The sequence below is a fragment of the Oxyura jamaicensis genome, chromosome 1, assembly GCF_011077185.1.
Source record: "Oxyura jamaicensis isolate SHBP4307 breed ruddy duck chromosome 1, BPBGC_Ojam_1.0, whole genome shotgun sequence".
Lineage (NCBI taxonomy): Eukaryota > Metazoa > Chordata > Aves > Anseriformes > Anatidae > Oxyura > Oxyura jamaicensis.
The window spans coordinates 144,323,507-144,392,239 of NC_048893.1; the positions used below are offsets into that span (position 1 = coordinate 144,323,507).

Consider the following 68,733-nt stretch of genomic DNA (forward strand, 5'->3'; position numbering starts at 1 on the left):
GTTATAACATCTATGATCATACCTATTTTGGAATCCTGCAGTCATAATATGAGTGACTGAAAAAGGCACAAAAAGATCAAAAAAACAGTCTATGCTGATGTTGTCTGTAGGACAAATATAAACAATCTGATTTTAGATACTTAGCTCAAACAAATCCCATCAGTGTGCAGAGATGTGCAGAGGTGCCTTCTGTATATTGTGCTCGCTTCAGCAGCACATATACTAAAATTGGAATGATACGGAGAAGATTAGCATGGCCCCTGCACAAGGATGACATGCAAATTCATGAAGTGTTCCATATATGACAATCCAGAAGCCTTTTCTGAAATGCCTAAGGATGTAGAAGTCTTAGTGATGTGGAAAATGTTAACATGAGTTGGTTCATTTTGAAACTCATTTTTTTATTATTGGTTGCAGTAAATGTCTGATAAGCCTGTGTTACTTGTCCAAACTCCACAAAACTGTAGAGGCACACCTCTTCCTGTGTCTTCAGCAATAACTTTTTGGCCCCTTGGCAACTGATGATATCCATCTGACATCTGCACATCTTTAATAATTTCTCAGGAATTAAAATATGTGTGCCCACCTGAGACAAACAGAAAAGAACATTCAAAAAATCATGAACTCCTACATTTTTGTCACAGCTGTGTTTTTTGAATGCTATTTAGACAACAAGTTTCAATAGGTAAAATGTATATTTGCATTTTGTCCATCTGCATCTCAAATTCCCTGGAAGAAAACAATGTGACGCTTCTATAAAGTTGAAAAGAGAAAAACAACTTCAGGCTGTCTGAATAGCAGTGAGCCAGTTCAAGTATTTTTCCAAGTTCTGCTCTGTTTTCTGCTGGTCGCTGGCCTGCTCAGTCTGTTGGCACAGGCTTTGTTTTTTCCTCCTCCTTTACCCAGACATGGTGATACTGGGTACACCACCTAGGGCTCTGCCTGGTGGCCAGTGATGTGCAAGGGAGAGTGTTCATGAAGTCCCTTGAGGGACTTTGGAACAGTCTCTGCAGCTGCAGATTCTTTTCTGAGTGCTCTTTCTGCTGACTTAATCCCAGTGAAGGAAAAGCCTAGTGGGAGGACACAAACATCTGTAATCAATGCTGACATCTAAGCACAATCACTAAAATATTTTGGGTTTCTTGGCATCAGTTCTAGAAGGCAGCAGCTCACAGTGAAAACCCGATATTTTTTTTTCCTGGAAACATCAAGCATAGTTTAATCCAAGTACTATTTTTCTGTGAATAGAATCAAAGAATTTAGAAAAGTACTCAGGGACACCGAGTTTCCAGATTTGATTTTAATTAAAGGCTATAAATACTCATAAAGAGAGGCAGGCACTCAGCTTTAGGGATCAAGCTGAGTAATCCTCATCTGGAGCTTTCTTGTATTCACATGATCATGTTAGATCTTGATAAGGCAGTGACTTATCTAAAGCAGAAACTCACAAAATCTCCATCACATCAGAACAAAGCAAATTCTGCCAGTCCTTTTAATGCCAGAACAAATCAGGCAGGCTCATCTCCAGGCAGCTCCGACATCAACAGGAAGCCACCCTCCTGGGCTCCCAGAAAACAGTATTCTCCAGTGACTTCAAGCAGCTGTGACATCCTGCCTGGCCCCCCACCCGCAGGGAGCACACTGTCAGGCAAAACCAAACTCCCAGTTCCTAATCCGGCTGTTGGAGCTCAGTCGGTGATCACCCACACTGAGCAAGGAACAGATGCAACAGGACCAGCAAAAATAAATAAATAAACAAAACCAGAAAAGGCAGACTGGTCCCTTAGCACGACTTGCACAAATCCCTCCAAATGTGGCCGAATGGTGTGATGTGCAGCAGATATGCTATATCGCACAGGCACAGGCATGCCTGCATGAATCGGAAAGACTGAATCCAGTGAGCAGAGTTGCAGCACGTGAGCCTTTATGTAAGAGCAGAGAATATAAAGGGAGGGAGAGGAGCTAGTGATCTTAAAACTTCTTGGCTTCAGCTGACACAGCAAGGGCAGAAAGGATGTGTCTAATTTTAATCTGGCCTCCAAGTGAATGTTTTTTCCTTCCCATCAAACACAGTGAAGAAGCTTTCTCTGACCACACAGTGCTCAGCAGGGACATCGCCTGACTTAGTCAAGGCGATTTATGCTCATTTGGCAAAGTTGCCGATCTCCATTTGCAGGCTCAGTCTGTGCTGGTGAACAATCGGGGGGCAGCGGTGGGAAAAGAGGGGGAGACTACAGTCCATACAAAGCCTGCCCCTTCCAACAGCACAGGGAGGGGAGGGGAGGAGGCTTTCCTGAAAAGCCTTGCAAGAGGCATGGTCTTTGTCCAAGTAGGTCAGATCATGAGCACCTCAGCCTCTTTCCTGGCTTTTGCAACTGCTCTTTTAGACCATTTGGGCTCTGTTCATCAAGCATCCGCCTGCACAGACACTGTGCAGACCTCTTTCAGCCAGTCTTCTCCAGAGACTCCTTATTCCCACTGGGAATGACCTCCGAAACTCGACAGCTTTCCCTTGTTGCAGATTGCTTTAAAGATCACTATTCCTCAGGAGTGTACAGAATCACCACCAGATCGATGTGTTTTATATAGACATAAATTGTTAAGCTAACCCAAAATGAGTTTACTGGATTTGAAGTTAGAGAGGGAGAGAAATCCCGTTGCATTTTACCTTCACAATGGTGCTGGAACAGTTGAATAAAGTGTGGCCCCGCTGCCCATATGCCATTCAGCTTCTGTCTGTCTTTTTGTTTACACTGGGAATACAATAGGAACTATAGTCCTTCCAATGCATCATTTATAAGTGTATTCTACCTCTGAATGTACAGACAGAACTGGCTCTGTGAATGAGCTCTGTGAATATTGCCAAGACACTGTGCTTTGTTCAGCATTATTCTTCACAATAGATACCACACTTTGGAAGTAATTTTAAAAAGGGAATCAAAATAGTGGTACTTTTAGCCTTTGTTTCTTTTATACCACACTGCATTCTCTGTCTCTCACTCAGCTGCTTCTATTATACTGACAAATTAAATAAACCACTCCATTGCTAAAGAGGCTTGGGCGGGCTGGGCTTCGGTACACTGCTGCGCTAGGAAGTTGAAATAAACATTTATCCTGGTCTTATTCTTAACAAATTTAAGCTAACTTTAGTCAAGCATCTTCTTTTTTTTCTTTTTTTCTTTTTTTCTTTTTTTTTTTTTTTTTTTTTTTAAGAATGAACGAAAGAAAGAGGGAAACGGGAGGGGAGGGAGAAAAAAAAAAAAGGAGTACTTCAAATTTTTGAGCCGATCTGCAACACCAAGGGATGTGGCGTCTGAAGCAAAGGAGTAATGAGAAGCCATGTGTCCAGGTAATGAGCCTGCTTTTTAGTGCTCCACTTCCTAGAAGCACTGCAAGTTCGTCCCTGCTGCGGGGCCTCTGGGAGGGTGAATGGGTGAGTTACGGGCAGGATGAGGTGGTGCAGGCAGGGTGCATTGAGGCTTGCTAACTTCTGCAGCAAACTTTCAGCTCCTTCTGGGAGAATGCTTCTATTGCAGCAGCCATAGCTATGTTTCGTGAGGCGTCTTTTCTGCGTGCTCATCAGTGTAAGGAAATAAGGGCAGGTGGGGGACTGCTGAGCAAAGTGTGCTAGGTGGCGAGGGCAGGTCTGGCTGCTTACCGGTGTATGTTTATGGAGAGGTAGGTAGATGGATGGATGGCAGAAAAATATGTTGATCTGTATTTTTGTCACAGACTCTTGTATTCCCATTGCGTCTGTAGCGAAGAGAGGGATAAGAAACTGAGGAAAGAGTGACAGTGTGACCTTTACCTGTGTCAAAGTGCTTTCTGACTTCTGACTCTTTTCCTGAGCAGGCAGCAAGCACAGGGGAGAACCGAGGAGCAATTTGTGCCGCTCTGCTCGTGCATAGATTAGATGTGCAAGGCCATCCTTGGTGCTTGCAAACAGAGATGTTTGCTGTTTATAAGGGCTTGTCCATGCAGTCCATCATTCTCGAAAATGCTGTCAATGAACGGCGTTATTTTCCCAAACAAACTCAGAGTAACGAGCACAACACTGCCCGGATTAGGTCCGAAAGCTCCTCCTGTACGCCTGGGCTAGCAGTGTGTGAATAATGCAGGATGAGTCTCATCACCCTGTGCTGCCTTTCCCCCCCTCTCCTAACAAAGCAGATGGACTACGGGCAGAAGCCAGAGCTTGAGAGGGAGGGGATTTTTTTTTCAGTTTTGTGTTTGTTTTAGGGGACCTTAGGAGCCATCCGGTTCCTCCTGAAAAGGGCCAAGCCACCAAATGCCAGCAATGGATTTTGAAGACCGGAGCCCCTGAGAACACAGGCTCAGGCTGGTTGCCGCTGCAGGGTCTGAGGCGAGATGCAGAGATGCCCTGGGGCTGCAAGAAGCCTGCAGGCTGAGCTGGAGCAGCTAGCAGGGAGCCATCAGGGCTCATCTTTTATTACTAGAGGAAGAATTAAAAAAAAAAAATGAAAAGAAAAAAAAAAAAAAGAAAGAAAGAAAAAACAAGTGAATTTTTTTTCTATTGTCTAGCCAAATTCCCTTTAATTTGCCCCAAGGGAAAGCCAGCCACCTTGCGAAGCCTTTTTTTTTTTTTTTTTTTTGAGCTCGTCTCTGTCAACACAAATGCCTGGGGGAGCTCCCTGGAGGAGGGAGTGGAGAAGCCGAAGGTCAGGGTTACCCACTGTGGCATGACTTTTAAGCAAAAGGGGGTTTTATTTCTCTTGTTGCCATGTCAGGTTTAATTTGGGCAGCATTATTCTGAAAGGGTGGGCCTGCTTGTGACAGGAGGGGGTTAAATGGGATTACAAGCTTTAGAGGCTGTCAGCAGCCACTGCTGCCTGGGGATGTTAAATTGCGATTTAATGGTCAGCTTTATCTGTATGGTATCAGTGGAAATCTGCTGTTTTCAGCAACTTAATAGGCACTGTATTTCCAGGAGGGGCTGTTTTTAGAGGGTGGTGCAGAGCGGACCTGTCCGCACAGGGTCGTGCTGGCAGCTCCTTGGCCAGGCCACCCGGGGGCTCTGCCCATCGCGTCCCAATTTTCCAGAAAAACTCGGGTGGCTCCATGCCTTGAGCAAGGGGAAGGGCAAGCGGCGAGTCGTGCCCCACGACCCGCGGTGCGGTGCCAGAGGGGCAAGTGGCCTTGTCCCCTGAGAGGACAAGGACAGGAAGGCACTGAGGGGATGCCCAGGAGGGCGCACATGAGATGAGGGTGGGAAGGCGCTGAGGGGACGCCCAGGAAGGTGCTGAGGGGATGAGGGTGGAAAGGTGCTGAGGGGACACCCGCTGGGGAGATGTGGCCCCAGATGACAACCACCAAACCAGCCCCCATCTGTGGGGTCCATGAGTGTGTGTCTTGCATGTGTGGGTGTGTGTATGGGGTGCTGCAAGGGGACAGAGGGGGGTAAAGCACACTGAGGGCAGTCAGCGGACACCAGTATTGTCTGTTGGCACGTTAGGGGTCAGCCCGGAAAGTTCAGGATTAGTAAATTTAATATCCTGTCAAAATTCTCATGATAATGAATCCTGGCCGGCCTGGCTGGCGGGGCTGGCACGGCAGCCTGGGCGCTGCAGCTCCCGAGATAGCGCCGCTAATTTATGGGCAGGAGATGGTGCTGTGCTGGCATGGGCAGAGGCAAGAGTGGCTCGGTGGTAGGGCCTTTTGGCTGCGTGCAGTGGCTGCTAAGCTGGGGAAAATACACAGATCTGGATCATTTAAGTGATTCTTATTCATTCCAAAATCCTCCTAACTCCCTCTGCAATAGCTTGGCTGAAGTGACAAGAGGTGGGCTGTGTTTGTTTTTTCCTCTCCCTCCGCTGTGCATACAGGAGTACCCCTGCACTCAGGGTTTCTGGCATTAAAAATGATCAGGAAGAAGCAGAAAGATGGAAGAGAGTCAAAACAAAGATTAGCCGTGGATATATTGTGCTGTAGACTAATTTTCTAGAAAGATTTCTTTACCTTACGGGCCTGGTAAGTTTAAAACAGCGGACAGAAGGGAAAGGTGGGAGGACAAGAAACCACAGAGCAAACCAGGGTTGTAACAAATAGTAAACTGCAACCCCAACAAAGTCATTTTCCAGCTGATGGATGATATTAAAATAGAGTTCCTAACAAAAAAGATGGGGGGAGGAGGGCTGGAGAGAGGAAAAAAAAAGAGGAGGGGGGAGAAAGTTCCTGTGCACTTTGTTCAAGGTTCTGCACCTCTCTAAGCAGCTGTCACATCCGTACATTATGGTACATTGAATCTGAATGAGGCTCTCCACATCAAAACCTTGCATCCATTATGATATCATCTCCTGCTCTAAGCTGTAATGCTTATTAATTCTGCACCCATACTCTCCAAGCTTCAGCAAATGTATTCCATCAGCCTAGCATTTAATTTAATTAGTACAGCTGGGCTCTCATTCTCCTTTCTGTGTCAGAGGTATTGTCAGCACGTTCTGCTATAACACAATTACTGATTGCTTTTAGATAGGCAGAAATATGATTAGGGTATTGGGTGACTGTATCATAAGCCTTATTAGATTCATTTGAAATCTGGAGATAAATAGGAAACTTTTATTTGCAGTGTAATGAGATTATGCTTATTAGGCCAAGGCCTCACAACCTTTTGCAAAGAACATAGTGTATCACTAGGATTATACTCTGGAACCACACTTTTTGCTCATAGCCTCCAAGCAATTTCTCAGCAGCTTTAAGATTTAACTGTTGTAGCCCTGTACACATTTTAGAATTGTTTTCTGGCTCGGTGGCTTTCTCATGTGATAGATGGTGTGCACCTTCCACTGTGTTTTCTTCTGCTTAAAACAAGAAATTTTGGGGAGAGTGTTTTTTTTGATGTGAAAGGTATTTGGGTGGACGGCAGTCATGTGTGAATGAGTAAATGTATTGATACATTGCACAGAAAAGTTTCTGCTAATACCAATCTTTTTGTTCAAAATCTTTTTTTTTTCCTTCAGTAGAAAACTAAAAATATTCAGAATCAGCAATTTTCAGAAGCTAAAAAATATTGCTGTAAAATACTTCTGAGGTTAGATCTTAAGGTAGAAATAATGAGTTAATTTTCTTATGTAAAAATTGCTGAAAAGGAAGCACATTTCATGTCACTTTCAGAGAGAGTGCATTTAAATCTTAATGTATACATCACAACCTTTCGTATTATACTATCCTGACAAAACACGCAGCATAGTGTTTGAGAAGCAAGAGTTATGCTTTTAGAAGTTCGTGTATTACAGGGATTCAGAATTCTGATCCAGTAATTTGCCTGTAACAATCAAAGGTACAAACAACCTATCACTGACTTGACAGATTATAGAAAGGAGTCCATCAATTTTAACATCGGTGTCAAATTTAGGTTTCATTCTGTTTCCACATAAGTTTTGCTACAAACTCCAGTGGGAGCAAGATTAGGCTCTTACTGGATCCTTATCCTTTGTGACTGGTATTACACTGCATGAAAGCATTTCATGACTAAGTGTGGCAAAACCCTGAACTTAGGTTTGTATTCTTGATTATATCACTTGCTCCAGAGTTAAGATAGGAAAATTTGGGTGTCAAAATCTCAGGCTAAGGATCAGACTGAGGGAGGAAAGTGCTCATCAGTTCTATCACGGTATTTTATTTTGCATTTGCCTATCATGGCAAGCATGTCTGCAAGGGGAGGCTTATCTCTGTCATAAGCAAGTTCTATGTTGCATAGCTTGTTTCAAACACTTGTGATATAAATATATTGTTGGAAATCAACTTTAAAGAGGTCAGGTGAAAGATCTTAAAGGTGACATGCCTGTAATTCTTTTCTAAAGGAGTGCTCCAGAGAGAAAGTTGCACAGTCCATTGCACAGTCCAGTTGAGTTGTCTGACAAGATGGACAGAGCTGTGGGCTTCTCAGCCCAGTCTCAACTAGGATATCTGTAGTCTCATCTTTGTGTGGTTTTGCCTGGTTCTCCCTAACTGGGGAATCTCACACTTTATCTGGGTTGTTTACTTTCTGGGAGAGGAATACACATCAGTTTCCAATGACTTGCCTCGTGACCCATTGTGTATGCCGAAGCAACAGCAGCAAAGTTACTGTAAGATAATAGTTTTATAATCAGGGTACTTCAGTGTTTTGGAAAAAGAGAGGGATCACTCTCTCCATTCTAGGTTCTGGCAAGCTTCAGCACAGCACAGGGAATCGGCTCAAGTTATACAGCTAGGAGCAGTAGCCCTGCTAATGCTGAGTCTAGTAAAAAGTCAAACATTGAAAATACAAAGTTTGCATGATACATAAACTATCTTATTACTATGCAGCTTTATAAAGAGAGGTGCCACTTTACATAACAGGTGTATTTTGGAAAGGTGGTGATTTCACAAATAGTTTTAAAGGACAGCACATTTAGCTTTTTTCTTCTTACAAAAAAAAAAAATAATAATAATAAATAAAAATGAACAACAACCTTGTCTTATACTGGCTCAAAAAGCACCAGAGATGACAAATGCCACAATTTTCCAGTATGTTGCTTCATCAAGAAAATATTTTAAAATATGCTGTAATTGCTGTATGCGAGAATGATCTGGTGGCCCTGTTCATTTGTTCCCCGTCACCATCATCCTGATTTGCGGTGAGCAACAGGGTTATTCACATGCTTAGATTACACACATGCTTCGGTGCTCTGCTGGATCAAGGCCTAATTGACACCCTAATTGACAGGCTCAGTAGAGAGACTGAAGACTAAATTGGGCTTGGAAGCTGAAACGTGATGTATGTTTTTACCCTCAGAGGTGTTTTGTCCAGGCTGTGTTTGAGATGTGTTACCAAATAATGTGTTCCACCTTCTGCTGTAGCTTTTGTTGTATTTCTTTTGTGGCTAGATAGAGGACTTCAGTTGCTGGGGAAGAAAAAAAAATGCCAGACAAAAAAAAAAAAATAAACAAAAATAAATATGTTATTCCAAACAAGTGACATGTTAAATGCTAAATTGAAACAAACAATTTTATATTTGGTCTTTCTAAAAGAATAAGTTTGTTAAAAGAAATACTAACAGCCATTTATTCAAAAACCAGTTGATTAAATGAAAGTGTAACTAATTGTTAGATGTTTGTTTCATGTAGACTCAAAGGTAGAATCACAACAGAAGTAATTAGGGTAATTATTAAGGTCTGTATTTAATTCAAACCCTCAGAGAATATTGCATATTCATTCAAGTGAGCTATATTTCCTATTAAAAAGATAGCAGTTTCTCAAAGCTTTCATTTACAGGTATGTTTCTGGTAGTGTCATTTTATATGGTATCATGTCATCTTGCTCTCTTTCTGCTGTGACAGTATTTGTTATTCATAATGATGGCAATCAAAGGGGAAATGTTACTGGTAATTTGTGTGCACTTCTAACCCCCAAATATTTGTAGCCGTCATTTACCTAAGGCATTTGAGAATCTGAAGACAGGGACATTAGTATGAACTTGCCTTGATCTCTTTAAAGATTGTACACCATACATTAAGATACTGAAGCTTGGCATCTTTATATATTCTTAAGGAAAATGCAGTGATATGTATTATGTTTAGAATAACTGGAATATAGAGGCAGCATTTGTGCCCTTTTACTGAAAATGAAGAAAAATCTAGCTCTGTTTCACACGTGATTTTCTTCTTTTTTAAAACTAGTCTTTATAAAATCCAAAGAAAGTCTATGAAAGGAATGTTTGTGGGAGCATTTGCTATGGAGAGGTTCTCAAAGGGATGTTTCAAACCATAGACTGAAGATGAATTTGCATAGACTGAAGATGAATTTGCATGGGAAAAAAAAATTCTTCATGGATCTGATATTATAAGCATACAGGATACAGAGTACCAAGAGTTCTTGCTGGCAGATGATGCACACTATCTTTGCAGGGCAACTGGACTGGTGTGGTCTCCTCCTGGATGGATTTAATTCATGAATCTAAATCCAGATTCTTGGCTCGGTGAAGCCAGGTGTTTCTCTTGAATTCCTAAAATGCAAAACTGTGTTGATCAGACAGAAAAAGATTGCGTGTTAAATTAGTGAGCAACATGTTACCCCATGTTTTAATCCTGCCATAACTCTCAGACAGTATGCACTAAGTATGTGTATTTGGTAGAAATGAATAGGACTAAAATTACCTCAGCCAGATTCCTTAGACCATACCACTCTCATAATTAGTAAGCTACTGGGATATTTTTAGTGCCATTGTTTAAATAGATACATAACATACTGGAATTAAAAATAGCACTGACAACAGATTGGTATTGCCCTTTTCTATTACTGTAAAAGTGCAGTAGCAGTGTTAGTAATACCTAATTAACCTAATTTACTTGTACAACAGTAGAATGATAAGACCTTAGTATAGAACCAGCTATAATAGTCTGATGATGGTTTGCCTTTCTAAGGCACAAACAATTGGTGCACTGTGGAGCTGATCAAACAACTCAATGGAAACAAAAAAAAAAATGATATAAAAAAGTGAATACTACTTATAGGTGGTAGCATTACAACTAGGATAATTGCATCTCTGCAGTTATAGTCGTTATCTGCATTTTCATTGTAGTTCATGTTTTACCCTCCTGGACAGAAAATATTTCTTGTGGCACCAAATGTGATATCCCTTCTTGTTTGTGGACCATTTAAGTGCACATCATTAAATAAGAAGTAAGGTTATGGAGGCTCATTACTGAACTTGAATTACTGCTGAGATAGTGTTTGTGTCCACTAGCAGACAGAAAACCAGGAGCTGCTCACTGATGAAAACTTTTTGCCAACTGACTGCACAAGCACTGTGATCACATGTTAGGGCTCAGTATTTCGTGTTTGTACACATTTCCAGAAGCATCACTAATAAAGTTTCCTTTCTTTTCGCCCCTCCAGTTAAGTTGGATAAGCCTTGCTGTCTTTGCAGTACTCTCTGTTAGCGATGTCCTTTCTCTTTCAGTTTACAGGACAGCCAGGTAGGACCAGCCCTGCTGACAACAATAAAAGCTCTGCATCAAACCCTGTTTCTCCCATCCCTCCTTCCAAAAACCTTTCCACATTTAAAGTTACCCATGGCTATATAGAAACATGCTGTGGCAAGGAATACAGTTGTGATGCTACAGGCCTTAATCCCAACATCAGGAGTCAGGATCTTTGTCACACAGCTTCAGAATGTGTGTTTCCTAACCCAGTAGTCCATCACTTTGCAGATAGCCTCATGGATTTATAAGGTACTGGTTTCAGGTGAAAGGCCTTGTCTGCCTCATAAGAAATCGGCAGACATAGCCCTCTGTGGCATACCATGCCACACCATACCATGGCACTGAATTGACACACTGTGTCACACTGATTTTATGGAGTTTTCTTTCAGCTCCATTCCGAATGATAGAGGAGTCATTTGGTCAGATCTGTAATATAAGATGTTGCCACTTTTGACATGCACACACTTTAGAGTAGTCTGACAAAACATGAAAACGTACTTTAAAAAGGTTTGAAATTTTGTAAAATTACTGAGAACACTTGGCTTTGGTTTCCCTTTTGCACCAGCTTACACTCAAATTAATAAATGTAAAGACTTGTTTTTTTTTTTGTTTGTTTGTTTGTTTGTTTGTTTTCTTTCATAATCCTTGTCTGATTAGTAGCTTCACCATGGTGTTTTTGTCAGGACAGACTTTTCCATTAATATTCCTGGAAACCCTCTGCAGGTTATTGCTATGAATATTTCTACCCCTGCAGGCAGATCTGCTTCTGTCTTGCCCACATACATACTATGCAACAGTAACCTGAAAAACTATCTTGTTGTAGGTCCTGCATTGTGTTATCTTTGCATTTTCATTGCTCCCTCTTTCAACCTCAACATCAAAATTATTTTTTTCCTCTTTTTTTTTTTTTTTTCTCTTTTTCTGCTGTCTGCCACAATTTTGTACACTTACAGAATGGTACAGGGGGTGACAACAAACTATTCCATTCCCTGCTGTTTTCCTGTTTGCTATAAGGAAAACAGAGGGGTTAAGACCATGTTTCCCACTTTCCAGCAGCTGAGTTCAGTCTCAGCTGAGACTGAATATAACAGCGGTAACATGATACCTTGATTAAGAAATGCCACTAAAAGGCAGGAGGGTTAGATTCTATTCCTATTTCCATCTTTCGTTTTCCACTTAACCTGGATCAGAGCTCTTAAATACGACTGTTGGTTTGTTCAGAAATGTAACCAGTGCTTGAGTCGAGTTTGCTGAGAGAGGTGTTCTGGGGAGTGCTGCCACCAGACTACCTGAGAGTAGCTGCTGGTTGTGTTAGCCATTGTTCATAAACCAGTTCTGTGTTGAATGTGGAAGTCTTGAACAGAGCCAGAAGTAGCGCTGTGTATGTTGGCTGGAGGGTGAGGATAGAGGGTTTCTCTTATGTGCACAAAACATCAGCAGCATGGAGATAGTGTTCCAGGTGAATGGTGAATGTAAGAGGCAAACTCCCAATGTGAACGCACAGCTTCACACTGAAAGCAGTCCTGAACTCTGAGTTTATTAGCATAGTAAGGACTCTTGCAACAAAATGTCAAATACTAGTAAAACCTAAATGAGAGTGTATAGCTCTTGTTTCCCTTATAAAAGTAGGACTAAAATAATGAATAAGATGAATATGCTGAAAAAAAAAAACTTGGTATTGAATCACTAACATGGCTTTCTCATTTTCAAGAATATTTTTGCTAGTGAACATTTTAAAAAATTATACATATTCTTTGGCATCTTATTCGGAAACAATGTTGGAGGCATTCTGCACTAATCAGATCTGTCCATAGCTGCCCTTTTAAAAAATTGCATACATTCATATTCTATTGGATGTCGGATCAAAAAATGATTATGCACGATTATTAATGAATAGAATGCCCACATAACAATTGCCATGCAGACTTAAATTCTTAGCAGTATTTTCAAAGGTAAGTAGGGACTGTGTACTGCAACCTTCTGAATAATAACAGACACAAAACCTTGCTAGCAACTGCTGGTTTTGTTCTTATGACATATTGTTGAACCTGTTACATATATATACACCTTATGAAGTTACCCAGTTTTGAATTTAAAACCCCATGCTATTTCCTAAAGTGAGGTAGCATGTATGGCATGATTACTAGGTGATATAGTGAATCATTAATTCTAACTCAATTACTGATGACAATAAAAATAGTAAATATTATGGTTTATTAGGTGAGTAGGCCTAACAGAAGCAACAACACTCAGCCTCTACTCATGTTTGCCCTTCTGGGTCCCCCAAAAGAGAAAACGTGAATTAAAACTGATGAGAAATGCATTGATTGGGGCATGGCACACAGCTGCAATGGGGATAATTGCAAGCTTAAGGCACAAGCCTGCAAACACTTAAGCAGTGCTTAACTTCAGTGTATGCAGGTTGACTCAAATGCAATTACTCATTTTTTTAAAAGTGCACTTGCTGAAGTATATGATAGAGGGGCAAAAAAAAAAAAAAAGGAGCTTTATTTAGCAATGAACTGATGAAACTCTGCAAAATGGACCTGTGAAACTGCAATCAAGTCACACAGCATTTGCATAGCACATGAGCTTGAGTATGCAGTAGTCAGTTCTCCGATATTCTTCAAGGATGTTGAAATTGTTAATGGAGTAACATATCTGTGGCCCAAAGAGAACATTTTAAGGAGAAAAATAAAAAGCATGTAGCAAATAGCAGTATGTTTAAGCTACTCTGTATGCATGCACCTGTAATATGGTGATTTGTCAACAAAGAATGCCTTGGATGGATGTAGTTATCAGTGTTTGTGCCTGTCACGAACTCACTCACCCTCAGCAAGCTCCGAGTTTTTTAATGTTATGATATTATTTAATTTTATTCTTTTAATCTGAAAGAGCGGCCTGAGATCAGTAAGGGGATGGTTTTATCTTAATCATCACTCCTTTCTTCATAAACATGCAGATGTTCAGCCTTCTTGTAACTCCAGTGATGATTTTTTGATGCATGAGGACAATGGGGTGAAGTAGTTTCACCTTAAACACTATTAAAACTGGTAGTCTGCTAAAATTAATATCAGAAAGGCATATTATTGCCTGTGACTTTCTAGAAGTTGAGAAAACATCACAGTGCAGCTTGAAGTGAACTTGCTTTTTTCTCCTTTTACTCTCGAAAGTCAATTTAACATGGACAGGAATGTTGCTGGGATTTCTTAGAGTTTTTGGATATAATATTTGTATTTGATTTTTTCTTAGCTCAGCTCTGATCAATAAAATTGGCACTTGCAGATATCATCGTTTACCCCACTGGGAAGCTCTTGACCAACACTGTTATTTCCAGGAAGAAAACAATGGAGTTTTTATTTTTTTATTTTTTTCTATGTATATCTAAAAAGTTTATATGGTTTTAGTATGTAAAACACATATGTAGCTGATTTTTTTTTCTAATTCTGTGATTTATTTATTTATTTATTTGACTACATGTGATAGAAAGTGGAAATGTCATGTCCTTTGGGAAGAAGAGGAATTATCTTGTTTTTGTTTTCTTTATCTCTATACCTGGAATGCTAGAAGAAATGGGTATATCAGGGTTAAGACTGATGTAGAGAAAGCTTGTTGACTGAGAAATCGATCAGCAGGAAAAGTGGTTTTGCCAAGCCAATACTTTGAGGTTTGGAAGTGTTTCTCCGGTTCTGCATCTGGATGCACATTCTGTCTATCTCTCTCCTTGTGCCAAGTGAGAAGGTGTTATAGTTGATATGAGACCACATATTTCTCCTGTTGATCTGTTGATCTGTTGATGGCAAAATGTAACATTGACATTAATGTTACTCTGATGTTGTTTTGTGATTTTTTGTTGTTGTTGTTGCTTTGTTTTGTTTTTAACAGATATTTAGAGAGATTTATCTTAGTTCATATCAGTAGCTCTTCCCCACCACATTCCTGTTTTTCACTGGGAGGAAACACAGGCATGCAGCTCACTGGAAATCAGTGCGTGGTCTGGCCAGGTCTGTGTCTGGATAACTGTATTGTGCGTGTGGAGCATGTCCCACATGCTGTACAAAGCCCGTGAGTACACAAGCAAGACACGGCACTTCCCTTGTGTGGAATCTCCACAAAATGAGACAGTTTCACATACCTTACACAGAAAATGCATACATCATGCCTGTAGTATATACTAAAAAAAAGGCATGTCATTCGTTACACATGTTATTCGTTACATATACTGACATCTACTTGGGATTAATTTACGCAAAACACAGAATCATTTTTTAGAGTTAAAAATGGGAAACTTGCTTTTTCTTTTTGCTACCCCACTCTATACCATAGTAGCTGGTGAATTATTTATGTCTGAATGCTGTCCTCTTTGAGGAAGACATTTTCCAGGCGACAAAAATATGTGTGTGTTGTGTGACATGAAAACTGTAAGTCTGAGATCATGCATCTGATGATGCCCAACTGCACACAGCACAGGAATGGTGTGCCAGGGCTTCTTCCTTGGTGATAGTTCTCAGTGGAATTGCCATGACAGAAACAAGGAGGTCTCCAGAGGTAAGAGATATGGTAGCCCCAGTATACTGTCCTGTACCACATGGAAAGGCTGGGTTTGTCCCCTTCTAGAGCACAAAGAAAATAAAAGTTTTTCTAGTAGAAGAGCTAAAAGATATTTTTCTGTAATACATGGTGTAAGCCTGTCTTTTGCCAAGTTGGAATCAGCAGGTTATTTTATCTCAGCTGTCTAATAGAAGTACTTGCATTAAAATGTTCTTCACAATGCAGACATAAAGAGTTAATGTGAAGTACTGTTATACCCTTATTACTATTTTAGTATTCATACCCTCGTTAATATACATATAGTTATGACATAGGATTATGCATATGAGAAATTGCTTAGGCATTTAATGTAATAGTAAGACACAGTGAAAGACCCATAAATAATGAATGCTGTTAGTATACCTGGAAATCTGGTACAGTTCTCCATTACAGTATATGTGCAGGTATTCTTTGCTCAGTTTATTCACCTAAGACTGACATCTTTGTAAACATTGCATAGAGTATTTTGAATTACTAGCTGTTTATGTTTGTTTCTGTTGCATTACAAGTCATTTCATGGTCTTTAAATGATCTTGGCACAGTTTACTGTGAACTAAGATCTGCAACATATTTAATAGTTTTGTCTTTTCTTTTCAGGGGCATAATTGTAGAATTTCTATTGTGAGAATTCAGAAATTAAGTGAAATAGATTTATATACAAAAGGCTAGTGAAGATTTTCTGAAATCTTTTAGGTGTGTTTGGTCTAAACATTTGACATGTGTCAGTATAATATATGTGGACAAGTACGTAGGTACATATATATACACATAAATGTATATGAATACATCTATGAATATATATGCATATAGATATTTACTTATGTAAAAACCTTCAAAATTACTTGAATGTACTGATTTTTGAATCCTGGAATTACATCTCATAGTGAACAGGAAGTGTGATCACTCCTAATGGGAATTCTTTCCTTGATGAGATTGTACTTGTGTTTGAGGGATTATATCTAATACTTTTTCAGGTTAAGGCAGTCACAGGCAGTACTATTACAATTATTTTGTTTTGTTTTTACTAACAAGAGACATAAAAGGAGCAAGGATACTTGCCAAACAAATATTGGAAACGTATGGAAATTAAATCTGATTCAACCATAAGCACAATATATTTTTACCTGATGGGGGAAGGAAATCTTCATAGTTGTTGCTCATGTAGATACGTAAGTTTGAGATTTGTTTTCTTTCATTTTTTTTTTAACCCAGATTTTAATTTAGATGAAGAGTAATGGGAGTGTCTTTGTGAAGTCTGTGTAGAGTATTGATTTCAATGTTGTATTTTAAAGGGCTAATTTACCATCTGTATCTTATCTATATGACTATGTCCTTCATGTCCAGTCTAATAAATGTTAAGTTCCTGATTTTTCTTTTTCTTAGTAGTACTGAGATGAATCAATCTTTTTTTTTTTTTAATTTTCTTTTTTTTTCTTTTTTTTTATCCCCATGGCATTCTTTTCTGCCTCACAAAGATGCCTTTTTACCTGTTTAGAGTAATTTAACCTGAGTCAGGAAATCAGTTTGCATCCATGTCTGAAAAACAAACAAATCTATGAAATAAATGCTCCCACCCCCTTCTCTGTGGATTTAAGATTTTCTAGCACAGTCATATTATAGAGCATAATAATGTTCAAAAAAAGCAAAGTAAACAGAATCCATTTCCTAATCAGTCCTCTGGGACTGACTATGTTTTTAAAACAAGTTTGGTGAATGTCCAATGAAGATGCCTTTTTTCCTTTCTTTCAATCTTCCTGTGTTTGATAGTACTCCAAATCTTACTTTGCTCTCCAGTTACACAAATCTTCACTAATTTAGGGTATGTAAAACAGTACACTAATTTCTGAGTTATTCGTTCTCTTGTGACCACACTCTTAAGTTTTGATGTGCAACATGACCAACATGTGGGTTGGTATCTATGAATTTCTACTTTCAGCCAAATACAGAATGGGAACTTTTGACTCTTCATAATCTTCCTAAAATAATATTGTTGTTATTATATGCCAGAAATCTTTAGGAAAAAAATAATAATAATAATGAAAAGGGGATACTAGCCTTACCTCTAGACAAAAATAGCTATGAATTCCAATTACATTCCTATTTGGCTTCAACATAATTGTAATTACTCTTCTGAATTACCTGTGTACAATGAAGGAACGTCTAGGAAAATGTGTCATATTAAACTCTGAAAATCTTAACCTTTGCTAATTTGTGGGGTTGGGAGTGGGAAGGGTTACCTATGGATTTCTTTGAATTTCGGTCAGGTGAGACACTCAAGTTTATGCTGTTATTTGTAGAAATAGCAACAATAGCAATTAGAGTTCAACAGATTTTGTCCATAGGTGCCATATTTGCATTTCAAGAGCAATGTATGGTGAACGCATTTTATATATAGTCATTCCTCAATGAAAACAGCAGTGGTGGTGGCAGTATTAAAGTGGTTAGTAAGGATGCCTCTGCCCAGGCCACCACATAGCAACGGCTATGTTTCTAAGGACAAATAGCTCTTGCCTGCCCTAAGCAACTGGATGAGAACATGAAAACATGCCTTGTGAGAGACCTCTAATACCCATTAGTGTTAGCAACTGTTACCTCAATCATGAATGACACAGCCCTAATTATTAAGGTAATTAGAAGTTATAACACTGGCAATATTACAGGGAGAACTTCTAAAGCCCATTAACAATGTTACTTTAAGTGATCTAGCTGTGAACTGTTCAAATCTCTAATTACATCATACGTCTGTCTTAAAGGGTGATGTAATTAAGTGATGGGAGAGGGAATGAATATATAGCAACTACTGTGCTTTACTTTGTAAGTACTATTTTCACAGAAACTAGTCTCGGTAATGTCATTATGTCATTTAGGGGTGGGTTTTTTGCTCAACCCTTATACCACATGTAGCTAAAAAAGTCTTATCCTCAAAATATGTAAAAATGATAAATCATGGTATAATGGTATAATCAAAATTAGGTTTGATCACCTACATTATTTATTAATGGCAAAGCAATCAGTGACATATCCATGCCACCTTAGAAAGACCTACACTGTCATGCCACCCTTTAGCAATGGAAGCAGGTAAATACCAATATCCTGTATGTCTTACAAGGTGGGAAAGCTACTTTAAATATTTAAATATTTTAAATTTCTTACTTAGACTACAACTTTTATTCTTTTACCTTGTTTCCCTGAGTACTGCTATGCGGGGTTGAGGAAACAAGAGAAGGAAATAGAAAATACATATAAAATAGTAAATATTTGTCTAAAGTTAACAAGAGTTATGCCTGAGTAAAAACAGAGGACAGATTTCTGCATTTTGGCTTTTAGGTGTTCACATCATTAATTTTTATTAGGAGGACTGGAGAAAAGAGGAAGCTTAGCACTAGCCCCTACTTTTCAGTTTTGAAAGAAAAATGGAAAAATTGGGAATATAGTGAAAAACAGTTGGATGGACAGATGACACTGTAAAATTCTCAAGTTGTCTTTAGTAAATTATGAAAATTGCATTTCAAGAAGTACAACAAGCAGAAGAATCGTGGAATTAGAAAAGTGGAATTAGAAAAGGCCTATATGCAACAAAGCAAATTAAAATCTAACTCCTTTTTTTTCTGCTCAGCTTTTCACACTCAATAAACCATCATGAGCTGAATACTCTATTTTTCATATTTTTAGAGATGATTAGTGGATGAGCCTTATATCCTCCCTCCAAATTCTCTGGGATGGCTGAAGTGAGGAGCATTTATAGTGGATATTCAAGTAAGCATCTGTACTGGGTCTGGCTGGGATGTTAACTTTCCCTGCAGCAGCCCATACAGTGCTGCGCTCTGCACTTGTAGCTAGAACAGCAGTGGTATCACACCGGTGTTGTGTCTGCTGCTGAGCAGTGCTGGCACAGCATCAGGACTCTCTCTGACCCTCCTAGGGGGTGGGCAAAAAGTGAGAAAGAAACATCAGCAGGGCAGCTGACCTAAACCAACCAAAGGGATATTCCATACCATATGATGTCACACTCAGCAATAAAAGGAAGCAATAAAAAGGAAAAAGAGGGGAGGGGTGGGCTCTCGTTGCAAAAACGTCTGTCCTCCTCCCGAAAACTGGCTACGTGCATTGAGGCCCTGCTTCAAGGACGTGGTCAAGCATCGCTCATTTGTGGGAAGTAGAGAGTAATTTCTTTCCTCTGCACTTCCACATAGCCTTTACTTGTTTTGTTTAGTTATTCCCTTTCCCCCTCCCTTTTCCCCTTTCCCTTTTTTCCCTTTAGTTGAATTGTTTAATTAATAATAATATTTCCTTAATTATATATATATATATATATTTCCCCTTTTTAATTAAATCATCCTTATCTCAACCCGTGAGTTGTTCTTTCCTTTACTTCTTCCCCTCCTCATCTGAGGAGGGGGAGTGAGAGAGCGGTTGTGGTGTTCAACTGCCTAGCATGGTAAAACCACCACAGCATCTCAAAGTCTCTCCCTTGCTATGGTGTGTGGGAATACTGACACATTCATTGTGTGCATGCTACCTTGCTTGCAAAGACACAATTGATGCCATCATTTATTTCAGAGCTCCTGTGTGTGAAAAATGCTACCTGAGAAAAAAACATTTCCATTCTGACACTGACAGTTTTCAATGCAAGTCATGTTTGTTGATCACCACTCAGATTTATTTTTCTTTGCATACCATTGTGTATCCCATGCCCTTAAATATATGAAAATATCTACAGACCTCTGTCAACAGCCATTGCATAGCATTGTGGAGTGGAAATGAGAGCAGAGAACAAGGCTTGGGTGCATCCAAATATCCCTAAATATGAAATTGGATATTGTCAGAGTACATGGCCAGACCAAAAGTTTGGAATGACTCCTCAATGCATTAGTAAATATATAATTTTGGTCTCTCACAGTCTGGATTTCCAACTGAGGAAATGCCTAAATTTTTTAGATGTGCTAGCTGAGAAGGTTCTTCCCTGTGAATCCAGGTGCTGATGTCAGCTGAAATTCTGGATAAAAAAGACCCCTCATTTTGTTTTAGAATGATTTATATGGATGGAATAAAAAGCTATTAACTCTTTCTACTGAAAGGTAGGTCTCTTACTTCTGTCCAAATAATGTTGCTGGGTGCACATACTCCATCAATGAGAGCCACGGGTTTTGAACGTGAATACCTGGCAAAAGAGAAAGATTTGAGAAATAATTGATACTGAGCTGGAAATGGGAGAAACGGAAAAGGGAACAGAGAACCAAGGTCAAAAGGTATAAAAAGGGTTAAACATGGGTTAGCAATGGGATGATGAAGTCCATAGATGAAGAGGAGAGAATAGTCATCCTGCAGTCGTGTAGGTCTGTAATACTTTTCATTATAGAAGCCCTTCCCCTGCTGTAAGGTTTATTTGATAATCAAGACAGGGAGTGTGTCAACAGGTCTGTTCTGAGAGGAGCAAGGCATCAGCAGGGACAGATCCTATGTATCTGGAGGACAGTGATCCTGCAGAGTCTAAGTATCTGACAATTTGAAAAACAAAACAAAACAAAAACAAACAAAACAAACAAACAAATTGTATATCTATATGCACATGCATGTGATTGAAGGGTTCTTTTTTTCTGGGTGCCACTAGTCATCAGGTTCAATTTGTAGCTAAACTTATCACTAAGGGAGCTGGACATGCTACTTCATATCCCCTTTGCTTTGACATTCTAAAAAAAAAAAAACAAAAAAAAAAAAAATAAAATAAAAAAAAAAAAAATTTTTTTTTTTTTTTTTTAACAAAAGAAAGAAAAAGATATTTTTCCTCTTTGAAGCTGTTAAAAAAAAGAGGACTGAGTTTTGCTGTTTAAAACAAAAAGGTTGCTGCTAAGCTGTATCTGGAGAATGTGTAGTTTACTGGGGATTGGGTACCTCAGATAACTCTGACAATGTGAAAATGAAGAATTAGAGTGAACTTTCAAGATAATCTTAGCTTTCACTCTTGCCCTAGCAAAAGAGATGATGTGCAGAGACCCTGGTTGGAAATTATCCCTTGTCAGGAAAGCACTCAAGCACTTGCTTAAATGTATTCCTGAATGGGAGTATAGACTATACACAAGGATAAACTGTACGTTCATAAATGGTATTTATAACATTTCTCTTGATTGCCACTTTATGAAATCACTGGTGTTGCTAATGTGCAGAAAAGGGTAGAATATGATCCAGTGAGCCTGTTTCTATCATTGCCTCAAAGCAAAGAACATTTACTGTTGTGTTATATGGTAGATCCTGCTTCACATTCTAACAATTTTCTCAAAGCTTTGGAAAAGGCATTTGAAAACATATGATCAAAAATACAGTTCCACAATTTGGGAATACAGTTTAAGTCAGCTCTCTGCCAAGGTAAAAAGTCCTTCATTTGAACTAATACATCTTTGTTATCAAACTGCTTGATGCTGAGCTCTGTTGGCAAGACAATTTCTGGCAGAAGCATGGGTCAAAGGTTAATGGCTGGGCAAATGTTCATCGCTCCAGATTTGAGAGCTGAATATGAGACATACAACTTCATCCTGAAAAGAAAGAAACATCCTCCTCACAAAAACAAAGAGCAGATCATTCCGTGTATCAGAAGCAAATAAGGAGAGGATAAGGAGGAATGTTATCTTCTTTGAGGATTTTAACAAGTAATCAATACCTCATTTGGGATCTACCTAGAATTCAGCCTACAGCCCAATAAATAGGAAGACCAAGGCAAGTCAAAGTCAGGCAGAAAAGTAAATTTACAAAAGGCAAGCATCTAGGCAAGAGCTGAGATCAGAAGCCAAGTCAAAGGACAGGAAACTGGATACAGTTATACCAATCTGAAGGGCAAAACAAGAGGAAGGTGTAAGACAAGGGTCATAAGCCAGAGAATTACAGCATAAAGGAGAGCATGGGAAGGGGAGCAAGAAAAGCTCTAGCAAGACACAAGAAGAGCCAGAGGCTGAATAAGTAATTAGGGTGTGATTATTCCTTTGACACAGTGCAAAAGACGAGTCAAGCTAAACTGGTTGAGTTTATTTACCAGGTCTTTAGGGGGCAGCAAAGGCTGAAAAAGAGGGGCCTGGCAGGTCCCACTAGCTCTGGCTGGAGTTCAAAGGTCCTCTGACTTCCAGTACTAAAGAAACTGGTCCTCTGCTTTCTGGCAATAAGTCATTTGTAAGACTTAAAGCTTTTCACCCTGCAAATAGGGTGACATTTTTTAACAACTGTTTTGAGACATGCAAGAAAACGGCTGAAAAAAACAACCAGTGCATATGTGTCAGATTTTCTTAGCTGCACATTTTTCAGGAGATGTGGATGTTGAAATAAGCAGTGTCCTGACCTTTGTCCCCAGACTTCCCAGAGCATGGTGCTAAGATGTTTGTGTGACTAGTAACTATATCCTAAATATTTCTATGGAAATACCTTCAGGAACTACAACAGTAGGTATAAAATAGAGAAAATTGAGTGAGATACCTTGATCTGGTTGACTTCAGGATTATGAAAGTAGTTTTTTGAGATTATGGGAAAGGAGATACCTCTGCAGATGGTATGAAGATGCATAGGAAGGCATATACTGATTATATATATATATTATATATGTATCTTAAAACTGTTCCATATTTTAGGATAGTTTTTAAAAGAAAAGAGACACCAAAAAGTTACATTACATCAATACTGTGATGATGCTTAAATTGGACACTCAGGAACTCAAAATTCTGGAAATGACATACTAGTGGAATTTTCCCTGGACAACCTGATTAGCTTCTATAATGAAATCACCAGCATGATGGAAGATGGAGGAGCAATGGATATTGTCTTCCTGGTATTCAGTAAGCACTTTGAGACTGTCTCCCGTCTTCATAGAGAAGCTGTTGAAGTATGGGCTGGATGAACAGTCAGGTGGATCAAAAACTGGCTGAACAGATGGACCCAGAGGGTAGTGGCCAGTGACACAAAGTCTACTTGGAGACTAGTAAGAAGCAGAGTACCCCAAGGGTACTCTCAATACTGTCCTGTCCTATTTAACATTTTAATTAAAAATCTAGACAATGGGGTAAACTAAATTCATGGATAACATGAAACTGGGAAGAGTGGCTGATTCACCAGAGGGATGTGCAGCTATTCAAAGGGATCCTGACAGGCTGGAGAGGTGGGCTGACAAGAATCTCATGAAGATAATAAGGAGAAGGGCAGAGTCTCTCACCCAGGGAAGAACAGCCCCAGGGGTTGTTGGCCAGCTGGGCCACCCAGCTGGAAAGCAGCTCTGTAGAAAAGAAGCTAGGAATCCTGATGGATAAGACATTGAACACGAGCCAACTATGTGCCCTTGCTGCTAAGAAGGCTAATTGTATTCTTGGTTGCATTTGGCAAAATGTCACCAGCAGGTCAAGAGAGGTGATCCTTCCCCTCCACTTAGCATTGGTGAGGCCATTTCTGGAGCACTGTGTGCAGTGCTGGGCCCCCCAGTACATGGACGTACTGGAGAGAGTCCAAGGGAAGCCACCAAGATGATGGAGGGCCTGGAGCACCCGTCCTGAGAGGAGAAGCTGAGAGCTGGGTATGCTCAGCCTGAAGAAGAGAAGAATCAGGGAGATCACATCAATACCTATAAATACCTGAAGGGAGGGTACAAAGAAGATGGAGCCAGGCTCTTTTCATCTGTGCTGAGTGGCAGGAAGAGAGAGAGTGGGCACCAAATGGCACACAGGAGGCTCCCTCTGAACACCAGGCAACACTTCTCTGCTGTGCAGGTGATGGAGTCCTGGCACAGACTGCCCAGAGAGGTTGTGGGGTCTCCTCCTTTGAGATGCAAAAGCCATCTGGACATGGTCCAGGGCAACCTGCTCCCTGTTTGAGTGGAGGGTCGGGGTAGGGGTGGACCAGATAACCTCCAGAGATCCCTTCCAACTTCTACCATTCTGTGATTCTAAAGTTCTGTTTTCTGGGGAAAGGGACAGCTAGGTTCTCAGCTCTCACTGAAAGTCAAAGGCAATCAGGCCTTTAATTCTCAGCTCTGTCTTAATCCCTATTTTTTTTCAGAAAATCTTAAAGACCTGCTCCTAAGAGGGTCTCCAGATGTACCTAAAATTCCTGTTTTCCTCTACCTTCCATACCTAGTTTGATGATGACTTATCTATTCTCAAATGCCACAACATAAATTATAGGGTTTATATGAACAACTTTCATAATAGATTTATATACTTGAAAAATATCTTCTCTTTGTTTATGAGTGGAGAGAAATATGAATACTACCGTTGTGTTTTTTCAATCGAGGCTTCTTGAAGCTGCTTAGAAAATTGTATTACAAGAGGTTCAAAATGCTCTACTACAATAGAATATATGCAACACAGATGTGTTAATCTGTGTGACAAATCAGAGTTGTGTAATAAACTGAAGTCATACCTCTCTTTCATTTGGAGAAGAGGTGAAGATCGGTGATCATTCCACCACAAAGGTGATAGGTAATGCAGAACTGTTGCTCACCATATCCCACAGTATGAGAAATAGAGGGCACTCAGTGAAAATAGTAGGAGTTTGGTTTAAAACAAAGAAGATGAGGTCCTTTTTTACACGCTGTATTGTGAATTTCCCAAACATGGTGTCACAGGAGCTTGTGGAGGCAGACCCTAAGAGGAGATGCAAAACAAGAGACATAAAAAATCATGGACAGCAAGTTCATACAAAGGTATAAAAGGACTAGAGAGGGAGATGTTCTCTAACACCTCTAGTAGAACTATTTGTATGCTGGATGAGTACAAAAGAAATGGACTGCAGATAATAATGAGGCTCAAATGCTGTCCCTGAGTGACAAGTCTTTTTGCCATTGAGACAAAATACTGGGCTAGATGAACAACTGGTACAACCCAATAGGTTCTTACGTTCTCATGAATTTCACTGGTTGTGTCCTGTGGGTGACCTCACAAACATGCTTCTTCTTACCCATTCCTTTTGAAACAGCTTCAGCATCTCTCTTCCACCATAGACTAAATAAATTCTCTGATGACTGGCCACAGATAATCTCTTTTTGGGAAACAATTGCTTAGATATAGGTGATAAGGTGGGTGTTTAACTAAGGTAATCTGGAAAGATGAAACTACATCAAGGCTGAATCCTACGGTGTACAAATTAAGTGTCAACAGCTTGTCAGTGAGATAAAGAGATGGAGAGAAAAGACCTTTTAGGCTCAACCTTGGGATAGCTACATTAAATCTGTGGTTTTTTTTTTTCCTTTCACCAGAGGTCTTTATTATCCTTTGTAACTGCATGGTCAAGTCTAGATTTTGCAAAAAGAATATTTTATATGCTTCTACATGCTATTCTTGTCATAAGGATAATTCCAGACTACCTGGTACACAGCAGTGCATAATATTCTGAGTGGCAAGGTGGTTGCTGAAGCTGAGACACTGGAGTGTATCTGAAGTCCCCCGCAACGGAGGACCATTTGGTTCCATGGGCTGGCTTAAGCACTGATGCTGATGACGTCTGTGTGGAAGATGCACCTTCCTGCAAACATGTTTACACAAATAAACTCCCTAGGTAATTGTAGGATAGAAGAATGGTGATTTAGTGACATTTGGAACAGCAATGTGCAAAATCAGCACTAAGATCAGTGTGAGATCTGAATGAAATCTAGATGTTGTACTTGACTGCTTTGTTCAGGCCATTTTCTAAACCAGAATTCCTATTCCAATGGTTAGACACATGATTCATGATCTACGTGTCCATCTCCTGATAGAATTCTTACTAAGTGAATATTCTGCTATATATATGTAAGCAGTCCTTTTTGATTAATATTCTTGCCAATGATCTTAAGTATTTAAATGTTTTTGTAAGAAAAATAATAAAAACCTAAAAACATAAGGAAACGAATATTTGTGGACATAAAGTCCAGATATGGTGGTTGTTTTTCTTTATTGTCCCATTCTGGGCAAGCATGCAAAGTTTAGGACTACAAACTTTGAAATGAGAACTCTCTGTTAAATAAATAAGACTTGTGTGCCTTTCAGGAAGGTGTGCACTGACAAACCAGTCCACACAGTCTATTGTGGCCAGTTTCATTGAGTGAGACAGAATCTTTTATTTATGTGACTCTGACTCACATTTTTTGATTAAACATATCCAACATAATATAAACTGTTTCTTAGAGCCACAATAAAAGCAACTTGAACTACTTCATGTATATGTTGTCCTTGTATGCTTTATTTTATTAGAATTTTAGATAAGTTTAATATTAAACATTTATCAGAAGACTGTACAGTTTACATAAAAAGTGTATCCTCTTACTAAGACTTCAATTCACCTGAAGAGTTCTGATAACATGTATAAGCCACTCAAGTTCTGTATTTGTTTGGTTATTACAATATCAGATCCTCAGTTGAACTTAACCTGCTTATGCATTATCCCATATGAAATTTTTAAGCTTCCAGCTTAATATTGTTCCTTCTTACTATTCATCAAGTAGAGAAATGAAAAAATGTTCCTATTTTTATTGTGGTTTTTATGAACATTAAATACTTCTACCTGTTTTCTCTTAAAGATTCCTGAAATACTAAGTTGAAAGCCGATTGAAATTCACTCCCTGAAGGCTCTGTGTTGGGCTGCCTCAGCTTTCTTTGTAAACCATGTGTTGCTTTTCTTTTAAAACACTGCACAAAACTTTGTTAGGGCTCATCTGCAAGTGCTGCCAAAAAAAAAAAAAAAAAAAAAAAAAAAACTGACAAAGCCCCGAAAAGTGAGGAAAGAAAATCTGAATCACTGTATGGAACACATTAATTTCTCTCCTTGCTTAGGGATCACCTTACCATTCCCCTTGGTGCCGTACTTTACACTTGGTCGTCTTGGCTCTGGACTTCTTTCACTCTTTTGCACACACTCACTTACCCTATTGGGTTCTTTGTTTTTGTTTGTTTGTTTGTTTGTTTGTTGGTTTTTTTTTTCTGGTGGTGGGGTTTTTGTGTTTTTTTGTTGTTGTTTTGTTTTTGTTTTTGGCCTATAATTAGTAGTTACAGACGTTTTCTGTAGTCATTGGTTGTGCTGTGAAAGTGTAATTTGGTGAAGGGGCATTTGCACAAAAGAGAAAATGGAAGGCTGATTTCAGTAGTAGGGGGCCGAATGATTATGAGGCAGAAAGAGTTTATGTCAGTTCCAAAGCAGTGTAAGGTCTACCGACAAAAAAAAAAAAAAAAAAAAAAAAGACTTTTATTCCAGAATAGTGTCTGTGCAGAAACACAGAACACAGAGAGTTACACAGGCAGTAGCTGCTGCAGCATTATAATTATACTGCCACAGTTCTGCCAGTTAATTTCCTCACATGGACAAACCCTCAATTTTTTACTTGCAAGGTCTCACCAAGAATTCTTATACTGGATTACCTTCACGAATCCTTGGCCTCTTTTAAAAATATGTATTCCTTTTTAAACTTTAATTGTTGGAAGAGCTGTGAAGTCTCTTCCGAACATCACAATGTCTTTGAAACACTGTGCAGATTTTATAATGTCCTGAGAACCCTCTCCAGATTGCAATTGTCATTGAAATGCTATGCAGACATTATAAACCCTTGAGATGTATAGATGGACCTAACAGCAATAATAATAACAGCAAGTCTTCTTTGCATAAATTAATATGGCTGCTAATTGCACTTCAGAGTTTGGGACAGAGAGGGTAACAGGGTAAGAAGTGCAACAACAAAATGAAGGGCTAAGTTAAGAAGGGAGGTCTGAAGACAACAATGCCTGGATAAGTGGACAGGCAGTTCCCAGGAAAACACACAGGCAAACAATCAAACAATCAAACAAACAAACAAAAAACAACAAAACTAACAAAAACGCCACAGCTTTCTGGCCTGTATAGAGAACAGGGAAGGAACAGGAGAGCACCACATTAACACACTTCTATTTACACAAAGACACACTGCTCTCCCAGGTGGGGCAGAATGCTGTTTCTCATGCAAAGCACTGGCAAAGAAACCAGCAGTATTGATGTAGTTATCCTACAAAAAAAAAAAAAAAAAAAAAAAAAAAGTTAGACTTAGGTGGTGGTAGGAATTACTAGAAAAGGCCATCTTTACTCGAACTGTATGCAAACTTCATAAAGAATCTCTGCATTTGTTTATGCTGTACAGCCAAGGCACCTTGTTAGCCTACAAGGTTGCTGCTAGACATTTTGTTTGCTTGAATATTTAAATAGTGTGTGTGTGTGTACTTTGTGCTATTAGTGTAAGAAAAGACAGAACATGACCATGCTAAAGCATGCTAAATTTGAAACATATCATTAACTATGAAAGAAAATAGTTTAAAAAATCTGGCCTGTAATAGGAAGGGCAAGAAGTTCTGTAGTCAACATTCTAAATAATGTACAATAAATGCCCGGATAACCCTGTAAGGTGCTTTCACACTATTCAATGGAGAACACAGGCAACAAAGTACCTTCTTTTTTTCTGTATTACTGGATTTTGTTATATTCAAGGGTCAAATGTATGCATTTTCTCCAAAGTAAAGCTCCGATGTGTTCTCGTGCTACATTAAGACCATGTATTCAAAAGGAAACAGCCTTTAAGCTGAAGACAACCAGCTTGAAACCTTTCATGGATATTCGCTGTCAGAAGGTGAGTTCTCAGCTTCTTTCAGATACCTCACTGACCAGCTACTAGCACCAGGTGCCACTGCAAATGCAAACCATATTTGGTCTTTTCTATTTATTTTTCAGAAATACCTAGCTTTATAAATGGACTTTGCTTCAACCAGCCCCCTTTGTAAGCACTTGTAAATTAAGTCTCATTGTAGAAGTGGCTATGTACCCTATCTTGACCCAGTAGTTCTTTCTGTGGACCTGGGCACAGCACAAAAATTGACTGCTTTGAAATTTTGTCTCCATGTGTTTATGAATTGAATGATATGCATGGAGTCAGGTACATGAACTAATGAACTTGGTACACTAACAGGTCATTTCCAGTGAAATTTGGTAGTAACATTTCCAGTTACTACCAAAAGAAATTTGTTTCTTGATGTACCTAGATGTACCTAGAACCACACTAACTTTTATCCATGATCCCCAAAGGAGAGCTAAGGACATGCTGGTCTGTAATAAAAATAATCTCTTTTAATAACATTGCTTTTATTAGGACTTTTAATAGACTGAAATAAACTCTTTAATCTGCACTGACTTTGGAGTCCATTTTATCTTAGTTACAAGATTTTGCACTGTATCTTCTTTGTTTGGGGGAGCAAAGAGTGCATCCCCACCTGTTTTGTCTGATTATTTCAGGTAAAATTCAGAACAATTTAATTTTGTAATTAATGTAATTTTTCTGTTACATGAGAGAAGCTGGGCATTTGGTAGACAGAAATTTAGTTTTCCATTATAAATTTGAAAACTGCCTTGTCAGGGTGACCATTGCAGTTACACCTTTCAAAAAGCAGACCACTGAGTGTCCTGGAATTGTTTCTTGTTTGAGCAATGTCCAGTCAATTTAAAATTGCCAACTATGAATGACCTGCCCTAATCCCTTGGCAAAGGGAATACCCTCATCTACTTTACTTCATTAAAAGGAAGAGGAAAAGACTTCATTTTTTGTTATATAGATCTACCAAAAATACTGCTTTTTCTATCTTTAACAGTAGTGTTGGAAAGGAGGTTGATTTTCTTTATTATGTGTTTACTGGAGGGAGGGGAGACAAGGTTGCACAACTAGCACAAACAAGGGACCTACCCATTTTTTCAGTTCTGCTTTCAGGCCCACAGCTCATGGATACAGTGAGAATACTGGTGCCAGAGCAAAGCTTGAGTACGACAGCTTACATTTATTTTACTTGCAGTCAGTACTCCAGAAAACGACCTCTGGAAAGACAAAAAGATCCCACAGTGTTGTGCAAAGCTGACAAAACAAGAGAAAATGACAAGAGCATCTGAGCTCATAGGCCTCTACTTCTAATAGCTCAGTTTCTGCATTTTCTTCCTTCAGTTAAGCTTCCAGTAAGGTCTCCCTGTGTTTACCTCTAATTTAAGAAACTGTCCCTTAATCCCATACCTTCCTATTCTCTGTCATCCTCTTGTTACTTCCTTCCTCTTATCTTTTAAAAGCTTGCTCGCTCGCTCTCCACCCCCACCCTGGCTTATTCCTTCCATATTAATAATAATCTTAGTACTGAGCACTTATATCGCTCTCTACATGTTCAAAGTGCTGTACAAACCTTGGCTAATTAATCCTCACAACACACTCCCCTCCCTCTGTAAGATAGGTAAGTATTATTATCTCAGTTTTACAGATGGGGAAATTGTCGTAATGAGTCAGTGGCGGAGACACAAGCACAGTAACCTTGTTCTTGCAACCTCTATTTTGAAAATACCTTCTCCAACCCTGCTTGCCTCTATAAATACCTCCCCATCTCCTTTGTCTCCTGAATCGTCAAGACAAATCCACTGCCTACTTCTGCTGCCACAGCTCCCTTCATTGTTACCATCTCTTTCCTTCCCTCAGACACCTCCTGCAGGAGCTTTGCCAAGACATTGCTCTTCTGGCTCTTTGAATAACTCAGTCCCTTACTCTCACATCTGCAGTATTCATTTCATTTTTACCAGGCAAGATGAAATTCTGCTGCTGAAGTAAACCCTTGCCAACCTCACCTGTTCACGGCTTTTCTTTGTTTCTCCTTGCCTGGCTTTATGACACTAGCTCACATCAAATTCAAGGCTTCATTGCTTGACATAAGGTTGCATATTAGGGATCTGGCTTAATATCACCTAAATTCCTTCTACATCACTTCCTTGTAGCTTGGCATTTCTGGAGGCATACTGCAACTGACAGGAAAACACCAGGCATAGGTTTGTAGGTAGAATTTATGCCCTCTGTATACATGCAGCTCTGAACCAGTGCTTCTGCTTAGGACCATGTGTTAGTTCAGGCACAATCCACTGCTTTGTGTTTTCTGTTGCTGAGATGCTACCCATCCCATAGGCCAGGGAACTGCTTGATCTTATGAAGATACCTTCCTCACCCACCTGACAGCATTATGCACCCCGAATGCCCATGCTAGGTTCTGCAGTTTGACACTTAAAAATAATGTTCTTACAGTAGGTGTCCCAAATATGGCCCAGAGAACAAGAGAAACACTTGACAGAGGATATGCCTACATTTAGGAAAGAAATGCCCACAGTTATAAATAAGCTCATTCAATATTTAATTGCCTCTGCAGTTCCCTGATTTGACACGTCCCTTTTCCTGTACGTTGTAAATGGGTGATTCTTGCTGTCACATCCCTGTGATCACAGGACACGTGTCACTTGAAACACTGGATCCAACTCTTAATTACTCAGATGTCCTTGTTTTATTTGTTTGTTTGTTTTCTCTCCTGACTGGTGCTGTTGGTCTTATTTGACCAATAGGTAATGATAGATTCCAATGGTGTGGGTGAGGACCTTGTTTAGCTGGTAGTTTTGTCAATCTCTTTTTTCGGTCCAAGTAATTAGACATGATTACACAAACTTGCTCTTTAAAACACTCTGCCATAATGTCATGCCCTGTCAGAAGCGATCTGTTTAATGGATCAGTGCCTATTTTGTCATTTTCAGTTCTGTGCCATATGATACGGTATCATATTTCTGCAGATGAGCTATGTCTGTGGTGCTGTATTGGGGACTTTTTTTTCAGATGCCTAAAAAAATTTGTTATGATGAAGCTCTACAGCAAGTTCTTGCTCATACTCATACTAATGAGAACCTCACTGTGATAAACTGAACACAAAGGCTGTCTCTTCTGATCTTGCGTATGCATCAGAAGTCAGAGACTTGGACAAAGAAATTGCCCTCTTGCAGCTAAGTTTTGCTGATCCATATTCACTTGTGCTGGCACCTTTCTCATTATTTTACTTCAGTCTGTGTGTGCTCTGTCAGTCCAATGCTTTGCTGTGCATTGGGTCTCACCTTCTGCAAAGAGTAAGCAAGGAAATTTTCCTACCACAGCACTTTGCTTCAGGAATCCTCTCTCAGTGTCAAATGTTGTTTATTCAGTGTTTGGCTTGGTGCCCATAGAAGAGGTGATGGGACCGATGTGTACCTGAATAGCCTGTTTATGCAGTTGTTCACATTTAACAAGGTCTCTGTTACACTAGGTTTCTGGGGCAGAAAGCATGGCATCACTGCATAATTCTATATAGCTGTTCTCTAAACCACACAGAACTTAGATAGCCCCTTCCTACGTTGCGCCCTCATTCTCTGCATGAAATGAACACTAGAGGGTGTCACCCACAAACCTGTCGGTCCTCCAGGGGCCATTCACCGTGGTTAGGCTTGTTGTCCCTTTCTGAAGCAGCTGGTCTTATCAGTTTAACATCTGTACACTTCTGCAGGTGCAACTGCTCTGCATCCTCCTCAGCAGCAGTGCCCACTGCATAGAGGCCTCTGTGTCTCGCTGTACCTGCAGTGACCTTGAATACTTGCTCTCACTTCACCTCTCTTCCTCTTCTCCCACCCCTAACCTTTTTTTCTGACTCAAACTATTCTCAGCACAAATGGAAACCAGCTACTTAGGCTAACAAACGACTGGGTTGTTTTTTCAAGGGGTGGTGTGGAGGGCTGTTTTTCTGACAGCCCAAGGCTATTCACTGGCCTTAGAATCTCTTAGACCTGCAGCTGGAAGCCTTTGCATTATAATCTGGGAGCTGGGACTCATTTGTGGCTCTGGGAGGTTGTTCTGCCCATTGGCTGGCTGGTGCAGAGCTCCTTAGTCTTTTCTAAGCCTGCTTCTGACCTCAGCATTCAATATGTTCATTGTGTTCTCTGACTATTCTGTGGAAAAACTAAATATAAAAGGAGCGATCGGGAATCAGACAAGCTCAGCACAAGGTACAGGAAGAGAGAGTGCTACTAGCATTCGCACACCAGCCCTGACACCAGCCCCTGCACCTTCAGCCACTTGACTTTTTTTGCTTTTCTTTCCTACCTACCAGAGAGCAATAGGTAGGGCTGTGGCATTACCCCATGTGTATGTTCTTACTCTTACCTATTTACCAAGAGTATATTTTTGCCTGTCTGCTGGAGTGGATCTAGGGCCTTCCAGCTGCTCATTCAGCCAAGTGGCTGTCAAAACCTTTTGGAAAACAATGACTGTGAAATCTGTTCTTTCCTGGGTTTGTGTGTGTGTGTTTTCGTTGTTGTTTGTTTGTTTTAATTATGTTTTCACAAGGATTTTTTTTTCACTGAAAAGCACTGTTCTCAAGTACAGTTTTGATGGGAAATTCAAATTCTCTCTGAAATTTTCCCTTTTCTCATTTCCAATTGGTATTTTTCTATTTTGAATTTCCTTTTTTTATTTCCATCTTCTCAATTACTAGCTACAGCTTCACAGGATTGTATTTTTTGCTCAGATGATCTTTGATGCACTGAAACCCCATTTACTAGATTTTCATTGCTCTCAGGGAGTTTGCAGTGCTTGCATATGTTGCAGCCTACTTCTGCCTTTCTGTAATGATGCTCTCAGCACCTAACTGACCCACTTCAACAGCTGAGCTTCTGGGCCAGACCAGTTTCAAGCCACCCAGTGCAGCAGTACTGACACCATCAGTACCCTCAGTGATCTTCCTGGGCATGGTCTCCCCATTCAGTGTGGCCACAGCCATGCCAATCCATCTGCATTTTTTAGGCAGTGTTTATTATTAAGTACTATCCTGTATTTAATAAAAAACAGTATGAAATAACAGTGGGAATCACATGCTTTAAAGACAAATGAGAGAAGCTACTTCCATTCCATTCCATCAGGATGGCTAATTGTCATCTGCATTGCTGGTTTCTATACTGATTTAACATCCCCAGTATTTACCCCTCAAAGTACTGAATATTTCATTCCAAAATAAATAAATAAATAAATAAATCAACAGTGGTAAAGGATTTTGGTCTTTTTTTTTTTTTTTTTTTTTTTTTGTATTACAGAAATAATTTCTTATGCAATTTTCTACCAAAAGAGAAAGTCTCTACAATTTTTTAAATAATCAGTTTTCTCTAAAAAAAATTATCAGATATGACCAAAACATCAGTGTTTCATTTGGAGAATTTGTTAGCCTGAGTAAGCTGCCTTTCAGACTACAAACTCATGTTTAAATAGCAAACAAAGGAAATAACAGTCCAGAGAGGTTAGTGCTTTGTGTCAAATATGCTTCTGTAGTTTACTTTTGTTTTGCTAAGCAGATGCTTTGAAAACTGTTCAGCTGCAGTTCTGACAAAGGTCAATATCAGGCCAGTCTATATATCATACAGAGTTCAAAATCAATATCCTCTGAAATGAGGCTCAGCACCTTCTGCCTAAAAAAAAAAAAAAAAAAAAAAAAAAAAGTTTCTAAAATAGTTGTCAGACTCCAGCTGTCCTGTGGGATTTCCTTCTTCATGTTCCTGCTGGAGGAGCCCATCATGATATTGCAGTAATTGGTAATTTTTTAACTACCTATCCATATACAGAATTTGTGGATTTAAGTAAGCATATTGATAACCAGCCTTTGATTTTTTTTTTTTAATGTAAATGTTAGGGTGCCAGGCTTATATTTTCCACATAAAAGATCAGCAACTTCATTACCCGCAAAAGGTGGTTATTAGGGTTTAAGACTAGAATTCATCATAGTAAGTATGGTTATTTACTTTATACATTTATGCAGTATATCAGCCACAGCTTTGACAGTGCTCTGCAATTTTTTTTTCACGCGAAGGCATTCAAATCCAAGAAATATATTCATACCTGCTGTCAACAAGTGCAACTCCCTTGGAAAGCTCTGAGCCAATTTCAGCAGTGATGTGAACAGCAGCATAAATTTTAGGTCTAAATTGGTCAGAAAATATGTGAAAGTGGGCATAATTTGCATGCTGAGGACTGGAACAGGAAAAGTAGCTAGAAAAAAAAAAAAGAGTGCAATTAAGTGGGGGGGGGGGGATAGAGGATCTACTGGCATGACTGTAGTGCATCGAATTTTGTTCTGAATTCAGACAACTACAAGCAAATGTAAATGTTATACTTAATGCAACTAGCTATTTATAGCAGAGTGAACACACTTTCTCTGCCTGTTATGCTCATTACTATGCCAAAGGATGGACTAGAGTATGTCAAGCATAGGTTGGCAAACTTTCAGTACATAACTGTATGTATGTTCCCAGTCCTCCAGTGCACTCTATAGTATGATCACAAACAACTACACCAATTCTTCATGGAAGGGAAATCTTGAAAGATGAAAAAAATGCTCTCGATCACCTTGAGTATGTTTTGGGTGTCTTTTGCTGAAAGTACTCCTTCCTCTATTCCAGACTGCTGTGATTAACAGATGATGGGGAGGTGAAGAACATTTTTGTCACGGAAACACCATTTCTTCGGTACATGCCAAAGAGAAATGGCTAAGAACTGTGCAATGAAATAAAGGCAGTGTTCAGACTGTCAACAGGAACTGCTCAGCTTTGGTGCTGCCATGTTTCCAGGCAGCCCCTGGCCCAGCAGGATGATTCAGTGTACCTGAGGTAGGCATCTCAATTCCAAACACAGTTGGTGGGGAAAGGTAGTCACCTCTGAAATCATTCAAAGCAGCGGAGGCCCTATCTCTCTCCACTGCCTGAGCAGGTCACTGAAATTCTCACCTACCAATCACCTGGGAAACCTCTCAGTTTAGATCTGAACAAGTGTTGAACCTCAGTCACCTCCATCCACTTGAAATCCAGAGCACTGAGTCCTCTCTTGAGAGCAAGCAGCTAATGATGGAGGAGGAAGAGGCAGCAGCCACTTCAGAATAACTTCATTGTTTGAACACTCTTACAAGAAGTGGGAAACATGGATTTTAAGCCTTTCTCAGACTGAAGGGGTTTGAACCGCAATTCCCTTTTCCTCAGAGCTTAGCCTACCCATCAAGCTAGAGAAGTTCTTCATTCTGCTCACTATGAGAGGCCACGGAGCAGAGAGAGAATAGGTAAGAGGGAACTTGATTTTGCAGCCCATTGGTGAGGGCAGGCATGAAAGAGTCCTGAGGTTCGGTCCCAGCTGTCACTGCTATTTAAGTATTCTTTACTGTTAATTTTTAATCCAGACACTCGGTCAAGCGGCCGTGGTTGACAGACTGTATAGGTTGTAGTGTTTAAATTCTGCCTGAATTTGTATTAAGCACCAAAACCATGTGAGTCAGATTCTGACCTAAGCCCTGAACTTATCACACCCAATGCTAAGCATCTAACTGAGACCGTAGCAGCATAGTTGCCTAATTAGGAACAGAGTTGTTCAAGGACTTCTGCAAAAGTAATTGAGAGAGAAAGGAAACCTCCAGAGAAAAAGTGAGTCCATTCTTCATCTGAATCACATTATGGAAGTGCCTGTTCTTCTCTGTTGATTTCAAAGGGAGCCTAGGATGACAACGCTCCACGAATAAGCCTCTCAGTTGAATTTAATGCACCCAAACCACAGGAATGTCATTTCTTCCTCCAGTTGTTTTGTAATTTATTGCTGTTATTTTCCTCTGTGTCCAACTGACAGTGGTGTGCACCTCTGGAGAAGGATACGGTGGCATTTTCTATATACCACCTAAGTGCAAAGACTGCAACCAAGCACCAACCTTTCATGGTGAAGTGTGGTTTTTAACCTTCTCTTTGCCCCAGGTAACCTGTGCACAGTAAAGCACTCACTCTTCCATGAAGCCAGCGCACCAAGAACAGATCCCGTCAGAAAATACAATGCATAGGCAGACCTGAAATGCAATGTCAGTATTCTCATCTACATGTTTTTTATATCATTAAATGCATCTCCTCAGCTAGACAACTGTGCAATTTCAGAGCATAAAATGTATTCATCACGCTTTTTATTTTCTTTTCATCTGAGAACATTTTCATTTTTCCAAACAGTAGCTCTCTTCAAAGCAAGAACTTGTAGAAAGGTATGTAGTGCTTTAGGATTGACTGTGTAGCTTGTGGGGTGGTATATAATAGAGAACTGAAGAGATACCTGTTGAGGGATACCCTCAAAGTACAGGTATTTCAAAGGGATACGCGTATTGCAGACTGGGCCCTATGGATAATTCTGGGATCATAAGGTCTTTTTGTGGCAGAGACTACATCTTCCTCTATGTTTCCAAAAGCCCTTATTTCTGACTGGGGCCTTACACTATTATTGTAGAAATAGTGACAGCAAAAACAAAAATAGGCTACTATAAATTCTTTTAAGTTTTTCTGAGATGTGCCTTTTTTGAGTGGAGGAAGAGCACCTTGCAACTGCAATTCACAATATACACAGCTAGACAATATCCCAAACAAAAGACTTTTTGAAACCTTACACTTGTCTTCGGTCCTCACCACTGGTGTAAATGGTCGATCCTTCCAGTTAACCTGTTAGTACAAACTGAGTGAAGGTCATATAACTTGAGTTCTCTGCTGGTCCTCACATATTTATCACCATCTTTCAAGACAGTAATGTTCTTATCACCCAGAGTAAAGTAACTGTGTAAGAGGAGTTATCAGTGGCCCAGGGAAACTTCTGGAGGAGCTGGATATGACAAAGCTACAATCTCCCTTCAGGTCATTTGCTATGTACAGTAACAATTACTGCAGTGTGAACACAAAATTTGAGGCCTTTGTCATCTCTAGAACCTTTGGAATTTACAAGTTGTGCTTTTAGGTTTTTCCTAAAGTCGTGCTTTTAAGTTTTCCTAGAGTAGTATACACCTTTGTAATATTCAGATGAGATGACTGTAGAGGGCCTCATCTGCTTGGTCTTCTTCTTCAGGTTGCCTGTAGCAGAACCCCACTATAATGTCCCCTCTCCCTGCCCTCCCTTTAATCCTAACCCATAAACCCTCTTTCAGCTCCCTATCCATCCGCAGGCAGAGCTCTATGCGCTCCAGCTGCTCATTGACATAGTGGATGACATCCCCTCCTCACCACTTCTGCCTGTCCTTCCTAAAGAGCCTGTAACTTTCCATTCCAGCACTCCAGTCATGGGAGACATCCCACCACATCTTCATGATCCCACTGAGACTGTAGCCCTGCAACCATACACTCACCTGTGCCTTGTCTTGCTTATTCCCTATACTACATATGTTAGTGTACAGGCATTTAAAAGGGGCACCCCATCAAGTTGTGTTCCTAGAAAGTGTGTGTATGGGGTGGAGGGAGGATTTTTCCATAACAGCACCTTGTAGACATTTCCTTGCTAGCCTGCAAGTGCTGGAGTTGACTCTTATTCATCCTCATTTTGTTGATTTTGTGATCTCTCCTTATCGCATCACACTGTGCCCTTTGTTCAGCAACCCTGTCCAACACTCTTTCTCAGGGCTGCTGGTTACTCCCTCCTTTCTCTTCTCTTCCTAGTTAAAAGTCCTCCTTATGAGGTTAGCTATCTTATCAGCAAAAATGTCTTTACCCACTTGGTGACATGCATCCTGATTCTTCCAAGAAGACGCTGATCCTCAGACACAGTCCCATGTTTGTAGAACCCAAAGCCCTTTTGATGACATCAGTTCTGTAGTACTGACCTGTACTCTCAGAGTCCTTTTCACATCCTTTGATCTCTCTGGCAGGACTGAGGAGAACCCCACCCAGCATAGAGAACACCACTCTATCTAGCATTGGCAAGAACACACCTGGAGCACTGTGTCCAGTTCTGGGCTCCCCAGTACAGGAGAGACCTGGACATACTGGAAAGAGTGCAACAGAGGGCTACCAAGCGGTCAAGGGACAGGAGCACCTCTCCTGTGAGCTGAAAGAGTTGGGACTGCTCAGCCTGGAGAAGAGGAGGCTCAGGGGGATCTCATTGATGTCTGTAGGGAGATTACATCAATACCTATAAATACCTGAGGGGAGGCTGCAGAGAGGACAGAGACAGGCTCTTGTCAGAGGTGCCCAGTGCCAGGACCAGAGGCCCTGGGCACAAACTGGCCCCCAGGAGGCTCCCTCTGAACCCCAGGCAGCACTTCTGTGCTGTGGGGTGAGGAGCCCTGGCACAGGCTGCCCAGAGAGGCTGTGGGGGCCTTGGAGGCCTTCAAAGGCTGCCTGGAGATGGGCCTGGGCAGCCTGCGCTGGGTGCCTGGTGGCCTCCAGAGGGCCCTTTCCACCTGAACCAGTCCGTGGTTCTGTGATTCTGTGACTTTCTGTGTGTCTTCCCCAAAACCAATAACAGGTCTGAGGGTGAACAATGCTTTATGCTGATCAGTTCAAGAGCCATGGTAACAGTGTTTGCCTGTTAAGTTCACTGTAACAGTTGATTTTATTACAAAAATAAGTATTACTGATTGGAGAGGAAGTGTAAGGCAAGAAGCCAGGATGTACTTACTTAACTGTAACCCAGATACGTCTTGTTATGAATAAGGGAAACAGTCTCTTTAATTTTCCTTAAGCCTCCCTCTTCTATGTTAATTTCAAACCCCTTCATAACAATGACTGTAAAAATGGGACCCATGTGTTCCCTTCTGTCCTAACTTAAATGTGAGTTCAAACAATTATTCACATGAATAACTTTAGGTTAAACCTACCAGCTTTACCAGAAAGTTCAGGTACAGAAGCAGCAAAAAAAACAGCAGAACGCTGTTCTAAATTGAAATTCCCCTCCAGGGCACAGCTTTCTCCTCATTTGGTATCTCTTCCATCCTGGTATGGGTTATTTCACCTTTGGCTTCTGGCAGCTTCCCTTTCCATTGTTTTTTCCCCCGGTGTCAGTAGATACTTAGAACTGACAGCATTCTTATTTGACTGATTTTTTAGACAGCTTTATAATTTTACTTTCAAAATACAATGGCTTAAATGATGCCGCCTGTGATGCGTAGCTTGCAGCTGAATTTCTGGAAGGCCCCTGGGAGTGCATGAGGTAAAGTCTGCACCCTATCCCATGGGGCAGGCTCAGAGGATGGGAGGGGAGGAAGCCAAATGCCTCTGACACAGGGATTTTCCTCCACTGAAGTTTCCATGGGCCATTCAGACCTGCCGGCTAGGCTGCTTGGTTGTCCTTACGGTGGTGATGAGCCAGTGTGTTATGGACATGTTTAATTTCTTCTAGCAACACTTGTTTCCTGTTACAAATTTTCAGATTATTTCACCAGCATTATGTAGTAATTAAAACATCATCTTCTGTAAGGAGAGCTGAAAAGATTACATTTTAACTGATAAGATCATTTCAGAAATAGGCTCTTTTATTTTTCTTTCTAGAATTAGCTATTCCAAAAAAAAAGTATACTGAGTTATCAATAATTTAATAATCTATGTACATATTCAGTCTGTGGATATATCCATGTTATGGATAATGTTGCCATTGTTATTATTCACTACAGTGGCTTTCTTCCTCTTTCTTTAAGGCACTGAGGTTCAATTACCTCTTGCATCTCTGGGAATAATGTTTGTTCTCCCAGTCTCATAACACTACATGGCTCTGAGCTGTCCTGGGACAGCTGTAAGCATGTGGTGCTCGACCTCCTGCCAGCTCTCCATCCATATGGCTGCTCCACTCACAGCTGGTGGATGTAAGCCTGGTGGTGTGCCAGCCAGACAGGAGTGCTCAGGGAGGAGGATGCTGCAGAGACCTAGAGTGGGTAGGGCTGTGCCAGCAGCCTCAGGACCCCTGTAAAGGCAATAAAATCCTAAACTCACTGATGCCAATAGCAAAACTCCTGATATGCTTGTTAGTGGAAGGACTTAATCCAAAGCCTTTCTCCTGATGTTAGCGCTGGGGTACCTCCCATACAGGAGTTTTGAAGGCTTCTATGTGGAGGTCTGTGCTATATCATGTGACCTATGCTATTCAGAAATTATTAGAGTCTGTGGATTTTTATTTTTTTTTTTTCAGGTATGAGGTCACTCCCACACCTCTTTTTTCACCATCTGTTCTCTCTGTATGGTTATATGCATGACAAACCATGTCCCATTGTTTTGCGACTACACCTTGCTTCACAATGAAGATTATAGGTTCTCCTACAATGCCTGGCAACCTGGCTTTTGTTTTTAAGCCTCCTGTAATGGTGCATAGACATTTACATGAATTTTATCTTTCTTTTCTATGTGCCAGTGTTTATTTAGCTCCTTTATTATTTTTAAACAGCCTTCCCCCTGTGATCTTATCTGTATCTCCATTTTACATGTTGTATGATCTTTAAAGAGTTACTTTTGTATTCCACAATCTATCTGTAACTGCTATAGTTTTTTTCCTTGGGTATTACCCAAGGGTAAAAAAATGCAGCTACCTTTGGATCTCCAAGAGATGCCTTAATCGGACCTCAGCACTCCTCAGTACCTGTTTCCTCCCACAACTAGTTTACACACATAAAAATTAGTTTTCCAAACCAGTAATCTGATTTCATTTTGGTTAAGTGAAAATCTACCCTTGCTGTACAGGTGTTCTCTTTTAAACAGCAACCCAAGTAGCTTATGGTTATAGTTGTGTTCCCTTTCTACCACTCTCCTCGCTAACATGGGGACCTTAACATTTCTTGTCTTTGCCATTAAAAAAGACAGAGAAAACTACCTGGAGGTCTGAAACATCTGTGTTTGTTAATATCAACATAACTTTTTGATTTCTGCCTTCCTTTCTGCCATTGGTATCAAATATATTCCAAGAGCACAAACATCTGTTCTATCTACATATTGAGACATGAAATGAGATCCATGGCCTGCGTAGGAGAGGACAATTTACAGAAGTATTGATCTAAAGGTCTATGTCTTTCTCATATTGCAGGCCTCAGAGTTATCAGGGTGATCACTCTGAGGAGATAGATCTCCATAAATTGGTGCAAAACATTCCCCTCTATGAATAATTTCATGCTTCATCATTATTTTATACACACATTTTACCACTTGACATATATTAAAAATTATTAAGTAAGAGACAAAACTACTCTGATGGATCTTTCAACATATAGAAAAGGTAATTTTCCACTGTGCATTCACTGACAACATATGGAAAAGAAGAACATTTTCAGTAGGCTCAAGGTTACCTTAGTTCTACAAACATGTTTATGTGTTTAACTGTAAAACGAACCATGCCCAAAACCTGCATGTGTACCTGCAGATTAGGTTGTTGGGTACCCTGGCATGTTTTAGTGCACAAATGATTTTTTGTATAAATGAGATGGAGACCCACCTGTTGTTACTAGTGTTGTTACTAGTGTTAGTAGGCCTAATTCACTTAGGCCACTTAATCAGAGACTGGCTCTGAGCACAATGCCATCCTGTATTTCCTTCTGTACTTGTGTATCCATTAAATGAGCATGGAGGAAAAAGAATGGGAATAAATTTCACAAAAAGGAATATTTAGCACATTATATTACCATAATGTGGAGAAGAAAAGCTCTTAGAATCAAAGTTCCCACTGACTCCAGCAATGCCAAGACTTCAACTCTGTTCACGTTTGATTCTGATCATTAATGATATGTCTTACGGCTGCCCTTCCATCTGTTTTCTAGATGTTTGGCACTGTTCTTTCCTACTGAAGTAAGTGATGGTTACAAATGAACAGTATATAGCTTTCTGTGGTCTAGGCCATTAGAACAGAACAAGAATTTGGGATCAGCAAGACTGAAAACAGCTGTCAAGACTGTCAGACCATGTAGGAATAAATACCAGAAGTATGAAGATTTGGTAGATTAAGTGATGTGTTTGACAACAAAGGAAGAAATACCAAACAGTCATACAGATTATTTTTTTTTAAGTTTCTTTGGCCCAAACATGAGTGTCTAATTGACTCAAATGTCTTAGACTTGGTTGAAGATACTCAATGCCTATATCAAGAGCTCCGTACTTTCCCACCCTGGTTAATTTACAATAGTATCATAACCATCGTGTGTCATGAGATGATGCAATAGTATTAGTTTATAATTAAGGTAACAAATTAACTAGAACAGTAAATGAGCAGGACAAAAAGTGTTTCAAGAGCTGGACTTCCAGCTTTCTGAAAGTCTCCTAGATTTTCTATGTTGACATATACTTAAGACACCATAATATAGATAAGACATATCCCAAAACTGCATCTATTCCATGTACTTAAATAAAAGCAGACAAGGTGAAACTTCACATAAGTAAACTGACATGACTTGTCAGCATATGAAAGCATGAGATTTATAAGCACTTGTCCACTGAAGAAAATAAAGAATAAGAAATACTAATATCTAAGGATAGCTCTGGAAAATAATTTGATAGAAAAAAAAGTCCAGTGTTGTTTTTTGCTTCATGTAGGAGATCAAAGCCTCATGAATGCTGGTGGTTTGATGGGGTGCATTCTATAATTGGTATGCCATTACAGAATGTTAGAGATATTTACATTAACTAGAAGTATATAGAAAAGAAACAGGTACTGAAAGGAGGAGGATGAGATAGGTTGTTCTACTGAAGAAAGGCCTAACCTCCTATTTTGTACTCATGAAAGAGCTCTTACAAATTTACGATCACAGAATAAATGCATGAATATGTATCTGAACACATTCAACTGCCTGTTTACAGATGGCCATAACCCAGGCAAACAGGCTGTTGTCCAGAATTGAATTGAAAGTGCAAAACATGATTTTTTTCAACTGTACAAATAGCTGAAAATCACAGTAGGAAAAATATTTTTGTAATAAAGCAAATTGCAGCATTGCAGTGCATTCACCAAATCAAAAGTGCATGAAAGCATTAGGACATACACACTTTTAGAGAAACACTTACAAAAACCAACCTACAAACAGCTGTAGGGTTCCGGAGTATATAAAGCGGGTTCCTCTTCAAGAAAACCTATAACTAGCTCTAGTAACAGCTAAGAGCTTCATTTCAGTGTATATTTTTGAGTCAACAACATAATCAAATCTAAGGCTTTACAGGGCTAAAGATCTGTGTTCCTGCTTTGGTTTCTTCATGAATCACTAACCAATATAAGAGAGTACGGCCCCGAGAATTTCTCCTTTCAGAATTACTTTGATGTATACAGCCAACTTAGTAGTTCATACAACAGGTTTGATCTAGGTGCAAATCACATAACTTTAGCCTTCTTAAGCATGTAATCCTGGTTAGGCACTTTCTGTAGTCAGTGGTGAGAGACAAGAGCCCCCAAATAGTGTTTCATCCCACCTGGTATGAGTGACTCTAGTCTCACTGTTTGGAGAAGACTATCTCATACTGTCAATTACAGAGATTCTCTGGATTACAATTTTAGATTAGAGATTACATTGATAGTTGTCTATGCATGAGTTCTGCCTAAGGTGCAAGATATGAGTGAGGTGTTTCTGAGGACCTGCCATTCTCAGCAGATGATTCAGAACATTCTCTTAGGATAAAGGGACATTGAGCTACAGTCTACCTCCGCCTTTACAGGTGACTCTCAGGCTGCTTTGGCTTTGGCAGAAAAGATGTGCCCAAAAAAGGAAAGGGACTTAGTTTTCTTGGATATTGTATTGAAGCTTTGATTTCTGTTTCTCCTTTGAACAAAGTCAAGAGATGGAATACATTTTCCAAAGAGTTATTCAATACACTAATAGCAGCAGCAAGCACTCCTGCAATTTAAAAAGGACAGGGGAGCTTGAACAATTTGCATTTAGAAATTTAATTAATCAAAGTGCTGCAGAGAAAGAGCGTATTCTAATGGTGTGTTTAAAGTTTTGGCATTAGCCACAGGAAGTTGACTTTAGCCCTAAGAACTGAATATTATTCCAGCATACACCGAGCATTTAAAACAAAAATAAATCGGGGGATGGGGGAATCTAATTTTTAATTGTCTAATTTTAATTGTATAATTGCACTAAAAAAAAAAACACCAACCCTACTTGTATACCAATAGGTTTTCCCACCTGACCTAAGACATCCCTTGCACTCTCCAGAATACTTTGTAAGCATCCCCCACAATGGGGAGGGACATTACACTTACACAGTTTGGAGAAAAAGACAGCTGCCAGATTAATTTATTTTTAAGGAAACATGAGGAAATCAGTTATTCTTCAATGTCCTTGTTAAGAGCAAACTGAGTAGGAGAAAGATGCTGGGTAGTTTTACTCAGTTGGACAGCTGAGCTCCACCTCAATCACTCTCTCACTCCCCCTCCTCAAAGGGAAAGGGGGAGAAAATATGACAAAAAGGGTTCAAGTGTTGAGATAAGGACAGGAAGATCACTCAACAATGATCATCATGGGCAAAACAGACTCAGCATAGGGATATTCATATAATTTATTGCCTATCACTAGCAAACTAGAGCAGTGAGAAACTCAAATGAAACTAAAAACACCTTTCCCCCCATCCTCCCTCTTCTACCTCCTACCTCCCAGCAGCACAGGGAAATGGGGAATAGGGGCTGTGGTCTGTCCATGACGCTTTGTCCCCACCGCTCCTTCACGGTCACTCCCTGCCCCTGCTCCCCGTGGGGTCCCTCCCACGGATGCCGTCCTTCCTGCGGGGGCTGCCCACAGGCAGCAGCTCTTCTAGAACTGCTCCCACACGGCTCCGTGCCACGGGGTCCATCCCCCAGGAGCAAACTGCTCCAGCACAGGTCCCCCACGGGCGGCAGCTCCCCCCAGGCCCCTGCTCCTGCGTGGGCTCCTCTCCACGGGCTGCAGCTCCGGCCCGGGGCCTGCTCCTGTGGGGGCTCTCCATGGGCCGCAGCCTCCTCCAGGCCACATCCACCTGCTCCACCGGGGGCTCCTCCAGGGGCTGCAGCGTGGAGATCTGCTCCATGTGGGACCCATGGGCTGCAGGGGGACAGCCTGCTCCACCAGGGGCCTCTCCACAGCCCGCAGGGGAACTGCTGCTGTGGTGCCTGGAGCACCTCCTGCCTTCCTTTTGCACTGACCAGGGGGTCTGCAGGGCTGGTTCTCTCACATTTTCTCAACCCTCTTGCCTGACTGCTGTTACACAGTAGTTTTGTTTCCCCCCCTTTCTTAATTCTTCTCTCCCAGAGGCCCAAACAGCATTGCTCACTGGCTCAGCTAAGGCTAGCGGCGAGTCCCTTTGGAGCTGGCTGAAACTGGCCCTTACCTAACGTGGGGCAGCTGCTGGATTCTTCCCACAGAGGCCTTCCCTGCATCCCCCCCACTACCAAAACCTTGCCACGTAAACCCAATGCAGATGCAGATCATGAGACAAGAGTCCTCTTTCCAAGTTTGGGACCACAGCATACACCCTGTATATAACCCACCCAACCAAGGGCTGGCAGAGTTGCTATTTTTATGTAGTGTCACTGCACAGTAGTAGTGTTTCCTGCTAAAGACCTGATGTGGTAGCAGCTGGCAGGTATTGAAGGATGTTATTCCCTGATCCCACCTATGCAGCTGCTGGTGTTCCAGCATCAGAGAGACCTTTGATGGGACTTACCTCATCCAATTTTAGATATCCGTATATAAACTTGTTATCTCCATGTTTCTTCATATCCAATGTAGAAAATTAGGTGTAGTTCTAGAGAACAACATTTTACACATGTACTTTAGGAAAAAGTCAGTTGTGCCCTTGAAAAAAATAAAAAATAAATAATAATAATAATAATAATAAAAAAAACTCTTTCTTTCTATTGACTTTCATATGGACTTTTGCCACTCAGTTTGTCTGTGTGTATTTTCAATCACAAAGCATCTGCAACGTGATTCTGATTATCTGAAAATCAGAAAATGACATGTTATTTTTCAGGTTCTTCAATGCAGGTCATCCAAATGGCCATTCTTTGGCAACTATTTCACTTCCCAGCACTGCTAATAGTGCTATTGTTAAATTAAGGCCAGCTGTTTCTTTTTTTTTTTCTTCATTGACCTTCTGGCAATTACCTTTTTCTCTTTATTACACCTCGTTTTAATGTCAACGGCTTTATGCCAGAGCTCAATCATTTGGATGCTAGAATGACTTCACAGCAGAATAAAAGAGAGGAAAATGTCTCCTTAATATATTTAGATGGAAATTTTAGTAGATAATTAACTTCAAAACACATTTATTTAAGTGAGATTTACTGAGTCCATACACCAAACCAAACACAATTAAAATTATTCCATTCATTATTTGGACTATGTTTTTATTTTCTCTGTTCTCTTGAATTTGCTATTGATTCTCATGAGAGAATGTTTCGACTTTTATTTCCAAGCCAGGCCGACAGAGAAAAGGCATTCAATGTGAGGGACACTTGAGTTCCTAAGGACTCTCCACGTACACCCATGTCTGTAGGAAATACTTTGCTTCGCTTGGTGATGCAGAGCTTAACACATAAACTGTCTTTGGGAGTGGAGTAATGGAGGAAGTAGATATGGAGGTTTAGAATGGCCTGATTTCAAATAAGATTCCTTTCTCTGTGCTGGATATCAAGCATCCCAGATTAGCCACTTATGGCTGCTTGGAGGAATCAAAAACTTTTTACTTTCATAAGGACTTCATAAAAGTGTAAAGAAAAGAGCTTTAGCATTTATTTTCATGCCTTTACTCCAGATGAGCATTTAAAAAAAAAAAAAAAAAATCATTAGCAAGCACAGAATACTGCATAATGAATCTAACTTCCTTGAACGCTTTTTTTTTTTTTCTTGTAGTTGTTGGACATGGATGGAATAAGGGGACTTTTTATACATTTTATACATTTCTACGTGGAGTTTGCCTGAAACAAAACATGCAAACAGAAAGTACATAAAGATATTAAATATATATATATAAATAAATATATATATTTAAAAAAAAAAAAAAAAAAAAAAAAAAAACTTTCCCTGGGGTAATAGTATATTACATTGTCTGTAGTACTGCTTCTTTACCTTCTCTTCACTGGAGTATTAAATTAATTCTAGATGTATTCTAATATACGCCAGGACAACAACTTCTACAGTTGTTTTCTGTCATTGAAGTCTCTTTAATATCCAGTAGGAGGTCTGTGGAAGAAAGGACTGGTGAATATTGAGCATGAAATCTGCTTTAGGATTTGAGAGATATCTTTTTTTATGACACAACTATCTCAAGTCCTGTCCACAAATATTTGCTTAGGCTTGAGTTGTGTTTCTTTCTGCCTCTTGAGTGAAAGCCAGACTTAGTGAAACTGGCAGCAGCAACATTTTACAGGTAAAGACAAAGGCATTGCAGAGACAATGTCCTGAGGACATGAAGAAGGCCTCTTGGACTTGTTAAAAGTTCAGTTCTATTTATCATTTATACAACAGTTACCATTGCTGGCCTTCAGAAGGAAATAGGCTGTCCTTAATTTACAATGCAATGACCAAAAAAAAAAAAAAAAATTGTGAGTTTGTTTTGTGGTCTTGGTTCAGTAAATTATGCCAGTGCTGACACAGAACCATATTGATGTTTCCTCTTTATACTAAACTCTAATAATTACATTCAAGAAAATGACTTCTGAATAGAAAACCAAACATGAGATTATATATCTGTTCTTCCACAATGTGCTTCTGCCTAGGCCTCACCTATGAGACTATTATTTCATATGAAAATAAGACAGAATCAGACAAATGAGAAGGATGAGTCCCAGTGTCAGTATGTGGAGTTTTCATACAGTAAGTTCCAGGTGGAGAGATGATGCCAAAAATTCCATGCAAAAATGAATTGATATTTATCACTATGAAATCAGGACTTGCAGATTGCAGTAGGAAAAGACATTAATCAAGTTCCTTGTAAATTTGCCAGTCATAGAAGGAACTGCTTTGACTTTCAGGGGCAAACCTGCCATTTCACACCAGCTATACACTACCATTTCCTCATAAAAACATATGTACACACCTCACTGAGATCCATACATTCTGTCATCCAATACAATACTGCAACAAATTGAGATATGTATCTTTCCTTTTTTTTTTTTTTTTTACTTTTTATTAAAATGCACAGAAAGCTACATAATAGATGTTCAAGACTTGTAACAATATATATTGCTGGAGAAGTAACATATAATTAGGGTGTGGGTGGTTTATTTTGTTTTGTTTTATTGTTCATTTTTTGTAATCTTGTGTAACCACTTAGAATTGCTTTTTACCATAGCACATGTACATTCCTACTATAAGTTAAAAAAAAAAAAAAAAAAAAAACATACCCTTGCTTTGCAACTAGCAAGTTTATTTTCTCATACAAAGAAACAGTTAAGCATCTTAAAATATACCTCCTAAAGCAGTAAAGCACACACTTAAAGTACTGCCCTTTTACATGAACACTGGACAAAGTAGTCTTTGAGCATTAAGAATCAAATAAGGAAACAGGAGTGAGTTGCCAACTATGTAACTTGTATCATATAACCTCAATGAAATCAGCAGAAGGAAAAAGGAAAGAAAAAAAAAAATACCACTAGGTGTGCAGGGTAGAACTTTGCTGTCTGTGTTTCCAGCAGTGTTAAATGATGAGAGTTTACTTTTTTTCATGTTGCATACACATGTGGGTGTAGCTTGTTATCCATGATAATTAATAAAACTCATCACTTTGTGGTAAATAGCAGTCAAATACATCAGCAGCAATGACGAGGAGGAGGAAAGATGCTCACAGCCTTGCTGTGCCTCAGAACCATGTGCAACAGGTAGGTGGGCTGCAGAGCTCAAATTCTTCCCTACCCATCCTCCTTTGCCCCTGTACAATGCCACCTCTGGTAGCTGCCAGGCCCACATGGCCCATTTCACAGCAAGGGTTAGCTGCAAAGAGCTGTCCAGAGAATTCCCAAGCCTTTGATTTAGAGAGATCAATTGTATGATTAGGCTGTATGTGCTGAGAGTGGTGATTATATAATGGGGGCACTCTGATCTCAGTTACCAGAGAAACTCTGCTGGGGAGTTAAAACTCGCATGGGACATCAATATGCATTTATACAAAATACCTCTGGGCATCTTCACAACCAACAGACTATGAGTTAATAGATGCTTTTCTCTCAGGTTAGTGGAAGGAAACATGCTTGCATTATCCCATGTCAGAAAGTGAATCTTAGTGGTTTGCTTTCAGCTAATGCATTTAGCCACACTAAGGTATGAACTTAATCACTGAGCTATTTGGGAGATACCAAGCACAGACATTAAATAGGATTATGCAACAGCCATCTGTTCTTGCTAATTAAAATGTGGAAAACAGCCAGTATCAAATTATTTTGTTTGGACAATTCATGTCTGTCTTAAGTAGTTCAGCATGTACTGCAGTGGTTTACTCTTTGGTAAGACTTGTAAGACTTCACAGCGACCTGTGTCATTCTTCTATACAGACTTTAAGTACAGCCAATGTTATTTTCCTAATGCACAAAATAAACTTAAAACTTTTTTAATTATTGAATTAATATTTTTAGTAAATAATTGGCATTTTGTTTATTCATTTTGGAAAATATATTCTTAAGCCTGCACTCCATAAATGATGTTTACCAGTAGCTTCAGCTACCAATTTCATCTATATTTTCACCAAATTGTGGGACATCAGTGTTTTTAGAAAACTCTTCTTTAGTTAATAAAATATATATATTTGAAATATATTTTTCTTTTTACTCATGGAAGTCCTACAGGACTTCCATGGACTTGTTTTTGCGAGACTGATTAGTAGAAACAAGTTGTACCTATGTAAAACTTAGCATGTGTGCAGCAGGCAAGATCCAGTCCAGAAAAACATTGACTCAAACCTGGAGCCTCTTTCTTGTGTCCTGCTCCCCCATCTTGCCCCAGGGAGGGAGCTGTAGTCTGGATGAATCTCTCAGACAGTATGTGTCCCTGCAGCCTTCCTTCCCAAGGGCCCCAGCATGCACCCGTACCCCAACAGCATGGCCAAAAGTGGATGACCAAAAACGCATCCCTTGCATGCACGCACTGTATGCAGCCCCTGCCAAATGCAAAGCATATGTGGGAATGCTTGTGCAATACACTTATACACAATATGCTGCCAGGGACACCTTGTATGCATTCTCATAGGGTGCACATGCTCAGCAATACACCCAGCAGCTGTAACTCTGGATGGCTTAGATCAGGGCACCCACTGGCATATGTGCCACAGTTATTTTCTGGTGCATCTGTTGAAAAGCTGAGTATGTTCCATCTTTCCAAGCCCTGTCAGGTGAATGAAACCCCAAAAGAAACCACATATGACCACAGGTAGGAGTAAGAGGACTATTGGAGTGACCTCAGTTCAGGAGATCTGGCAGATCTTTCTTATCACAGCCATTTTTTTGGGCCCTGACTTCCTTGTTCCTCTGAAGAAAACATCCTCTGAAATTAGTTTTCTCAGGCATTCGAACCTGTGGCCACCTCAGCATTCAGCCAAGATAAATTCATTAAACACGTCACTGAAGTGATCAGCAGCAAAAGCACAGGTTAAAAAAAAAAAAAAAAAAAAAAAAAAAAAAAAGGAAAAATGTGATAATTATATTGACACCATTATGGTGTAGAGTCAACACCTCCTACAAATGAAAAGAACAACTCCTGTCCCTGCTGGACTCGTATGTGCCCTGCCATCCACAGGTGGTTTTGTATTCTCTCTGTTTGGAGCCCAAGTATTAAAAAGTTTTTAAAATGAAATCCTGTATTTCACTGCCACAGTTCTGTGGCAGAGTCAATTAATGACAAAACTGCAGCTCCTGCAAAGGAGCTGAAGAAAGCTGGAGTTCTTCAAACTTAGGATTTAGAATAAAAGATGGTTGAATAACCCTTCTAACAAAACAAGATGGGTTTTAAGCAACATAGTTTCAGCAGAGAGTCTTAAAATCAATGAGCAGAAAGCTTTAATAACTTCCCCAACCACTGTTTTCCTCCTTGCATGAAAATGACTCATTAAAAGGACACATCAAATTGCTCTCCATGTCTGTGAAAGCGAGCACGAACACAATTGGAGAATTTGCTAAACTGTTATGTTGAATGTGATAAGTAACAAGAGGGCTAGGAAGCTGCTGCATTAACATGTGGGAGATGTTAAGAGAAAAACACAAATGTCGATGTAAGAATGGGGAGGAAATTTGAATTTACAATTATGCTCTAGATTTTTTTTAAACAAATGTTACAGTTTGTAAAACAGAAAGAAGCCTAGTTTGGTAGTTCGTGCTCCCAATTTTCAATATAATTTTAATGTAAGCGTAAGGAATGTCTGGTTTCATGCTTTATGTTTGTTTAGGTTTCTTTGGAGTATTTTCCCCCGCCGTCCTACAAAGACTACTCACAATGCACTCATCTATCTCAGGTGTTGTGTGAAACGTAACTACATTTTTAGGTCCATGTGTAGATACAAAGTGAGAATTTATATTCATTAATTATAGACTGTTAAATATAGAAAGTTCATAGCAAATAAGTCTATGTTAAAAAGAATGTCATATTGAACATATTAATCACAGAAGATAACTTCTACAAAATTCTTCTGCAGGCATACCCCAAAAGTGAGAAAAATGAGCTGCGAAAGGAAAAAAAAAAAATCTCTCTCAAAATGAAAATGGTATTTTTATTTATTTATTTATTTTGGATGGAACAAACATGTCCTGGAATGCCCTTACTTGACATCCCAATTCTATCAAAAAAATGCATATAAAACTGCACGTAAGTGCTTCTTCATCCTTTATATATATATCTATATGTATATATACTGCCAGCTAAGTCATCCAGTTTTAGATGAGGCTGAGGTTTTATTTTCTCAAGCGCAAAATATGCTTCCCCTCCAAGCATGTAGAACTGATATAAAATACAACATTGTTTATTTCAAAAGACTCAAAATATTCATATTTCTCCTCAAACTGAAAGGATGAGCATTTCTTGGATTCTTCTCCACAGACTTCAGAAGGAGACTTCTGGAGTCCTCCTTGCCACTTTCCTTTCTGGGGACCTTTGGTTCAGACTTTTGATCATGGAAATGTGGACAAGCTCCCAAGGACCTGAAGAAAACTAGAATAAACATAAGGCCACACAAGGGTCTGTCTTCTTGAGAGCATTGAGATAGTGTATTTATGGACATTATTTGACCTCCATTAGAAGGGCGTAAACCCTGCGAAAATCATTGCAGCTATTCCTTATTAATATGCCTACCTGAAAATTGCATTTAAATCAATGTTTTAGCAGAAAAGGTTGTTCTGATAATTAAGGAGAGTTGAACAGTTAGCCTATCATCTCATTTTATCTATAAGGAATCCAGGTGCAAGGGTTTGCATGCTATTCTGTTTCAGAAAGAAATCTAGCATTGCTGTGATTTTATATATATATATACATTGTTAGAAGCAAATATTTCATTAATTTGATGTATCAGTGATAGCATTTCTCGTGACTCAGAGGGAGGCATGCAGAGTGCATGTCAGAACGCACATGTTCTGCTGTCCTGAATGTGTTCAGCTAGTTCAGCTCAAAGGAAACAATGGAGCTTATAGACATGGTAGGCTACCATTCAAATTGGCCAGGTTCCCATTGCAAATACTCCTTCCTTTGAATATCTCTTGCCATCCAACTCCTAGATGATGCATATAATTTAACCGTTCTCATTAATGAATTACAAATGAAGAGCAATACCTCCAAAGTAATTTCAGGGGAAATAAGGGTCATATCCCATGTTACACTGAGCAAGAGTCCCCAGAGAAGGAAGTGGGAGAAGAGGCCCCAGTCAAGAGCCTGTTGATGGAAATATGACCACATAAAGCTTTGGATCTAGCCCAAAGGGTGCACAGTGCTTCTCCAGGGGTGTTCAGCTACTAGCAGGATAAAGCCTTGGCTGAGTGTATATGAAACTAGTGGCCTATATGTGGTTTTCAACATTTAAGGGTACTCCGAAAGAACTTGACAAGTCAAGCTTTGTCTGATTAAAGAGTATGGGATGGAACCCTAATTTACTGAAAATAAAATGCGTATTGTTATATATTGCTACTATATGTTTTCTACAGTTTGTATATGAGAAAGTATGATTAAAAGTCGATGAGAGACTGTTTATAAATTTTGATTGCTTCATAATTTTAACTCTGAGCAACATTTTTATCATAATTATAGGCTTTCTTAAAGCATTTATGCAGATTGTTTTATTCAAAAGGGGTTTATTCCATATAAACTCCACTCTTTTATCTCTCCATAAAATCAGAGTGTGAATTCCCAGCAACCACAACTCCACAAGACAGTCGTGTCATTAGTAGCAGAGACGTTTTCAAGCTAGGCAACATTCCTTAGATATCCTGAACATTATTTCCCACTTTCCCGGTTAGTGTAGTCATGGTAAATAGTATTCAGAAACCTTAACACGTTTGTTACCTCTCTACTTCTCTTTACAGGTATTGGCACATTATACTTGTAATTCTTCTGTGATGCTCCTGGGTGTTCCTGGAACAACCCAGAGTAGCCAAGGTTCAGTGAATGCTCAAGATTAAGTCAGATGTCTCAAATCTTCATCTTGAGGGGACTTAAATCCAAGGATTTAGGCACACAGCTTCCATTAATTTCTGTAAGAATTTTGTTTCTAAATAACCCAAATCCCTACAAATATTGGAGTCTAAAGGACTTACCCAAGGACCTCAGGCTGTTTCTTAGCCATTGGTAACACTCAGTTGCCTCCACTATTTCAATGCATACATACTGCTTTATGGCCTACAGCAGGGAATAAGTCTGTGGCTCCCAGTTCAGATTGTCTTGTGTCTGGGTTGACTACAAGGAGAGGGATCAGGAACAAACTGTCCTGTCTTTCTTCCAGGCTTCCTCACAAAGGAAATGAAATGTCCATCTCAGTAAAAGGACCAGAACTTCTGCAGTGGGGACAATCAGGGTATCAAGACACTTGCGTAAACTTTGAGGCAACAAATTCACAACACAGCTGGACCTAATGTAACAGAAAGGCAATTTCACCCACTGGTTGAATCAGCAGCAGTCCTGATGATAGAGTTGAGGTGGCCAGCAAAAGTTAATCATCTTCATTGGAAGAGGAGCTGAAAGGTTCAAATAGCTTCACAGCAGTTGCTGTCTTAGCAAGACCTCATTTTGGCCTTCTCATCCTGGTGACCCGAGAAATCACTTCTCCAGCACTGTAATATTAGTTGCATTGAAACTAACAGGAAAGTTAATAGAAAAAAATACATGAACTCTATTTGCATTTACAGCCAGGGCATCAAGTGGACAATATGCTATCACTTCCCCTGAGTGATAACACAAATGTTAAACGACAAACACAATTAAATCATATTAAACATATAAAACATGGGTAAACATTTTTGCCATCACAGTAAAACGCAAACCTTTTGTTATATGTGCTTGAATGCCCAGAAGGAAACTGACTTCTTAAAACTGTAAAATGTTCTAGTGGTCTCATAGGTGACAGTGATGATAAAGCATCCAAATTCCTCAACAAGGAGTGATAGTTTTCCTCTCTGATAAGACACAAAGTCTGATGCTAGACTAAGCTCCATTTTACAGCACTAGCTTCACATTTAATGATTTCCTCAAAGGACTGGATCACATTGCAGTGGCATGCCTTATCCCCACCCCATATTTTCTACTCACATGCCACTTGAAAAATTGATCTGTTCCTTGGTCATGCAAGGTATATTTTGCACCTGAGCAGTGTGGTTCAGGCTTGAAAACGTGTTCAAAGCAGGGGCAAATCTGAGATGCAACGAAAAAACAAACCACTAAGAAAACAATTCAATGGCTATCTGCTGCTCTGAAATGGAATAAGATGAGAGAATCAACACAAATGGTGAATACTGAGCTCTGTAAAGCAATATAATTAGATTTCACCTGTTGATTTTTACAAGCTGTGGCCTTCATGTTACAAATCTCATACCTTCACTCTGATTTCACTCCAGTGTAGCTCAGGCATAATTCCGCTGAAGTCACGGAAACTGAGCTAAGGAAGACACAATTTTAACCATCTTTGTATTTCAATTCAACAGCACCAGCCCAATTTAATCTTTAAATGGTAAAATCGTACTCATCTTTATTTCCATTTCCCATGTTATTTTAGAGTCATTTTCCAGATCTATCATTTGAATTTGTGCCATAGTGTTTCCCCCCTGAAGAAATACTAACGTTAGTGTTCAAAGCACAAAAATAAATACAAGCTGAGTGCCTGGATTTCTGATGACACTGCAGTTAGAAACGGCGCAGATCCAGGTCTCAGAGCAATTTTAGGATGGCCAGGTAGTCACCGGACTTAATTTCAAGACTTAATAAAACCGGTGCAGTTGAGAAAATCTATTTATCTAAGGTCAATTGTATTTTGACTTCTGAGCTTCAGAACTGTGTCGCGGCAGCTGTGTCTGTGTGGGAAAGCAATGAAGGGCTCGCTCTTACAAGTATACTGGTAAAACAGCAGTACAGTAGAGCTAACAGAATGCCCATTTTCAGGTGGCAACGGGAGTTTTTCATTATCTATCAAGGGACAGCTTCGGTGAATATTTTGTTCGAGATTTGTCGGCCGATTTGTTGCTCGAAAATCACTGTCGCGGTTTTACCAGAGCCTTTCTTTTCGGGCAGATGGGCTGGATAATAGCTACGGGCATTTTCCTGCGGGAGAGAATTGAATAAAGGACCGTCCCCGGCTGCACCCCGGACCCGGGGAAGACCCTCAGAGCTGCTCGGTGCGCTTTCGCAAGCTACTCGGCAGAGTTGCGGCTGCAACCGACTTCTAAAAACTCGGAGGCGGCTGTGCCAGAAGAAAACAAGCCTTGCCCTGTCACGATTTCGCCCGGTGCCAGGCACGCAGCTGCGGTAACACAGGAGCCGGCGTGACCCGAGCAGCCCCCGCTACCTTCTCCCCGCAGCCTGATTTCGTACATGGTGGGAAGAAAGGAAAATACGGGGCTGCTGCCCCGGCTGGGGTCGGCCCCGAGCCCCCTCCCGCAGCCGGCTAGGGGTCGCGGGTATCCCCTCTCCCCCTGTCCCTGGAGGCTAAGCCAGCGGCCCGGGCACTCGCTGCGCATCCACGAAGGTGGGGTCCGAAGGGGCTCTGCAGAGCTGCAAAAAGGGGAACGCTGCAATCAGACAGAGGAGCCTGCGGGATTTATTCTTGTCGTTATTATTTTGGAGGGTGGGGAGAAGAATTCGGAGCAAAAGGGGCTTAAAGACGGCAGACAGCTGTAACTGTGAGATCAATAGTCGCCCCGTGTGCATTCCTCCACTCGTTTAGTATCAGCGAGGACTGTGCAGATCTTGCAACTGAGTGCTCGGCAAGGAGATCAGATGAGCGTGTCTAAACTACGGTTAATTAATAATAAGAGCAATTCTAAATACCCTTGTTTCGTTTAATCCCCTCTTGTCGACTTGTTTAGGAAGCAACACGTTTAGCTTCCGAAACGATAATGTAGGTGCAGACTTATCCTGGGGAATTTGTTACCATCCATATGATACGAGTTGCGCGATGAATTACACTCTTTTCTCTTCTTGCTTCGTTCTAGCCATCTGAGGCAACGAACAATTTTTGGTATAAATATATATGACACTTTCAAATGTTCAAAGGACACTTGTCAGGGGGGTCCCTGGAAGCTCTGGGGAAAAACAAATCTCGGCGAAGAGACAAATCTTGGAAATGTGAGCTCCTAAAATAAAGCGGTTGTCGAAGCGTGACTTTGGACGGGACTAACCGCGGTGAGCGCTATTTGTCCCGCTGCCGCTCATAATGTCCCCTGACACCCCCTGCACCGGCTCCGGCCACCTTCCCGCAGGGTGCCCCGTTCGCCCTAAGGGCGCAGGCTGGTGCCGCTGCCTCCTCGTTGTGTTCCTTCCCTTCCCTGCCGCCTTCTCCCAAAGCAAGCCCCTCGAGTACTCTGTAGAAAAGTGGTCCCTGCGAACTTGGACCCTGCCAAGCCTTTCCTTCCTTCCTTCGTTCCTTCCTTCCTTCCTTCCTTCGTTCCTTCGTTCTTTCCTTCCTTCCTCCCTTCCTCCCTTCGTGCCTCCTTCCTGCCTTTCTTCTTTCCTTTCTTTAAGCGCTTCACGTTGGGAAGACCGACGGCGTGTGGAGGAAATGAGGAGCCCTTTTTTTTTTTTTTTTTTTTTTTTTTTTTTTTTTTTCTTTCAGTATATACGGCAATCAGCCCCTTTCAGTGAGCCATCATATCTGTCCTTAATTTCGACTTTCCCAAGCAGTGCTCTCATATTCCGCTGTTTGAAATGAAGGAAGATTTAGCATAATTTGGAGGTCAGATTTCTAAATAAGCCTACTTTAAATAACAAGCCCACACGGGAGATTGTCAGCATCTCTATTTGGTATACAGTTTACACACTGGCACCGCTTTTTAAAACCCTATATGTGGGTTAAAACTCAATTTTACAACCCCCATTTATATGAGATGTAGGTTTGACATCTGTTTGCCAGAGTGTTTTGCACTTAGCCTAACACCCACTATTAAATGACAAAATTGTGGCAGGCTGTCAAAGCCAGCTGACTGACAGCTGCTCTACTTTACAAAAAAGCCCCATTCAAATATTTGCAGGGTTTGAAGCTTTCTGTAACGCCGTCGCCATTCTCCCCGTTATTTAGCATGTAAAATATAAGTCAAAGTTTTAAAGCTGCTTTCCAAAATGTTGCCATTTTTCCATATAAAAAGGGAGAGCGGTGGCTGCTGGCGGGGATCCAGCGCCGAACGCATTGGATGGGTATTGCGCTGGGTCCCCGCGTTCCTCCTATCTGCACAAACCCGATAAAACTGTCATTTAGCAGCGTTTCTTAATATTGCAGCTAATTAGTGCCGGCGTGTTATTGAAGTGAGAGCAAAAATCCACTTAAAAGAGGGGGGAGGTGGTTTTAAAAAAGAAAAGGAGGTGGGGGGGAAGAAAATGTTTCCGCACGCACACGGGCGCGCCCTGGCAGCGCAAGGGGCGAGCAGGGTGGGACACAGGGATGCCCCTGCGCCCTCCCTCCTCCTCCCCCCCACCCCCCCCTCCGGGGTCCCACGGGGCTCTCGCCCCCTCCGGGCAGCTGGGGACAGCGGGGAAGGGGAGGGCGAGCGCCGTGTCTTGGCCAAGGGGTGGCTTCGAGCCCCACCGATGAGGGCGTGAGGCTCGATGCCAGGTCGCCAGCCCACGCCCGTCCGCTCCCCCCTCCCCCCCTCAGCCTCTAGCCGAGGGTAGGGGTCTGCAAACGGTGACGGCGGCTGAAATTCGACAGAAAAGTACTTTTTATTGCGGGCTTCCTGATGGTTGGGTGCACCAGCCTTGAGCAAGGCAAACCAGCCGGCGAGGCAACCTTTCCGCGCTCCAGTCTTTGCAGCAGGTGCTACGGTTTGTTTGAAGCCGGGGGGGGGCCTTTCTGGAGCCATTGCAAGACAAGCAGAGCTCTAGCTGTCAAGCATACCGGAGGGCAGCGTCGGGTTTTATTATTACTATCAATATTTCTTAGATGTTTTTTAACGAGGACTAGCTCCAACCCGCGATGAAAGGAGCTCCAGCGGCGGTAGGGCGACTGTCCTCAGCGGCTGCTCGGAGCTCTCTGGCCCCGGTGCTCCTGGTCCCCCTGCAGGGGGAAAGCAGCCACAGCCCTCCCGGCGGCCGACCCGGGCCCCGGTAGGGTCAGGTCCATCCCCTGTGGGCCCCCGCCCCCCCGCCCGCCCCCTCCCCGGTTCCTCCGGCGCGCACATGCGAGCGCGCACCCTGACACGTCCAGCGCGGCAAAGAAAACGGGTTCCCCTGGGCTTTACCTGGAAATCTTTAGCTGATTTGTGTCCGTTTTAATAACCTCTATCGAGTGCCTTTCCTAGAGCGCTCGTCATGTTGACAGAAAGGGGGGGGGGGGGGGGGCGGAAAAAAAAAGAGGGGGGGGGGACAGGGGGGGGGGGGCCGGGGGCGCCCGGCGGGGACGCACTCCCTGGGAACCCCAAATTCGCCGGTGGAGGGAGGGAGATGCTGCCAAGGCTTGGGGATGGTAGAGGGGGCGGGAGAGGGGTCCCGGGGCTGCCGGGTAGGGGATGGGCGGGGGGGGGGGCGGTTGGAGTTGCCTGTGCCACACAGGTGCGCGGAGCATCACCTGCGGCGCCCCTGGTCCTGCAGGAGGCAGCGAAGGGAGGGGACGGGGAAAGCGGCCCAGCGGGAGCGGGGAGGGAGAGAGAGAGGCAAGGTTAGAGGAGAAAGTGCGTGAGGGAGAGGGGAGAAAGGGAAGAGAAAGAGGAGGAAGGCGCCGGGCTCCACCTCCCCGCTCGGCGCGGCGCTCCAGCTGCTCGCAAAGCAACTGCTCAATTCTATTCACCGCCGCGGCGGAACAAAAAAGTGGCTATTTATTAGAATACTTGTTTGGTATTGTTCGATGCCACACAAAAGACGTTTCATTATGTCGGGGTGGGGAGAAAAGCCCCTCTCTTTTTTTTTCCCTTTTCTTTTTTTTTTTTTCCCTTTTCTCTCCAGAGCGAAACAATAACCAGAAATTGTCTTTAAAGTCTTTCCTATCAATAATAAATTTCATTTTCTTCTCTCCCTCTCCCTCTCTCTCCCCCTCTCCCGTGCGGGGTGTGTGTGTATGTGCGTGTGTGTGTGTGCGAGGGAGAGAGAGAGCGAGCGAGCGAGCGAGCGAGTGGTGAGTGTGCGTGTGTCGCCGGGCACTCGTGGCTCGGGCACAGCCGCCTGGGAGCCGCGGCTGGCCGAGGGGCGAGGAGGGCGGCAGGCGAAGGGGGCTCCGGCCCCAAAGCGCCCGGCTGGGTCGGAGGAAGGCGTGAGTTAAGCTGGAGAGCAGGTGGGGGGGGGAGGGGGGTGAAAAATATATATATTAAAAAAAAAAAAAGGGGGGGGGGGCTTCCCCCTTGAGGTGAGATGTTGGGAGTAGGCTAGAGCTGCAAGAGCAACTGTAAGTGTGCCTCTAACTTTTGAGGGGGTCTTCACCCTGTCTGGGGAAGGGAGGAGGGGAAGCGGGCGAGGGGAGGGCTTCCCAGGCACTTTTCCTGCAAGGAGGGAAGAGCCGTTCGCAGTCACTGGGTTATCGGCAGTGACACGGATTGGGGAGGGGGGAGAAAGGGTTTGGGGCTGCCCCCCTCCGCCTGCCTCGCTGGGGAGTGGGGCCGGGGTCGGGGCCGGGGGCTGCGGGCGGGCCGGGGCGGGGAGGGCGCCGGGGGCGGCTCGCTCCGGTGTGGCGTGAAGAAATGAACGTGTCGGTGCGCGGGGGTCACGTAAGGAGAGGTGTTTTGGGTTTTGGACGAAGGATCAATTCCGCTGTTGCTGACCGACCGGCTAGGCTATATTAATACTGCCAAAAAAAAAAAAATCAATAGGCAGATCAGCCCTCGGCTATTACAACTAATGCCTGCTTAATCTCTGCCCCTCGAAGCAAGCATTCACACGGGCTCTTAGCATTGCTAATGCGGCCGGGCTGAGCCCGGCTCCATCTTCCCAGGGACCGGGGGGATCCCCGGTCCGGTCCCCCGCGAAGGTGGCAGCTGCCGGAGGTTTTCGGTGGGAGGACTTTGGGCAGGCTCAGGCAATAAAGTCCCGGCTAAAGGAACTCCTCTGGGCTGGGGTTGTCCGGGGCGGTCCGCCCCAGGGTTGTGCCCTCCACAGCTCCGAGGTGCCCGTTCAGCTTCCCCGTACTGCCATAAAGTATCGGGATGTTTAAGAGGCGAAATGGATTTTTTTCTCTCTCTTATTTGCCGGTGGTGTTTGGGGTCGATCAACAGGCAATGGAGCAAGGCTGTGCATCTATCGATCAGGGAGGGGACGGGTTTTGGCTGAATCTCTTTCCAGAAACAGGTGTTTAAACATGATAGCGGCTCCAGTCAATTAACCCATTAAAAACCCGTTTTATCGCATTGATTCCCGCAGGCTTCCATAAAAGGTGGTGGTTTGAAAGCCTCTTTGTTAAGGGGTGTGTGCGTGGATGGCTGGCTGGGGACGGGGGGGGGGGGTGGTGCAAATTGTCCCCAAATGTACAGTATCTCGCGGGCGGGTAACGTGCCAAACCACCTTTTCCTGTTGGCTTGCCCAGCGAGCCCCGCAGCCCCGAGATTCTAACGGGGGGGGCAGCGCTGGAGGGCTCCAGGGGCTCCCCGCAGATCCCACAGCAAAAGTTCACGCGTGCCCCGCGGGGCAGAGGCTCACCGTATCCGGCGGCTGGGGGCTGCTGGTGACACCGGGACGGGCCCCGCTGCTGCCAGGAGGGTGTTTGGGAAGAGCCTGGGGGTCCACCTGCGTCTGTGGGGTGGGAGGTGGGCTGCACAGCACCCCCAGAAAGTTGCGAGTGGTTCCCTAAACTGGGCAGTCTCTGAACGGGCTGCCCTGCCCTGCCCGCACACCAGCATCTTTTTCAGGTTTGCCAGCAATAGCCCCATAAAATGTTCATTTGCTAAAGGCGTCAGGAGCTGTGCTATCGCCCTGCCTTACACAGATCTGTGAAAATCACCCCTTTCCCCAAAGGCAGATAACCTGTATCCTGGCTCCAGCCAAGTAGCCGAGTACAGCTGGGGGAAGGAAATCAGGTTTTCCTCTTTGCTTCCCTGGGGTTCGTTTTACGCCTTCCCCTGGCCACAGTGCTGCACTGGATGGAGCAAGAGGATCATTTATTCCCTCTGGGTACTTTTTTAATTTCCAGAATAGCAGTCTGAGATTATTTAGATGTTTCTAGTTTTCCCCTTGTTTGCTGTTTTCTGAAGTAAGTACTGGATGCGACTGAAAAGGTTTGAAATCGTGTCAAAGTGATGTTTTAATCTCATTGAAAAGTGTATTAAAGGAGAAGATGTAATTTATGTGGGATGTTTCGATGAAAGGAGAGATTGGAGTGGATGATACTTTCGCTCTCCTGTGAACCTCATGTCATGTTTATATTGAAGCCTGTGTAGCTAATCTAATTTGCAATAACAGGATGGCCTATAAGAAAAAAAAAAAAAAAAAAAAAAAGCTTCTATATGATTTCATTTATTTCTTTCCTTGTTTATTTTTTACACAAATTCTTTCTGACTTGCCCTGAAAGACTCTTTTGCAATTCGGGGATGCAAAACAGGAAGATTTCCTTTATATGTGGTCCTAGAGCCCACTTCTCCAGGCGATGAGCCATGGCTTGCCAGGTTGCCCTGCTGCAAATGGCACTTCGCCTTGTGAAGCTGTTTCCCGAGGTTTCGTGACTGACATTTCAACGGAGCAATTTTAAAGATCAACTTCATAATAACTCCCGGGTCTTACCAGTCCGATGAGCCCTCCGTCCCCGTAGTTCTTGTTTTTTTTTTTTTTTTTTTTTCCTTTAAAAGTTCACCGCTTCGAAAGTGTACTTTCGAAATATTTTCCTTATACTAGAAAGAAAATCAATGGGCAGAAGATGATGACGATTATTATTATTAATTACTATTATCGGGGACTCTCGATTAACCCATCTCGTAAAAAGCCCATGCTCTGGCCGTCCCTTTAGCTACAAAACCCAGACCCCAAAAAACAAGACACCGCAAACCTTCGGCTCCTGCTAGGTGTTTTGTCTTCTGCTTAGTCCATATTCCGTGCATGCGCCTTAATAAAAATAATAAATTAATATATATATATAAAAAAATCCGAACAGACTTGAAAATTACAACTTTTGTGTAACGTAAAAAGGTGTATTCAGACTGTTAATTACAGGGGGTTGTGTCACTGGAATGTTATCAATGACCCGTTTAATTTTCCTGTAATTACTGACAAAATAAGACAAGGCTAGATCACAATACAGAATATTTCTCTTTCAGAGGAATATCGTGCTGGAAGTCGAGCCAATGCGTAACATAAACAAACACTTCCTAAAATGCCCCCGCTGGCAAAACTTCGTTAAGCCCCCGGCTCTGCTCTCCCTGCGGGCTCCCAAGTCCCTCAGGATCAGGGGTCGGGCCCGCTCCAAATGTCCTGCGGGGGGAGAAGGGAACGAGGAGGGAGCCTCGGGGGCGGGCTGGACGCCCCTTCACCCTTCAGCCTGAGCAGGTGACACCCCCCGAGCACCCCCAGGGCACCCCCACGGCACCCCCAAGGGACCCCCCCGGGCACCGCGGTGCGCAGTGCAGATGAAAGGTGCGCAGGTCGATAGCGGGTCTTTTAGGTGCACCGAAGGCATGCGGCCCAATTCTCCGATCAAGGGAAAAGTAGAAAGGAAGGAGCGGAAATAAACCTGGGATGTTCAAACTCTTCGGAAAGGGGCATTTTGTCGATAGCGCGGAGGGGGGGAGAAAAGCAGGAATTTCGAAATTCCTTTAGAAAAAGGGCCCCAGACGCCCTTTTAACTGACCCAGTAAATAAATAAGCGGATGCCCTCCGGGCACTTCTGCTCTCCCGCGACCAGGCTGCCCCGCAGAGCATCTCCCTGCTGCCCCAAGGCCCGGCGGAGCCCCAGTGCCCACCCTGCCGGCCCGAGGGGCGGGGGGCTCCCTGGCTGCTCCCCGCGGCGTCTGAGAAGCCTTTCGGCCCCGTCTCGTAGCCATCCCTCGGCGTTTGTCTTTTTTCCCGCTGTCCCCGGTCTTGCCCAGGGCAAGCCGGCCGCGCACAGCGCCGGTGTCCCGGGTGGTCCCTTCCCCGCGTGTTGTCACCGCGGCTGGGGGGGGGGGGGGGGGACGACGCCCACGGAAAGGGGCCCGGGAGCTGGCCCGCGGGGAGCCGCAGCGAGGTCCCGCGGTGATGTCGCGCCGCTGTCGCGACAGCCCGGGGCGGCAGGACGGCCCTTACCCTGCTCAGGCTTCCTGTTGGTTGGCACAGCTCTCCTGGGCGAAGGGGGAGACATTTCTCGTCAGGGAATTTTAGCCCTTTCCTCCCCCTCCCTTTCCCTTTTCCCCCCTTGCCTTCCATTCATAAACCTGGTGGCTATAGACGCAGCTTGAATATTGACGTCTCTTCCCCCAACTGCTCCTCCGTTAACCCAATTACAGAATTCATCAAGAACTGTGTTGAATTATCTCTTTCCATACAGTATCAGCATTAGCCTAATTAAAAGCTATAATGTCTGATATAATGATTAAATCGTTAGCTCTGCTGTAGGGAAGCAATATTTTGTTTTCCCTTCAATTAGAAGCTGATTGAGGTTTTCAGAGCAGGTCAGCTGTGAAATTTGAATTATATGTGTGAGTACCGTTCACAGGGTGAGCCCCTACTCGAAAGCTCCAGAGATTCTCCAAACGCTTTTACCCGGCAAGCTGGGGAGAGACAACAAAACACACGGAGATACCGTGTTTCAGTTGGGACCAGGGCCTCGGAGCAGTTGTCAGTGCTGGAAAAGCGACCGTGGCTCCGCTCACACGCCTTTTTTCCCCGTCCCACCCCGTGCTCAGCACCGTGATCCCCGAGCCCCCAAACCTCCGGGCAGGACCGGGCATCCCCTGGGCATCCCTGCGAGGGGTGCGGGCTGGGTCTGGCCCCGTGGGGCCGGAGGAGCCGCAGGCCGTTCCCATGCGTGTTTCAGAGGATGATCAGCGAGGGATCAGCCCCGCGTGGGGGGGACACGCAGCCAGAGGGGCTCCCCCTGGGCATCTCCCCGGATCTCGCCCGGGCCGGGGAGGGGGCTGCAGGAGGCTCGGCGGCAGCCAGCAGACGGCGATCGCCGCCTGCTCCGGGGGCGCCCAGCTCGGCCGCTCCTCAGCCCCCTGCCCCCTGCTCCCTCCTCGAGGCCGAGCACGGCGAGGGCAGCGGGCACATCCCTCCGTCTGTCCGTCTGTCCGTCCTTCCCCGCCCCGACGGGGCGTCCCTCCCTCCACGGCTACGGCGGCCCCGCGGGCGGCCCGGGGAGCGGTGGGGCTCTCGGTCCGGGAACTCCCTGTCTGGGAACACGCACCCCCGCCGGACTCACGGGCCTGGAAGGGCCGTCCCGGGCCGATTCCTATTCCGGGAGATCTAGCGTCGTGTTTCGGGGTGAGGACGGCACTGAGGACGTGGGGTGGGAGATGTCGCGCAGCGTGTGAGCCGTGCTGCTCCTCTCATGGGTTTTACTCCTCGTGTCCTCGTCTGGCTACCCGAGTGGGAAGCGACCTGCTATCCCCTCCCGCCCCTCCACCCCGAACGATGCTGTGCTTAATCCTTAATTTTTAGCAATTGCGGCGGCCTCCCGTGCTTTGCCCCAGCGGATCTGGCAAGAACTGGGGGAAATCCACGCGTGCAAAGCCCCCTTGGGCTGGGGGGATGCTGCGCACCGACGGGGCGGCCCCGGGCACGGCCTGCGGCGGGGGGCGGCCCGCTTGGGGGGGGGGTGGAGGATGACAGGGGACAGGGGTACGGGGGGGTCCCCGGGCGGTCCCGGGGGTGTGGGGGGGGGACGACTGCGGGGGCGGGTCCTCGCCGTGACCTCGCCGCCCGCCCCCCTTTCCCGCCCAGCTCCGGCGCGCCCCGCCGGACGTCACTGCTCAGCGCGCGCGTTATGCAAATCGCCGCCCTTCGGCGCGCCCCCATTGGCCGCCGCCGAGCGCGGGAAGGCGGGGCCGGCCTCCGCCCCTCCCTCCCCGGCCGGCCCCTCCCTGCCCCTCCCCTCCCCGGCCGGCCCCGTCCCCGCCCCCCCCGGCCGCGGGGGGGAGACCCCCGCCGCAATTTGCTGGCGGTGGTCTCCCTCCCGCGGCCCGGGCGGGACGGGACGGGGCCGGCCGGGGAGGGGAGGGGCAGGGAGGGGCCGGCCGGGGAGGGAGGGGCGGAGGCCGGCCCCGCCTTCCCGCGCTCGGCGGCGTTTTTTTTTGGTGCGTTTAAAAAAAGTTTTTTTTTTTTTTTTTTTTTTTTGGCGTGGCGGTGGGTTTCGCCTTCTCCCTTCCGCTCCCCGTTTCACCTGCGATCAGCGGATGCAAGTCACACAGCGCGCTCCCTCCCTCCCTCCCTCCCGCCCTCCTCTCCCTCGAAGTTAGCGAAGAACAAAAAAAAAAAAAAAAAAAAAAAAAAAAAAGATAGATCTGTTAAGAACAAGAGCGGCGGAGAGAGAGGAGGGGTGTGCGCGTGTGTGCCGGGAGAGCTGAGCGAGCGAGCGAAGCAGGAGGAGAGCCGCCGGGCGCTCGGCACGCTCCGCTCCTTCCTTCCCTCCCTCCCTCCCTCCCCGGCGGCCAAGTGCTGCAGCAAGTTTTGCCGAGCACCTGTGCGAGCAGCTCCGAGCCCGGTCCCCCCGAGGGGGCTGCGAGAGGGGCAAGGTGCCGGCCGGCGGGGCCGAGCCCGCGCTGCCTCCCTCCCGCTTTCCTCTCTGCCTTCGCCTTCGCCTGGCTCCCGTTCGCCTCGGCTCCTCTATGTCCGATCCGCTTTCCGCGCCCGGCGCCGGAGGAAAGTGACAAAGCTTCGTGAATGTACAGCATGATGATGGAGACGGACTTGCACTCCCCCGGCGGAGCCCAGGCCCCCGGCAGCCTCTCGGGGCAGAGCGGAGCGGGAGGAGGCGGCGGCGGCGGCGGCGGCGGCGGGGGCAGCAAAGGCGGCCAGGATCGGGTGAAGCGCCCCATGAACGCCTTCATGGTCTGGTCGCGGGGCCAGCGGCGGAAGATGGCCCAGGAGAACCCCAAGATGCACAACTCGGAGATCAGCAAGCGCCTGGGCGCCGAGTGGAAGGTGATGTCGGAGGCCGAGAAGCGGCCCTTCATCGACGAGGCGAAGCGGCTGCGGGCGCTACACATGAAGGAGCACCCGGATTATAAATACCGGCCCCGGCGGAAGACCAAGACTCTGCTCAAGAAGGACAAGTACTCGCTGGCCGGGGGACTGCTGGGCGCCGGCTCGGCCGGGGGCGGCCCGGCGGGCGTCGGCGTGGGCATGGGCGTCGGCGTCAGCCCCGGCGGCGTCGGGCAGCGCCTGGAGAGCCCCGGCGGCACGGCCGGCGGCGGCTACGCGCACATGAACGGCTGGGCCAACGGCGCCTACCCGGGCTCGGTGGCGGCGGCGGCGGCGGCGGCGGCGATGATGCAGGAGGCGCAGCTCGCCTACGGCCAGCACCCGGGCGGCGGGGGGCACCCGCACCACCCGCACCCGCACCACCCGCACCACCCGCACAATCCGCAGCCCATGCACCGCTACGACATGGGCGCGCTGCAGTACAGCCCCATCTCCAACTCGCAGGGCTACATGAGCGCCTCGCCCTCGGGCTACGGCGCCCTGCCCTACGGCTCCCAGCCCCACCAGAACTCGGCGGCGGCGGCGGCGGCGGCTGCGGCGGCGGCGGCCGCCTCCTCGGGGGCGCTGGGCGCGCTGGGCTCGCTGGTGAAGTCGGAGCCCAGCGTGAGCCCGCCCGTCACCTCGCACTCGCGGGCCCCGTGCCCCGGGGACCTGCGGGAGATGATCAGTATGTACTTACCGGCCGGGGAAGGCGGCGATCCGGCGGCCGCCGCCGCCCAGAGCCGGCTCCACTCTCTGCCCCAGCACTACCAGAGCGCCAGCACGGGGGTCAACGGCACCGTCCCCTTGACGCACATCTGAGCCGGCACCGGCCCCGGCCCCGGCCCCGGCCCCGGCCCCGGCCCCGGCACCGGCAACGGGAGCGGCGGAGGCGGGCACGGGCACCGGCACCGGCCCCTGCACGGGGCCGCCCCGC

At 43.2% G+C, this 68,733-nt stretch overlaps 1 protein-coding gene, 2 long non-coding RNA genes and 1 other non-coding gene across 7 annotated transcripts; 3 read left to right on the forward strand and 1 right to left on the reverse strand.

Annotated features, from left to right (window-relative positions):
• The first annotated feature begins 198 nt into the window (after positions 1 to 198).
• Positions 199 to 305, forward strand: LOC118160985. Its single transcript, XR_004747799.1, has one exon. It is a non-coding gene; the product is annotated as a U6 spliceosomal RNA (small nuclear RNA).
• Positions 306 to 30,335: 30,030 nt separating this feature from the next.
• On the reverse strand, positions 30,336 to 60,088 carry LOC118162212. Of its 4 annotated transcripts, none has more exons than XR_004748342.1 (6): positions 59,972 to 60,066; positions 55,574 to 55,705; positions 54,851 to 55,363; positions 50,922 to 51,219; positions 47,665 to 47,669; positions 30,336 to 30,346 (listed from the first exon to the last, which is right to left on the reverse strand). It is a non-coding gene; the product is annotated as an uncharacterized LOC118162212 (long non-coding RNA). The 4 variants fall into 4 exon arrangements; XR_004748340.1 differs by having other exon boundaries at positions 54,851 to 55,087; positions 55,192 to 55,705; XR_004748341.1 differs by lacking the exon at positions 55,574 to 55,705 and having other exon boundaries at positions 59,972 to 60,088.
• On the forward strand, positions 55,702 to 57,121 carry LOC118162221. The gene is made up of 2 exons (XR_004748347.1): positions 55,702 to 56,144; positions 56,190 to 57,121. It is a non-coding gene; the product is annotated as an uncharacterized LOC118162221 (long non-coding RNA).
• A 6,851-nt stretch (positions 60,089 to 66,939) lies between the features above and the next one.
• SOX1 (SRY-box transcription factor 1) lies at positions 66,940 to 68,727 on the forward strand. The gene has a single exon (XM_035318229.1). It carries the CDS (start codon positions 67,497 to 67,499, stop codon positions 68,616 to 68,618), a length of 1,122 nt encoding a protein of 373 aa, XP_035174120.1. The 5' UTR covers positions 66,940 to 67,496; the 3' UTR covers positions 68,619 to 68,727.
• Positions 68,728 to 68,733: the final 6 nt, after the last annotated feature.

Excerpts from the sequence above, each read along its gene's own strand:
- SOX1 (XM_035318229.1), top strand. The coding sequence starts at position 67,497 with ATGTACAGCATGATGATGGAGACGGACTTGCACTCCCCCGGCGGAGCC.